Source organism: Elephantulus edwardii, unplaced genomic scaffold (genome assembly GCF_000299155.1).
Source record: "Elephantulus edwardii isolate Elephantulus edwardi_28Jun2011 unplaced genomic scaffold, EleEdw1.0 scaffold00088, whole genome shotgun sequence".
In the NCBI taxonomy this organism is placed as follows: domain Eukaryota; kingdom Metazoa; phylum Chordata; class Mammalia; order Macroscelidea; family Macroscelididae; genus Elephantulus; species Elephantulus edwardii.
Genome location: NW_006399838.1, coordinates 668,089 through 727,792, shown reverse-complemented (window position 1 = coordinate 727,792; position 59,704 = coordinate 668,089). Strand labels below are relative to the sequence as shown.

The 59,704-nt window shown below is 37.4% G+C and overlaps 2 pseudogenes; one reads left to right on the top strand and one right to left on the bottom strand.

Annotated features, from left to right (window-relative positions):
* Positions 1-2,919: 2,919 nt before the first annotated feature.
* Positions 2,920-37,170, top strand: LOC102870411 (annotated as a pseudogene).
* Positions 37,171-54,033: 16,863 nt separating this feature from the next.
* On the bottom strand, positions 54,034-55,391 carry LOC102850462 (annotated as a pseudogene).
* Positions 55,392-59,704: the final 4,313 nt, after the last annotated feature.

Below are 59,704 nucleotides of genomic sequence, written 5' to 3'. Positions count from 1 at the left end.
AGGTCCCTAACAGCAGAATTTCCCATAGCAATACATTTTTTAATTGATGATTATAGTTGATCATTTTTCTTTTCTTATTAGTGCTTTTTGTACTTTATGAAGAAGATTTATGTTCATCTTTTTTCTTTGCTTATGGGGTAACCCAGCACTGTAGAAGGTGCAATAATGTGTGCTTGAAAATGCACCTGTTTAATGTAAAAGGAAATGTACATCTGAGCTCTTGAGTGTATCTCTTATATGCGGAACATTAATAACTAAAAACCCAAAAGCTTTGTGGGAAGACATCGAAGGTATCATGCATGAAGATAGTAAAAGATCGTTGAAAATATAGGAAAGGACAAGACCATTATGGATGTCGGAAGAGACTCTAAAACGTACTCTTGATCAGTGTCTCTGTTCACTAGTGCTGCCATAACAGAAACACAGTGAATGACTCCTAAAAAACAGAGATTTGCTCTCACATTTGAGGAGGTAAAGCATCTGCATTCAGGATGTCAGTCGTAAAGGGAAGTGTGCTGTCTACAATGGGTCTTCAAAATGATCTCATCTCCTTTCAGCATATGTAGGCTCAGTATTCCTTGGAGACCGTTGTATTTCTTGGCATCAATCTTTAGGGAATTCACTGTTCAGGAACCCTTAATCCAAAGACGCACTCTATTCCTAATTCTTTTTCCATCATCTTACTGGGGGTCTCCTTTCCTGCACATCTCTCTTTTTTAATGTAAAATAAATAAAAAGGTTGCAAGATATACCCCATGTGTACTCCCCTTCAATCAGATGCGGATGGTACTGAGGTTAAGGGTGCTGCAGTTTACCCTGTGTTATCATAAAATTAAGGGGCTTCCCTGATAATGGGAGATCATTACCTAACTGTCACATTTCAGCAGTACATACATTAAAAGCACTGAGAATCACGGTCCAGTTAAGTAAATACACATTTTTTGTAGAAATAAATAATAAATAACATGACATACAGAAAATAGCTAAAGAAAATAAGAAGACATGATGACTTGAAAAAGCAACACAGCTATGAAGTCTCTAGAAGACAATGTAAAATAGTGAAATGAAATGTACAGATACCTAGAGTTAGCTGACTTCTGTTACTAAAGACTTAAGAGTCCTTCCGTTACTAAAGGAGCAGTCGGCTACTATAATTTCTGTCATAGTCTCTTCTGGTTGCTTTCAAGAGTTCTTTTATGGTCTCTCTGGTGGCTGCCACCCAAGCAGATATATGCAGACCCATGTTTATTGTGGCTTTGTTCACGATAGCAAGGAGTTGGAAACAACCTAAGTGCCCATCAACAAACAAATGGATAGAAAAGCTGTGGTATATTCACACAATTAAATACTACACTACTTTGAAAAACAAGGAACTCATGCAATATCCTTCAAAATGGGTGACCCTGGAGGACATTATGTTGAGTGAAATAACTCAATCACAAGGGACAAATACTGCATAGTGCCACTGTTGTAAAACAGGACTGACATCAGGGTTGGGGGGAGACTAAGAAAGATGGGATAAATAATGTATACTGCATTGAAACAGAGGAGGGAGAAAACTGTTTAAAAGGGATATGTGACTAGGTATTATCTTCATGACCCCAGAAAAAAGGCTGCATAGTGGAGTGGACCTGGGCGAAGGGACTGTAAAACAATGGGGAACTTTTCTTTTACTTTTCAAAGAGAAGAGTGGATAGGTGTAGGGGGTGAGGGGGCAGGAGAGGGGAGGGCAGGAAGAAAAGTGCAACAATGAATGAATGGAAATCCAAGGTCTCTAAATTTTCATTAAAATTAATAAAAAATGATTAAAAAAGAGTTCTTTTAATTAGAGAGAGGTGTAGTTAAATTGTATTCCCTAAAATGCGTTCTATAAAATGCACTAGCAGAAGTATAATAGATCCATGTTGTTCTGTCCTGTCCAGTTAGAAACTGCTGGCCCTCTGGGTTTGTACAGGCCGTAAATCGCACTATAGGAGATTGTTCCTCTTTCTCCCACAAACCAAATGCCTTTGGACTGGCAGTGCAACTTCTCACCACTTAGCCACCAGAGCGCCCCATGATAAATCTTAGAAAATATTTAATCATGGGAATAAAGACAAGAACATGCACAAAGAAATACAAGTATTTATTTATGTTATTATTTGGGGGGAAAGCTGTCTCTGTTACAAAAACAAGAAGAGATAATCAATAAAAGCAGGGTTTGCTAACACAGGTAACCTCTTTGAATGTAACCATCTGTTCTTTTTCCTTCTGTGAGCAATTTGTACATTCTTCATTATATATTTTCTTTTAGTGTCTCAGATAATGTGACATTGTTAATACATTAAACAACATGCGTTCTCAGTATTATAATTTGGCGCTTTAAATTTTTTTTCAGTCCTTTCAGCTTGAGAAATGCTGAGTGAGTTCTTTCCTTTTTATTTTCCAGTTCATACTTGACTGAATGGCACCTGGCAACAGTAACAACAAGGAAGAACGTGAAGGGAGCCTCTTTTGGACTCATGTGTAGGGAGTCATGTCACCAACTTAAAGGCAAACAGTTCAAACCCTCCCGCAGGTCTGTGGGAGGAAGATGGCCAAGCTCTTTTCATGTGATTGAAAATCAGCTGGAGAGTGAGAGAACTAACAGCAATGAGTTCAGTTAAGAAAACAAAAAACAGTATTTCCACCATTTTGATCACCAAAAGATCGTCACTTGGCAACTAGAAATATGAATCATTATATTTAAGATAAACCCCAGCCACTATAAATAAAATACATTCAGCATTTAATTGGGAGCAATGTGGAGAGCAGTTGAAATATTGATAAACTCAGGAAATCGTTCCCTCAAATGCAATAATAGTGGCTCTCAACTCAGGCTGCATGTACAACAGGATCACCCAGCAGAGGACTTGTAAAACATGATGATGTCCAGGCCCCATGCCAGACCAATTAAATACGAATATAGAAGTGAGACAAGAACTCGGTCTTTTGGAAATGCTTCCACGGCATGCAGCCAGGGCTGAGGCCTGTTCCAGTCAATGGTTCCAGTTATTAGAAGGTGCTTTGGAGGAGACAAACAGGTAAGGATTTAAGATGTAGGCTTTAAGCTAAATAACGTCTTTTGAAAATTTACTCCTCAAAAGAGCTCAGCTATTTTGTTAGCATTAATCCTTTTAGCGGTTTTTCATATCCCTACATTTTATATCTCAAGAAAAAAGTAAAAAATTTAAAAATTTTAAAAGCTATGGACCTGAGTAATTAAAGCTGTGATTATTTCAAATTTTCTCAAAATTTTATTTCAGGTCCTAACTTGGAGCCAACAGCATCGGCTTCAATTTGTGATAAAATACTGCCTTTTAAAAATGAAAAGACAGCCCATTTAGTTTGGAATGGGTTATGTTTTCAGTCACAATGTCATTCTTTCTTTGATCTGGTCCCATTTTCAGTGTTCAGAGTAGAGAACACAGTCTCGCTGTGTTTTACTTCTATAAACTCACATTTAAGACAATTTAAGCACAGCTGGGCAAATATTCTGGCATATGAGTGCTATTTCAAAGCTCCCATTGTAAAGAAGCTGCCCAGACAGCTAACAGAAAATTAATTACAATTAAAGATCACAGTCTACGTTATAATCAATGCTGCTTTCCACCCTTGAGAAAAACAAGATATTGAGGGTGAATTATTCATTATTAGGTTTATTTTGAGCATTTCCTAGTAAATAGAAGAACTAAATATCCTCAGTCCTGGGCCTAAGGAGAACTGAGTGTCAACAAAACCACAGCAAAAATGTCCCAAGCATGGGTGGGCGTGCGTGCGCGTGCGCCTCTGTGTGTGTGTGTGGGGTGTGTGTGTGTGTATGTTTCTTTAATTATACCCACATAGCTGACTGTACAAAAGAAGTTTGGTAATTCTTTTGTCAATACCTGTAGAGAAAGTGTTCCCTGAGCTAATAAAAATGCCTTATAATGGAATATAACTCAAATCCTGATCATTTCTACCCTACAGTGAATTGAACCATATAGTCAAGGGTACCTATATATAGATACTAATCAAATCTCTAATCCCAAAGAGATTTCCTAGTTTATAGCAAAGTGATTGATTCTCAAGTATTGATAGGCTAGCAAATGTACTCAAAATTTCATTTACCAACTATGCTGTGGAACTGAGTGCTGAAAAAATAATCGAACACTAGCACACAGTTGACTTGCCATTTCAAAATTTTCAGTTGTGTGTAAGGGAAGTATGCATGGTAATGAGAAAGATGATAGTAAAGAAATCTCTGTGATTATTTATTCCCTAAGTTCTATTCCTAAAATAAAGTAGTTGGTTGATGTTGTTATGTGCCATCAAGTTACCTGTGACTCATAGCGACCCAGTGTACAGCAACTCTGAAGTCTGCCCTGTCCTGAACCAGTCTCGCTGATTCTGACACACCAACCCCCATCACCCGTTACTGTTTCAATCCATTTCACCCAAGGTCTTCCTCTCCTGCTCTATCCCTCCACCCTTAAAGCATGCTGTTCGTCTCCAAGGACCTATTCTGCTTGGCCACAGGCCCAAAGTAGATCTTAAAAAAAAAAAAAAGTAAAAAAAGACAGATCTTCAAAATTATAGCCTTGCAGGAGAAACTTGGCTTCACCGTCTCCAAGACAGAACTATTTGTTTTCTTGGCAGTCCGTGGTGTGTTCAGGACCCTTCTCCAGCACCACAACTCAAAGGCATCTATGTTTCTTTTCTCATCCTTAGTCATTGTCCAACTCTCTGATGCATAGCAAGTAACTGTGAAGATGATGACCTGGATCAGGCACACCTTAGTCTCTAGATGGACATCCTTGCTTTTCAGAGCTCTGGAGAGGTCCCTGACAACAGATTTTCCCGTTGCAATTCATCTTTTGATTTCTTGACTGCTGGTACCAAGAGTGTTGATTGTGGAGCTAAGCAAGCTGTAACTGTTAACAATCTCAATCTCTTCTGCATGTGTCACGGTGCTGTTAATTGGTCTAGTGGTGAGAACTTTGTCTTCTTGATGTTGAGCTCAAATTCTATTGAAGACTACAGGCTGTGACCTTCTGCAGCAAGCACTTTAGGTCCTCCTCAGTTTCAGCAAGCAAGGTTGTGCCATCTGTATAATGTATGTGGTTGATGAGTCTACCTTCAAACCCGATGCCACATTCCTCCTCATTATAGAATAATATTACTCCAGCATATCATAAAGTAGCATTATTCTTGAGACAAAAATTTGTAAATTTTCTATTTTCTAACAAAAACCTCATTCAGAAATGAAGCAACTTCAAATCAGACTCCCAAAATGCACAAGCAATGAAACAATTCCCAGATAGCAAGTCAGAATTATCTGAGGATAGGTGAATTTTTGAAACATTGTATTATTTGAAATACTATATTATTGTAACCCCAGTAAGTGTGAAGACTATCTAAAGTCATTTACCATTTCTAAATTTTAACTTTTCTGTCTAGCTTGAGATCAGTTGTTCTCTAAGTAACTTATTCAAAGGGTCAAGGTACAGGTTTAGATAATATCTTGTGTTGCTGATATAATCATAGATATTTAGTAGTATTACTCCTTATGCCACAGATTTATATAATATTGAGAGAAAGCTTCAAATTAGGCTGCCAAATACTTTGAATACGGGTAAATGTTGTTAGGTGGGACCAGTGTGATCAGACTCACAGTGATCTTATAGCTAAGAGAACTCAGCCTTGCTCGGTACTTGCATGTTCTCCTCCTTTCATTGTTTAACTCCAGGTCTTTTCATATTTAATTGTGCATTCTGCTTTGTACCATCCACACAATCTTTGTGGTGCTTAAATCCATTGCTATAGCCATGGGAAACAGACTAGTTGCCAGCGTACAGATTGAAGAGGTATGGTCAAAGGATAGAATAATGCTATAAAGCCTTCCTTATTTAAAGTCATGCGTGTCACTTTTTTTTTTTTTGTTCCAACTATTGCTTCATGGTTTATGTACAGGTTTGACATGTGTACAATTAAATCTCCAACTCACCAGACTCAGGAGATCTTTCATTCTTCTATATTTTATCCATCATTCATAGTGATTTACACAAATTAATGTCTTTGCATAGTCAATAAAACATAAGTAAACATATTTCTGGTATTCTCTGTTTTGCAAGAAGATCCATTTGACACCAACAATGATATCCTTTTTGTCCTTGGTCTCTTATGAATCCAGCTTCTATTTCTGTCAATTCCCTGTCAATGTATTGCTGCAGGTTTTTTGTGGTTGGTTTTTGTTTTATTTTTTGTTGTCTTCACTAGGATTTTATTTGAATGTGACGTTAGTGAGTGATGATGTCTGCATCCTGTGTTGCTAAGTTCAATGTAGTTGACCCTCCAGGGGATTTTCAGAGCCTGTAAATCACACAGGAGGAGATTGCTCACCTTAGTCTCACAGAGCCATTGCTAAACTAAAACCACCAGAGAGATACAACCTTATAGGTAGCAGAGCAGCTCCCTACAACTCTGTCACCAGATATCCTTAGAACACAATTAATTATTCTTGAATTCCCATCCCTTTCTACTTTATCCCTTATTTACTATCGTACATACAGTTGAAAACATTTACCAGAGCAATGAAATACAAGTAAACATCTTTCTAGAATTATCTGCTTTCATCCAAAATCCACCTGACATTGTTGTAGTTGTTCTTAGGTGCCCTCAAGTTGAGTCCAACTCATGGCGACTCTATGAAAAAAAGATCTGAACCTAGTCCTGTCCTGTGCCATCCTTACACTTCCTGATACACAAGGGCCCATTGCAGTAGTCACCATGTCAATCCACCTGGTTGAAGGTCTTCCTCTGCTTTTTGAACCTTCCACTCTTTCCAACATTACATGCCTTCCAAGGAATAGCACCCCCAACCAATATGGCCAAAGAATGTGAAGTGAAGCCTCATCATTCTTTCCTCCAAAGAGCACTGTGGCTGCACCTTCTCCAAGAAATATCTGTTGGTTTTCTTGGCTGTTCATGGGATTTTCAGTGCTCTTCTCCAACACTACAGCTCAAAGGTGTCAATTCTTTTTCCGTCATCATCATTCACTGTCCAGGTCTCGGATGCATAAATAGTAATCGGAAAGACTATGGCCTGAATCAGACACACCTTCGTTCTCAAAATTACATCACTACTCCTCAATTATTTGGAAAGGTCCATAACTGCAGATTTTCCCAGTGCAATGCCTTTCCTTGTTTCCTCACTGCTCGTACCAAGAGTGTTAATTGTGGGTCCAAGCAAGATGAAGCTGTTGACAGTTTCAGTCTTCTTTCCATCCATCATTACACGGTCTTTTGGTCCAGTTGTAAGAATCTTTGTTTTCTTAATATTGAGGCAGCATTCGTTGATCTTGTGCAATAAGTACTTAAAGCCCTCCTCACTTTCAATAAGCAAGGTTTTGTCATCTGCATAAAGCAGGTTATTGATGAATCTCCCTCCATCCTGCTGCCACATTCCTCTTCACAGAGTCCAGTTTCATGGATAATTTGCTCAGCATATAGATTGAACTCTGGCATCTTGAAGAGAGGCAAGTACGGGATGCTCTGGGCGCTTGTGGCTTCCTTTTTGCCACAAGTGGGTGTCAACAGAGCAGACTTGCCAGATGAACTGGGGGTCTCTGGCCCCGAGTTAACCAGCATTTGGAGATGCCGGAATGGTAAAATACTGGAGGGCCCTTGGGGCTGTGGCCCTTGGGCTTGTTTTTCATTGTTTCTGTTCAAACATTCTTCTAGGTTGTATAGCTTTGGTATGTCCTCTTGCCATACAGAGGTAACTTGTGGTTGCTGTGAAGCTGAACACTATGACACCCATGGCAGACAGTGTTTGGTGGAGCTCCCCGATTAAAACAAGCTTGGAAGCAGGAGTGGCATCCACTTCTGTAATAGCTTGCCTCTGGAAACCCAGTGAACCTGGAGAAAGGATGGAAGTCACTCCGATGCTGAGGACTTTCATTCATAGGGTCGCTATGAGTTGCCTATGACTTGACAGCATTTAACAACATCAGCAACAATATAGATTTAACATGTATGGAGATAGACTACAACCTTGATGCATTCCCTTCCCAATTCCAAACCATGCAGTGCTCCCCTTCTCTGTTCACACAACAGCCTCCTGATCCAGGTAGTTTCCTCATGAGCACAATCAAGTGCTCTGGATTCCCATTCTTCTCAGTGTCAGCCACAGGTTGTCATTGTCCACACATAAAGGCCTTTGCATAGTCAATAAAGCACAAATAAATATTCCATTGATATTCTTTCAGCCAGGATACATCTGACATTGGCAATGATATCTCTGTTGTCATGGCCTCCTCTTACTCTTGCTTGGAGATATGTTGTTATTTTTAATAGCAGCAATAGAAAAAATGCAACACTTAGATTTAAAAATCAGGAAGTAAAATTCTAAGTTATATATTTTTTTCATTATTATACTTAAATGCATGTTGCTGTTGTTGTTGTTACATGCTGTCGAGTTGCTGGAGAATCAGAGTGATGGGAATACCTCTGAACTCTGCTCTATCCTGAGCCAGTCTCACTTTCTGACACACCTACCCTCATTACCATAGTTACTGTGTCAATCCATCTCATCTGGGCTCTTCCTGCACTGTCCCTCCACCTTTCCAAGTATGATGTCCTTCTCCAAGGGCTGGTCCCTCCTGGCCGCATGCTCAAAGTATGTGAAATAGAGCTTGAAAATCCTTGCCTGCAGGGAAAACGGTTTTACTCTCTCCAGGACAGCATTTCAGGCAGTGTAAATGTTAAATCAGGATAAAACCACTGCTACGAGATGCTCACAAAACCAGAGAGAATATGGATTTGCTTGGATATTAGAGAGTGTGAAGGAGAGCAGCGTAATATAAAAGAAGCAAACAGAAAAGGGAAAGAATTTACTTATGATGATGGTAAAGAAATCGAGTTTGTCTTCTCATTATAAGAGGAAGAAATTCATAAATGGAAAAGGTGGATTCATGAAATCAGCTACACCACATTCAGTGGAAAATTGCTGTTGTCACGTGCATCCAACCATTTCCAAGTCATAAACTTAAAACTGTCATTATGTTTGAACCCATTATTGAAGCCTCTCTGTCAATTTCTCATGGAGGATCACTGTCTTTTTTACTGACACCCTATCAAATACAATGTCTTTCTTGAAGGATTTCTACCTCATGATAACATGTACAAAGTATGTGAGTTAAAGACTCTCATCATTGTGTCTAAGGAACATCCTGGCAGCTTTTCTTCCAAGATAATGTTTTCCTTCTTGCAGACTATGACATATCCAATAGTCTTCAACATCACAATTTAGATGTATCAATTCTTCTTTAGTCACAAGTACATGAAACTATTTAAAACACAATGACTTGAATTAGACACACCATATTCCTTAAAGTGGAATCTTTGTATTTTAAAACTTTAAAGAAATATTTTGCAGATTTGCCTCCTGAAACATGTGATTCAGTTTCTTGACTGGTGCTTCCATTAGTATGATGAACAAAGGAAAACTGTAGATCACAAGATGTTGTTCTACAACGAGTCATGTTGATAACAAGAACACAAGTAGATTGGGTTTTGTTTGTTTTTTTTCTGTTGTACATCAGAATGTCATGAGTCAGGGTTAAAAGGAGAGGTGATAGAAGCAATACATAGAAGTCATAAGCATAAAAGCTTCTTTAACAGATAGAAAATTTTCATGTTTATAAAAAAGGTAGCATGTTCTTAGATGCCACATATACCCTATTTTTATGATTTGCATATTTAATATGAGACTTATATACTTAATTTGTTTGTAAAATGATTATTTCTGTTGCCCTGGTATATTAAATAAAGACCATTACTCTGACAATAATTCCGGACGGTGACAGTACAGGTGGTAAAATTGCCCTTCATCTCCAAAATTCGTTATGGCAATATAACACATTTTCACATTCACATTCTTTTTATCTGTGTTGCATATTACTGACATCAATTAAATTCTTCAGTGAATTTGTGTTCAAATTTGTAACTAAAAAATTCATAGACAATTAATCACTGTCTTAGTGATTCTAGAGGAAAGAGAGATGTGATGTTTAGAACGTTAAACTTTGGGACTGTGATATTTTAATATGCTAAAGCTACTAAATTGCAAGTTATAAAATTAGCATAACTATGCTGCTCTATCATTCCCATTTCATAAGTAAATATAAATTATGGTTTGAAACAAGAAGACCATACAGTTTATCTGTTATGAATCCTTATGCAATGTTAGTATTATTATTTGAGTGTACAGTGAATTTTTATAAAATGAAATAATTTCTCCAAGAAGTAAAAAAAGAGTTTTCAAAAATATTTTTTGCACGTTTTCTTTTTTATCTTTATATATTTTATGTAACTAATTTCGTTTTAGGGAGTCTGTAATCTAGTGGGTAAAGAGTTGGATTGTCACACAAAAACAAGGGATTCAAATTCATGTGCTGCTTCACAGGAGAAAGTTGACAACCTCCTACCATACGATTTACAGCCTCTGACAACCAGTGATGAGTCAGTTCTAAATTGACAGTACATAAAAAATTACAGCAAAATTTCATTTTTATGTAACTTATTGTTCTGATGTAAACTTTCTAAGTATTCCTTTGGACATTATAATTAATAATTAAAGTAGATAAACTTGATAGTTATATATAAGACATTTTATTAAATCTTTGGAAGTCTGTAATACCAGGTGAGTATGTGCTAAAATATGTTCTCTTTATATGTTCTTTCTGATCTTGGGTTTATAATTCTCTCAAGATTATTTCTTGGGAATTATGAGCATGTTTAATCTTTTACTTCACTTTTAAATGTGATTTTAGTGGCTGTTTATAAAAAAGTTGAGCTTTCTTTTATTCATTGACACACATTGATTATTTTTAAAATTATTTTCAAGTCATAATTTTTCACGATTGATCTATTTACTATCTCCCCCAGTAGTTTACAAAGTTTGATCCATTTATCTCTCACCTAATACACTCTCTGTATGGATGTTATCCCATTACTCACAACATTGTATTTCAAGACAGATCTAGAAATTACTTTTTAAACTATGAAAGCAACCCCATTTTTTTTCTCACCTTTTCATCTCAAGCATAGTAGATCATATGAACCTCTGACTCAGAATGTCCCATGCCACTCCATCGCATTTTGCCAATACCTATGTCAATATTTATTTGTTTCATTTCCTTCTTAACAATATATAATTTTCCTACATTCATGGTTCTTACATTCCATGTTCTAATCACTAGAGTCTGCTTTCAGCTGTTCCTCCTCCTGTGTGTTTCCATACTTGAGGGCTCAGCTTCAGTTGCCATATCTGCTAGTCTAGAGTGTGTTGAGGAGTAACAGTGTCAGTCTGGAGACTAAGGTGTGCCTGACACAGGCCATGGTCTTTGTAATTACTTGCTATGCATCAAAGAGCTGGAAAATGACTAGGGATGATAGAAGGAGAGTTGATTCCTTTGAGCTTTGGTGCTGGAGAAGAGTTATTGAACATAACGTGAACTGCTAGGAGAACAAACAAGTTTGTCCTGGAGGGAATGAAGCCAGACTGCTACTTGGAGGCAAGGATTCTGAAGCTTCGTCTGACATACTTTGGACATGTTGCAAGAAGGAATCAGTCCTTGGAGAGGGATGTCATGCTTGGGAGGGTGGAAGAACAGCTCAGGAGAGAAAGACCCTCGATAAGATGGATTGATTCAGTCACTGAGGTAATGGGGATAGGCGTGTCAGAGACAATAAGATAGTCAATGAAACACAGACAGACATTCATCTGTTCCTCTTTACTTTCTGCCAAGATCCATCTGACATTTGCAGTATTGTCTCTAGTGTCACAACCTGTTCTAAACCCAGATTGTTTTTCTGATAGTTCTCTGTCAGTGTACTGTTCCAGACATTTCTGGAAAATCTTCAACAAGATTTTGCTTGTATGTGATATTAGTGATAGTTTTTTATAATGTCCACACTCTGTCATGTCACCTTTGTTTGACTAGTCAGTTAGCTAGGTGATTTTCCTCCAGATTTCTTGGTAAAACCTGTTGAGCACATTCAGGGTAGCATCTGTTTGTTGAAATAAGTCAATTGGTATTCTGTCAATTCTTGGGGCTTTATTTTTTGCCAAGTCCTTCACAGCACCTTGAACTTCCTCCTTCATCACCATTGCCTTTTGATCATATGTTCTTTCTTGAAATCCTTTTATGTTAGTCAGTTCTTTTTGGCAGAGTGACTCTGTATACGCCTTTCCTCATCTTTTACTTTTTACTGGATCATTCAATATTCTGCCCATCGCATCCTTAAGTATTGCAACTCATGGCTTGAATGTGTTCTTTAGTTCCTTCAGCTTAAGAAATGCCGAGTGAGCTTGGTCCTTTTGATTTTCTAACTCTGACTCCTTTCACGTTTTATTATAATACTTTGCTTTGTCATCCTGAGCTGCCCTTATATATACAGCCTATATGTGTATAAGTTAGTAATAAGTTCATCTGAGCCATTTGCACATCCATTGTGTTACATATGACTTGTGTAAGATCATATCTGGATGTCTGAATATTTTATCTTTGTTTTGAAAAATAATGTTCACTAAGGTGAAACTATTTTTCCTTTTTTCCCATAAATATAAACAACTTTCTTCTGTAATAAATCTGTGAAGGGAAACCTTATGGTCTTTATTCACCTGAAGAGAGCTTAAGGCACAAAAAGCTTTTGAGGTATCTGGCAACAAAAATAGCTTATAATAATGTTTTGTTTTTTTTTAAATCAAGGAGCTAATGAAAGCTTAGTGAGATCACTTAAGATATTTGCAGTCTACTGAGTAGTCAGGAAGGATTTTGTTACAATGACTGTAAAATAGTTAAACCAAGTTGCATTGTTAGTGGCAGGATCAAGAGAGGGACACTCACTTTGCCTCCTGTGCAAATGCATATCAATTATCTCAAAACCTGTAACAGCTACTCTCATAGTGTTTAGACAACTTAACGGTATTCAATTCAGTCAGTCACATCACTGTCATGGAGTCAGGACCTCTTTATACCTGATCCTACAGCAGATTTTCAGAGGTTGAAAAATTGCATAGAAGAAGATTGGCGCTATCTCTACCATAAGGCAACTGGTGGATTCAAAGCACCTTCCTTTAGATGAGGAGCGCATCTCCTGACCCTCTACCCCCAGGCATTATTGCAATATTCCACTAAAACACAATTAGATTATGTAAAAACTCTTAATTCTTTGAGAGAGTTAATCCATTGGAATTCAAGCAAAATAAGCACAATACCTGCTAGCAAATTATATTGTTAAGCAAATAACCGTACTAATATTATATATTTGTGTCTTTATTTTCTAAAACAGTACTTGCCAGTCAGTAATCTACAGAGATTTGAGGGCAGAATGCTAACTATAAGGGTCCTGTGGATTTTTGGAAAATCAAGAATGTTGTGTGTCAGGGTTGAATCCTTACTCCATAACTGTTCAAGATGAGTGATGGGCAAATAATTTCAAAGCTGAACTATATGAAAAGAGTGTGACTTTAGGTTGGAGGTAGACGACACCTTTGGAATATAGAAGATACAACCTTGCTTGCAGAAAGTGAAGAAGACCTGAAGTATTTACTGCAGAAGATTAAATACAGTTTTCAATGGGGTTTACATCTTTAGGGTAAATTTCTAGTAGTGGAATTGCTGGATCAAATGTTATTTCTACTTCCAACTTTTTGAGAAAGTGCCACACTGCCTTCCATAGTGTTTGCTTGATTTTACGTTCCCACCGACAGTGAATAAGTGTTCCAATCTCTCCACAACCTCGCCATCATTTAGAGTTTGCTGATCTGTTGAATTTTGCTTTTGTTACTAGGGTGAGATGATACTTCATAGTTCTTTTGATTTGCATCATTCTGAAAGCTAGGGAGTTTGAACATTTCTTCGTGTGTGTTTGCCATCTGGATGTCTTCTTTGGTGAAGTATCCATATCCTGTGCTCATCTTGCTCTTGGGTTGTTTACCTTTATATAATTGAGGTGCAAAAGTATTCTGTAAATTTTAGATATGAGTCCCTTATCAGATATGTCATTAACAAATAATTTTTTCCCAATTCGTGGCTTTCATTTTCACCCTGTTGCAGAAGGTTTTTGATAGGGATTTGATTCTTAGAAGTCCCATTCATCTGTTTTGTTCTCTCCTGGTTATAGGGTTCTCGTTATGTTTGTAAAATTGTTCATACTGTGGATTAGGACTACTGGGAATATTCCCTAAAGAAACCATAGCCACTTTTCAAACAGAGATATGCACATTCATGTTTATTGCTGCATTATTTACGGTAGCAAAGAGACTGGAAGCAACTCAAGTGCCCATCAACAAGTTATCGATAGAAAAACTATGCTGATTGTAAAAGGGAAAAAAAATTGGACAAGATTTGGAATTAATTCAGTGTCACATAACAACTAATTATCACTTTTTCTTGAAGCCCAGCACAAGTACTGGTTTTCTTTTACTGTGTATTTTTTTACAAAATCAATAGATTTTATCCCCCCATAAGTTTCAGCATGCTTGCCTCTGAGGAGCAGCTTGGTTGCAATTTCTTCAGGACATTTGTATTTATTTCATATCCTTCCCTACCACCAAAATTCAAAGGCATCAATTCTTCTGCCTTCCTTATTCATTGTCCAACTTTTAGATGCATAGGAGGCAATTGAAAGTATAATTTGAATCAAGCGCACTTTAGTTTTAAAACTGAGTTTTTAGTCTTTAGCCCTTTAAAGAGATCCTTGACAACAGATTTCCCCAATGCAATACTTTTTTTTTTTATTTCTGAACTGTTGCTACCATGTCTATTGATTCTGTCTCCAAGTAAAATTAAATTATTGAGAACTTCAATCTTCCGACCATCTCCTTCTGAAATAATGGGCATTTTAAAGCCATCCGGAGAGAGGGAGACAAACTCCTCTTTTCCCCATCCTCTTTCTTGCTTTTGCTACCATCACAATTTATATGATTTGGTGAAATTGTTTTCTATGACATAAGTTTTTTTCATTAATTTTCAAAGTCAGTTTTCCAAGATATATAAAGGCCAGCTGCCGTTAAGTCAATTCTGACTCCTGGTAATTCCATGTGTGCCAGAACTGTGTTTAATAATGCTTCCATAGACTCTTTTTACTAAATTTTACTGTAATTCTTTCAAAGCTCTTCTGGGTGGAATGGAATTGTCAGACTTTTTATATCTAGCGAAGTGCATTAACTTTTTATAAACACTCAGGGCGTCATGATACACACAAATGCATTAGTTTGTTTTTTCTGTTTCTGGGCTTTTTAAATCAAACATTTAATTCTAGTGTAAATCCTAAATTATTATGCAGGAAGGAGCATGGGAAACAACTCTTGATTGAAGTTCTTTTGTTTCTCTCAATATAGAAATATATTTCCTTCTTCTCCTGACCAATTTCTAAGTATAGCATTTTTGAAATTTCCTGTCTTAATATTATCCTAATCAGCCCACTGAAAACTAATTCTACTAGACCTCCCAGGGTGCTCCTGATTAGCAAGGTGAAACAACCATCATATTCCTTATCTTTAATTAATAATTCAAATTGCCATCTTTTAAGGAGGAGGGCCAGAGAAATTCAATCTTGTTTTCAATCAGGGTGAAAAATAGAAATAAAAAAAGAAGTTGATAAGTCAGATGTTAAATTTGACAAAGCTCCTCTTTCATTGTACAAACAATAAAAATGGAGGTTGGCATGAATCTAACAGTTTTGGATTAGTGTATATAAGTGGAGAGAACGATTAAAATGAAGACGCACATTTAAGTCAGAACACTACCGTCTTTTTTGTATTGTAGCATAAATGAACATTTCAAGAGTTGCTAATTGGAGTTCACCAGCACTTTTCAAAAGTTCTTTTGTTCTTTTCCAGTTATTTTTAAAGGTTTTAGCTAGGTCATTATTACTTTTCCACCAGAGTTCAAATCTCTAAATGTAGTCATCCAGCATCCCTTTAACAGGCCTTATTGTGAAAATTTTTAAAAAAAAGATAAATACAAAAAGTTCAAAAGCAGTGTCTGAGTCATTTGCTCTTTTCCACAGTCTGTTTCTCAGAATCCCAAGGAGAAAAGGACACCTTGTGTTAATTGCTAGCCGTGCTTCACCTTCCCTGTTCCAGGCTTGCTTTTTCTTCACAGTGTGGACTTTCCTTTGTTCCTTTCTCTCTGCTCCTTACTCTCTAAATAGTTACTTGATAGTAACCACACTTGATTTAAGAAAATGCTGAAAATAACGTCAAAACCTTCAGGTCTAATCCTGCACAGAAGACATAACAAGGAAAGAGATGAAAGGAAGCAGAAAAGATGGGTGAAAAAAAATGAGGCACAGCACAGGGTCAGGTCGAGAATGTGCCACAGAAAAGGAATGCAATGCACATGAACTTAAATATTACACTTTCAAAAAGAATGCTTTCTTTGAGAAAATTTGACAAAAAAAATTTGTCTATTTCTTGTATACTACAGGTCTTCAGTGAATCTGAAATATTCCCTCAAGACGTTGGGGGGGGGGGAAGGGAAAAATAAGCAAGCACATGCTTTACTGTATATAAGGAAGTAAAGAGAGAAGAGAAACTCTTCCTGCGCTCAAAACTGTCCTGTAACTGAACCAAGTGCCACCACGTAGTGGAGAATATGCCTGTGAATTTTATATTTTTTTTTATTTTCTTAAGACTTATAAGCAATGTTTGGTACAAGTAGTCAGGAAATCGGGAGAAATATAGCATTGGGAAAATCTGCCATTGACCTTTCCAAAGTCTTAAAGAGAAATGTCAATATAAAGACTAAGATATAAAAAGGGAAAAGGAAAAAAACAAAAGACCAAAATATTCCAACTCATGCCACAGTCTTTTTAATCATCTGGTGTGCCTCTGAGAACTAGACAATGGAAAAGGATTACAGAAGAATGCATTAGTGCCTTTGGGTTGCGGTGTTGGAGAAGAGTACTGCTTCTTACAAGCAAGGATGGTGAACCTTCTTGTCACTTCAGATGCAGTGTAAGGAGGATCTGTCGCTTTGAAGAGGACATGACTGCAAAGGTGGAGTCAGTGAAGGAGAGGAAATTCCTCAACAAGCTGGATTGATACCATGACTGTAGCAGTGGGTTCCAATGTACCAGAGATACTGAGGATACTAAATAAAATCAGGTGGCGTAGGAACCGTTGTTCATAGGGTCACTGTGAGTCGCACTCACAGCAAACAACAACAACAACAAATCATCATTTGTGTGTTTTATGGAAAAATAATACAACAAATCTTTGGTTTGCAAATCTTATTCCTTTTCTAGAGATTACGTAATGTACTTTCTAGAAAATAATGTTTGAAAGATATTTTATTGGTTTTCTTATCATTGAGACAAAGTTCTTGTTATAATTTTTTATTTGATTGGAATAACAAAAAATATACATTTTTACCTTGATATATAATGTAAATTTGTCATACTAACAGTGTCCTAAAAGTTACACAAGTCATGTGAGAGCCATGAATATTTATTTTAAACTCCACATGCCAAAACAAGAATTTTTCCCCCCATAGTCTCCAAGGTGACCTTAAATTACTTACATCTCTTTCTACAAGTCAGTTCAGCAATTTATACGAAGCAATATTTTTGTGAAATGTTTAATAAGAAAAAATTAAATTTAGCAAACTACAGTCCAAATCAGAATTGCTTCTTATGGCAAAGATTAGGTCAAAGGATACTATAAATTCATATATGAAATAATAATCAGAACCTTGGTAATAACTTGGCAAGCACTATGAATATTTTGAAATCTGCTTAGTTTGAAAACTAGGCAGTTGATACCAATATATTTTAACTAACATAATGTGAAGATTTATGAAAATTATAGCAATGCTTTATACTACAAAATACAATGATACATTATAGGAATTGGAAAATAATTTTAATATTATCGATTATCTAAAACACAGAATGTATTCAGATATATTTTATTGCTATAAGATATAGAACATATTAAATCAAGCTATCAAAATGCTTTCTTTCCCTTTATGCTCTCTACAAGCCTAATATTTGCAAGCTTTCAATAACAGTATCAACAACAGATGAGCAAACTTGAAAAATTATATTCTCTTCAACCTAACGAAAATAATAAGACACTTAATGAATCAGGAGCATTTTCTTGGTAGTTAAAGATGCAAAATAATCTAGTCTGTCCCCATTGATGTTTTAGAAGTTGAGAACTAAAATTGGATGCTGCCAAGGCAGCTACATGTTCTGGCTGTGCCCAAACCACCAGACAACTATTAGCCTTTCTCTAATTGTACTGCGTGTCAACTGTAGGCAAGATGTTTGCACCAAAAGTGGTTGAGAACAGAAACAAAAGAAAATCAACTAGCCAAACAACAAAAGCAACAATGGAAAACCTGGAATGTCCCTTTCCTTTTCCCTAAAGAGACCAAAATTAGATAAGAGAGGCATTGTTGAGAAGACAAGAACATTTCTCATTAGAGGAGAAAATTCTACTACTGCTTTAATCAGTGAAAGTGTGGTTATGCTTCACGAAAGCGCATGACTATACAACTGCCAGACTGAATTTTTGGTATGAGCTAGAATAAGCCAATTTTGGAATAAGACAGTCTAAATTATAGTAATGGAGATGCTTGCGGTACAGAAGGTCAAGGACTATGGTATGGATTGCATCTCAACATCAAGAAAATAAAGGTCCTCACCACAGAACCAGAAATCAACTTTATGATAGATGAAGAAAGGATTAAGCTGTCAATGACTTCATTTTACTTGGATCAATAATCAACACCGTTGATATCAGCAGGAAAGAAGATGAACATGTATTGCATTGGGCAAGTTTGCTGCCAGGGTCCTCTCCAGAGTGCTGAAGGGCAATGTCAGATTGAAGATCAAGATAGGCCTAGTTCAGGCATGGTTTTCTCAATTACTGTTACATATCAGGCAGCTGGACAATGATTATAGATGAAAGAAGAAGAATTGATGCTTTTGAGTTGTCCTTGAGAAGTTACTGAATACCCCAAGGAACATCAAGAGAACAAAGAGGTAGACTTTGAAGAGAATACAGCCTGGAAGCCCCTTGGAGTCAAAGATGGTGAAGGCCTCCCTTTTCTAATTTTATACTAATGGTTTTCTATAGTATTTGTCCTTATGGGACTGAGGTAGTTCACTAAGCATGATGCTCTCCAGTCCCTTCCAAGTTAGTTAGTGAATTTCAAAATCATTTCTCCTCCATGATGCATAGTATTCCACTATATGACTGTATCATAATTTCTCAATCCATTGCATTGTGGTTGGACATTTGGGCTGTTTCCATATTGTTACGGTGGTGAATAACGCTGCTATGAATCTTGGTGTACAAATCTCTGTTTGTGCCTCAGTTCTAAATTTCTTGGGGTATATTCCAAGCAGTGGAATAGCTGGGTCATAAGGAATTTCTGTGTTCAGCTTCTTGAGGAAACATTAAACTAACTTTAAGAGTGATTGTACCATTTTATAATCCCACCAAGAGTGTTTAAAAGTTCCTCTCTCTCCACAACTCTTCCAACATCTATTATTTGCTGTCCTATTAAACTTCCCCACTGCCGGCTAGGGCGAAATGGTGCTTCATTGTGGTTTTGATTTGCATCTCTCTTATTGCCAGTGATTGTGATCGTTTCTTCACGTGTCTGCTGGCCATTTGAATATCTTCCTCTGGTCAGAATTCTTCCCGTGTCTTTTGCCCGTTCTGTAATCATGTTATCAGTCTTTTTCTGGTGGAGGCCCTATAGGATTCTATGGACTTTTGACATGAGACTTGTCTGAAATGGTATTGCCAAGTGTTGTGGTTCCCCTCCCCAGTCAGTAGGTTTCTTTTCACTTTGTTGGAAAATGTTTTCGATGCGCACAGGGATTTCATCTACAGAAGACCCTATTCATCAATTTTATCCTCTCCTGGTTGTGTATTTCTTATCCTTTTTATGCCATGAGATAGGCCATCTGAGCTTCATCCTGCATTGTTTCTCATGATCTTTACGGTTTTGAGTACTACCCCTAGGTCTCTGATCTACCTTGAGTTGGACCTATGCTGCCGTCCAGTTTTTCCAGCACCATTTGTTGAAGAGATTCTTGTTTCCCCATTTGATAAATTTTGTTTACGTATTAAATATCAGTTGACCATTGTTGTTGTTGTTATGTGCCATTGAGTCACTTGGGACTCATAGTGACCCTATGTACAACAGCCCTAAACCCTGCTCTATCCTATGGCAACCTTACTGTCTCTGACACACCCACCCCCATTACCCCAGTCACTGAATAAATCCATCTCATCGAGGGTCTTCCTCTCCTGAACTGTCGCTCTTCCTGCAGCCCCCAAGCATGACGTCCTTCTCCAAGGACTGGTCCCTCCTTGTAACATGTCCAAAGTATGTTAGGCGAAGCTTCAGAATCCTTGCCTCCAAGAAGCAACCTGGCTTTACCCTCTCTAGGAAGAAACTATTTGTTCTCCCAACAGTAAATGGTATATTCAATACTCTTCTCCCTCACTACAGCTCAGAGGCCTCGATTCTCCTAATTTCTGGGTTCTTAATTTATTGCATCATTCTGAGTGCCTGTTGTAGTACCAGTGCCATGCTGTTTTCGTTTTTACAGCTGTGTAGTAGTTTTTGAGATCAGGTAATGCTAAGCCTCCCATTTCACACTTCTTGGTTTACCACAGTCCATGTGGTAGGTCAATACAAAAAAGAAAGCCAAGACACAGAAGGAATATAGTCACTATGGAACTTTGAGTAGTATTAAGGAAAGTTTGCTTTGCTGCTTAATTGTCTGGTTTGATTTTCACATAATTAATAGTTGATACATAAAGATGTTCAGCTTTTTATGTAGTACAATTGAGTGCTCAGCCTTAAAATGAAGAAGAAAGAAAATAATATAAATAATTTATTTTTGCATGTATTGGTGCAGTAAGTTGTTGGCAGTTCATTCTGTCATCATGGTTTATTCATTTTATGTAATTGAAAAATTTTCTTCAGGGTATCATGTATTTAATTTTTATTCAACCATAAACTGAAGCAGTCAGGACACCAGCTGTTTCACTAAGTAGGGCAAAATTTTATGTTAAGTTTTAAAAATTATTTCTCTTGCATTTATATCCTATATATGTTCTAGCTTTCGGTGTGTCAAAATTTTGCATTACCAGATAGTCATAATGAAGAAGCATCAATTATAACATGCATTCACATTTCTATGAATATAAATGAGGAATTATTTTCTTTTGACGAGTCTTCTTGAGGAATCCTTCCTTACCTTATATGTCCTGATACCGTGATACACTTAATGTTCCAATGAAAAATCACTGTAATACTATTTTAAGAATAATTAAAGAATGATTGCCTTTACACTGGAATATATATATACACACACATATATATGTATATATATGTATATATATACGTGTATATATACGTATATATATATATACACATATATATGTATATATGTGTGTGTATATGTATATATATGTATGTATGTATATGTGTGTGTGTATATATGTATATGTATGTGTATGTGTATATGTATGTGTGTATATATATATATATATATGCCATATAAGTGCATATTGGGATACATAGGATAATGGGACATACGGAGAATAATGTGGCATCATGTTTGTAGGAAGATCCATCAATTCTTACCTTTTAGCCAGTACCAAAATAGAGGAAAAAAATTGCATTATCAATGGTTTTATTTTACCTAGATTCATAATCAGCATCCACGGTTCTAAGTCAAAAGACAGTCTGCACTCGAGACTTCTGCTGTCAAGGACCTTCCAAACCTTCCAAAGAGCAAGGGCGGCAGTTTAAAGATTAAGATGTGCCTCACCCAAGCTATGGTCTGTTCAATTGCTACTATGTATCTGAAAATTAAACCATAAATAAGGCTGACAAAACAATCAGTGTTCTTGGATCATAGTGTTGACAATGAGTATTAAATATGTTCTCTCGAAGAACACACAGATCTGTTTTGAAAGAAGTACAGCCAAGTGCTTAGAGGTGAGAATGGTGACACTTCATCTCATATACTCTGGACAAATTGTTAGAAGGGTTCAGTCCTTGGAAAAAGACAGAAGATAATGGGTAAATACTATCTTTTACTGTGGAGATCATGGATATGAATTGATGCAGTGAAACTAACAGTGAACTTGAGCATAAACATCATGATAAGAATGTCACAGGATAGGGTCAAGTTCAGATCTCTTGTTAATAAGGATTCTATGAGCTGAGTTAACCTGACAATACCTAACAACAATATGTGTGTGTGAATGTGTGTATACATACATATGGTTAAAGGCATTAAAGAATAGATTCTGATTTGATATTTTATCTTAGTAAGTATAGAAATAGTTAATTCAAAACAACTTCTACACTTCTACTACTTCATCTCTTGTCATTGGTTTATTCATGGTGATATTTAATGAAAACTTTTTTGATTAAGATCATATTTGTTACATTTTGTCATGTGAGTAGCATTATCTCATTAAGAGCATAGTTTGTTACCAATGATATGAGCTATGTCTTTTTTTCCTCTTCTGTATACTAGCACGCTTTAGGCAAATTCTTATAATTTGGATTTTAAGTGATTCAAATATTGGCCGTCCCTATACATTTCACTACCACTGAATTACCAGTCTGTAATACTGTGGTATGTTTTGTTTTGCTCTGCCACTTCTATATCAAACATTAACAGGATCATCCTATGACACAGATGTAAACTGAATTCCAGACAAAGAAAGACAAAGAGGAAGACAGGCCATGCAATTTTAAAAAATATGTTTTGGAATATCATATGAATAGTCTCAGTACGCTGTCTGGTGCAGTGCTGGAAGAGGAGCCCTATAGGATGAAAGAGACACAGAATACAACTGCATCCTCAAAGTTTGCCTTCGTTTCATGAATGGAGTAAAGCTGTCAGTCAATATTACTGTTTCTTTTCTGTGCCATTGAGTTGCTGTGACTTATAGAGACCCTATGGCCAATAGCCCAGATCAGTACCCTATCCTGTGCCAACCTCACTATCTCTGACGCACCTGCCCCCATTATGTCATTATGTCAATCCATCTCATCCAGGATCATCTTATCCTGAGCTGTCCTTACAACCTTCAAAGAATGTTGTCCTTCTCCAATGAAACGTATGTGTCAGGCAGAGCTTCAAAATTCTTGCTTCCTTCAAATCCTTGCCACCTGGTTTCACTCCAGAACAAACCTGTTTGTTCTTTTAGCAGTCCACGGAATGTTCAATACTCTTCTCCGTCACCACAACTCAAAGGCATCAATTCTTCTTCTGTCATCCTTATTCTTTGTCCAGCTCTATGATGCAAAGCAAGTAATAGCAAAGGCCATGGCTTGGGTGAGGCACACCTTAGTCTCCAGCCTGACATCTTTGCTCTTCAGCACTCAGGAGAGGTCCCTGTCAACATTGCAATTCATCTTTTTATTTTCTAACCACAAGTGCCAAGAGATTTGATTGTGGAACCTAGCAAACTGAAATGGTTAACAATCTCAATCTCTTCTCCATCTGTCATGGTTAGAATCTTTGTTTTCTTGATGTTGTCAAGGAGTATTTATCTTGGATCCACAGTCAGCACGCTTGGAAGCAGTGGTCAAGGTCAAATATGGTCATCCCCACATGGCCTTTGCTCTTTTTGGTGATTATGTGGCTTATCTGAGGAGTCCTTCCATAGCTGACCTGATCACTTGATATTTTTGTCAGGTTGATTGCCTTATATGCTTACATACACTTACCATGTTTATATTCTTACATGTACTTACCATCAATATTTTCACATTATAAAGAGTCTTCACTATATAGGGTCACTTCCTTTTCTAGGAGGCCAGTGTCTCAGTTATTAATATTAGATACTGTTCACATGATTTTGTGAGTTTATAGGAATGTGTTCCCGATTATTTCCAGTTCATCTAAATTCTAAACATTAAAGTTATCTAATAGTTTCCATTCTACTTAACGTAAAGATTTTTAGCGATGGTTACCAATGGTGACCAAATTTGATGGACTGGTGTATAAGCTATTATTGCAGACAGAAAAAGAGATTAATTTCAAATATATCTGTGGAATTTGCATTATGTCTTCATTATAATGTGATATGACAGAAGCACATATGAACATTATTTCTTTCCAGTGCCTAATGTGCAAAGACTGTAGGCCTTTATCAATACAGCCTTTTTATTTAGTATTTTACTAAGCTACTTTTACTTAATATTTAGCAAACAACATCTTGAGTTGAGAATCTTTAACATATTTTGTATTCTAAACCATCTAAATTATATTTTTAGTATGAGAAAAACTTTGTCCTCTGAAAAAAATAGCAAATTGTTAGTCTTAATTTATCCTTAGAAACATTCATTGAACTTAAAAGTAATACATGTGACTTGAGAAGATCATATCCAGTGCATTGCAAATAATCCATGACTAATGAACAATGATTAGAAGTTGCTGTGTTTCTTCTCACATGCCGTTGAGTCAAGTACGACTCATAGCACCCACATAAACAATCAATCTAAACACTGTCTTATCCGTGCTATCTTCACAATCTTTGATACACTCAGTCCTATTGCCATAGTCATCATGTCAACCCATCTTGCCGAGGGTCTTCCTTTCTTTCCTTGTCCTCCTATCTTTCCAAACATAGTGGCCATCTCCAAGGAATAACTTCTATTAGCAGCATGTCCAGTGTATGTAAGATGAAGCTTCTTCATCCTTGCCTCCAAGGAGCACTCTGGCTCTGCCCTCTGCAAGTTCTCTTGGCACTTCACGAGATCTTTAGCATTTATCTTCAACAGTTCAAAGACATCAGTTCTTCTCCTTTCATTGTTAATCATGTTACAGCTCTCAGGTGCATAGCAAGTGTTCCAAAATACCATGGTTTGAATCAGATGTACATTAGTTCTCAGTCTGATATTATTATTCCTTAAAAATTTGGAGAGAAGTTTGACGGCAGACTTTCCTAGTGCAGTACATCTCCTGATCTCCTGAGTACTGATCCCAGCTGTACTGATTGTGAATTTAAGATGAAGTAACTGACAATCTCAATCATTTCTCCATCTATCAAAATGTTACCTATTATTCCAGTGGTGAGAATTTTTGTTTTCTTAACGTTGAGATGGAACCCATATTTAAGGCTGCAATGTTTAACTTTATGTAGCATATTTATATTCTTCTTTATCAGCATTTAATTAGTCTAGCACTTATCTGTCAATTTGCTGTACTTGTGGGGAAAGTTGTCCCACTAGTGTTTCAAATGCCAGAGGGGTCACCTATGATAGATTTTAATGGAGCTTAAGACAGACTAGGAAGAAGGGTTTGCCTTTCACTTCTGAGTGCCTATGAAAATCCTATGAACAATGGAGGAACACAAATAGACATAGTTCACAAGTAGTTATTATTTTAGTATGATCACTGATTTTTTATCAAGTTAATAGTTCTGAGATGTGCTATCCACAATAGAGGAATAAATGCATCTTTGAGAAGTTGTTAGTTTATACAAAGAGTGGAAATATGACTATCAGTCTATATCTACCAAATAATTACCTAAGCCAACCTAGATAATTCATGAGTCTACATGTCAATTTGCTTATTTTAGATTCATTATAAAGGTCAAATTTACTCTAATTTTGCCTGTAGTAGTACCTTATTATCCAAAGTCAAATGGACTCCAGCATATCAGAAAATGTGAGGATGGTGCAAGATAGAGCTAGGTCTGCTCTCTTGTCCATAGTTGACTCAACTACACTGAGCAACAATAGCAATCTTAATATTAGTTTAGGAATCATTGTTGTGTACGACTGAGGTAGAACCGACTCACAGCTGACCCTCCAGCAGGTTTTCAGAGACGGTAAACCTCCTTGGAGAAGATGAGCCACCTCTCCCTGGAGCACCTGGAGGATTGTAACTGTGCTCCTCTATGTTAAATGCACAACTTCTTTTTAGCGCCAAGCCATCAGAGCTCATTTTAGAAGTCTTCATATTAAGGAGTCCCTGGATGACATGGAAAGAACTCCTGAAGCGGAGTGTGTTACATGTCAGTGTCTTACATGTAAGAGCTACAGGATGGAGAGTTTTCCTCCCATAAAGACTCAGAAAGCCAGTGGAAGGCTGATAGGAATCAGAATAGGTTTGGATTTGGGTTTGGATGATACAGAAAATATGCTAAAAAGGCTAAACTCAAAGTACCACTTATAACTGAAATGTTGATAGTTCAAACCTAACAGGAAGCACCAAGGCAGGCCTAGATTTCTGTTTCTGAAGCACACAATCTTGGAAACTGTGAAGAAGCTTTACTCTGCAAACTTGGGATTTCTATGAGCCCTAAGTAGATTGATCAAAACCACTGTCACCAACAGAAACAGTAATATAACATAGTTGAGAAATACAGCCTTTTCTGATCATTATCCCAATAGATATATAAGTTCATTTTTTAATATTGTATTTACAAATTATGGAGATAAATGCTAAATACATAAAAACAGGAAAGGGGTTGCACAGTCGGATGGGTAGAAAGGGCCAAGTAAAGGAAACAGAAAAGCTCCCGTGTGAAGAACAATGTATATGGACCTTGTAAGTAAACCAGTATATTTAAAAAGAGAGAAATGTAAGCAATAGTCATATAATGTTCTAATGGGGTTATTTTATTTGATGCATATAAAATTTTATAGCCTTTATCTTTAATAATTTTAAATTAATGGTAAAAATAGCCGCTCTGATGAGCACATTTATATGGATTAATTAAATAAATCTACTAAGTACAATAATGTGTCTTTCTTAAGTGTCAAATTTTGACATAAAAAATCTAATTGCCCGCATACATCACACCAAGCTCTTTGAGTCTGTAGGTGGGAAAATCACAAATGCGACTTAAATGACATGTTTATTACAATGCTAAGTGATGCTTTCATATTCACAAAAATCATATGAGGTAGGTAATGCAGAAATTAAAATCCGTTTTGATAAAAATTGAATGACTTGACCAGATTCAAACAAACCGTATTTCACGTACCAGAAGAACCAAAGACTTCTTAATCTAAATTGGATATTCTTTCCATAATTTTCACAATGCCAAGTCAAGTGTGACAAATCTCATGTTTTTTCTTTCTTTACTCTGGAATGTGTCAGAAAACTCACCCAAGAGAATCATTAATTCTCATTAAGTAATCATTAACCAATTTTTAATTTGTAACACATTTAAAATGCTATTAAGGATGTTAATGAAAGCACTGGACTGATTAAATATAATGGCGTAGCTGAATTGGTGAGTTTTTATAAGTTTTAAAAATTCTACATCTTAAGTAAATAATTCAACCATCTTGCATGAGAAAGGAATAGAGCTGGACCTATCTGTCATATATTTTTTTTCCACCAAGTATATTTGTGTAATGAAATGTCATGGAAACTATGTAAGGATCCCACATGATTTGATATACCAAATAGTTATAAAAGGATTAAAGGTGGAATACAACACTCCTTATTCAACTCACACACCTGATCTAGGGTCTGTAACAATTTTTTTGTTTTTTTCTAGAAGTTTTTATTTTCCTCTTAATGGTTATTTTCATTAGCAGAGAGTTTTGGAAATAGATAAAGGTTTTTTCTGAAACCAAATGACTAGACACTAAATGCATTCTTTCTCTTTATAAGCTAGAGGTAAAATTAATTTTATATTTCTCATACAAAGTTACATTTTGGTTATTAGAAGCTGAAACTGACTTTCCATATCTAAGGAACAGACCAGGAAAAAAAAATATATATATATATAAGCTTTGTAATCACTGGATTTCTAATGGCCTAGTGGATAAGATTATCCAAAGGTAGGCAGTTTGATTAAGATTAAGAATATCCTCCTATGAGGTCCATTGCTGTTGTCATGTGCCGTTGATTTGAGAAAGGGCAGAAAAGCAGACCAGGAAGATGTATCTCAATACCCCCCAAAGAAGAATTGTCAATACTGCTTCCGACAAAAGCAGTGGACTGCATTCTTTTGGGCTCAGATCTCTCTGCAAGGAAGCTCCTGGACATCAGGGAAATCTGGCACATGTGGATATTCCTAATGAACTACAGACACTAAAAGAAATAAGGATCTTCTGTCTTAACCAACAGAGAGAGAGGGCTTTCCCCTAGAGATGGCAAATAGTAAGAAAAGAAATAGCTTTCTGCTTTCTAAACTGTAAAAATATAAATTGCTATTTCTTCAAACCACCCACTTGTAATATCTCTCTTATAGAAGCACTTTATCTCTTACTCATTGCTATCAAGTTTGAAACAATTCATAATTGGCTTTCCAATGCGTTTCTGAGATTGTAAATCACACTAGAGGGCAGACCATCTTTATTCCTTGGAATTGCTTACCAATTCAAATGGCCAGAGAGACCTGGCTTTTGGATTAACCACACAACACTCTTTGGAATATTCTCTGGTGGTGGAAAGTGTACTGTGCTGCTAACCCAAAGGCCAAAGCTTCCTGGTTATTTGATTACTGGGTCAAATCCACCAATGGACCCTCAAGACAAAGATAGGCAACCACTTCTCAATCTATTTACAGCCTTGCACATGCAAGGAAGAATCAACTTTAAGTCACTTTGAACTCAACAACAATGATTTAAGTGAATAATTAAGTCCTGAGCACATTATTTTATTCTGTGAATAATAATTCTTTAGCCACATAATTAAATTTAATACTGTTTTTCTAAAATAAGAAATAAAATGTAACTGATAATTATCTAGCGTATAATTAAGCGTACGGTAAGTGGGGGAGAAAAACAATCAAAAATTCCACACCTTTAAAATTATTTTTGTATTTGTTTTGATGTTGTATAACAAGTTGTTGGTGCACACAAAACTTACCACTTTTAGGTCATTAGTTTAAGTATAATAAAATATTGCAATATCTGGGATTTCTTGTTCAGTATACTTCCTATAAAACATTACAAGTTCAGTGGAGAGACATGAATCAAAGACAGTGTTAGAAAGTAGATTCTTTTTTTTCAGTTTTAACTTGGCTATTGGTTATGAGATCTAGAAAGCTGTTAACATTGGAACATCATTTAAATCCCTAGCTTTCTCTTTCTCATTGCTGTGTGGAGAAGAACGAACTCATAGCAGACCCTTCAGTGATTTTTAGGAGATTAAAGCAAATGGATGAGATTGTTGGCCTTTCTCCAGGGGGCAGCAATTGCATTCATATCATCTGCCCTTTGGTTGGAGTGCAACTCCTCACCCACTAGGCCACCAGAGCTCACTTAAATCACTACAGGCAAATCATTACTTTCAAATTATTCAGGAAGAAAATTTAGTACAAGTAATATTTGCCTAGGTCTCACCCCCTTAATTTGGAAAGATGACTATAGACTCAGATGAAAGACGATAGTTCGGCCACGAGCTGTTTGGAAAATAGAGAAGCAAGGGCAACCTAAACATAACGGAGAGGCCCTAAAAGTCAAATCCATTGCTGTCAGTCAGAACCAACTCAGAGCTGACCTTCCAGTGGGTTCTTAGAGGCTGTAAATTGTGTAGGAGAAAATGAAACCTGTCTCTTATGAGCTGCTGGTGTATTCTCCAACCAGCAAGGTGCTGCCTTTAGGTTAGAATTACCCACAGACTATGTCAATGAAAATGTGTGTGTGTGTGTGTGTGTGTGTGTGTGTGTGTGTGTGTGTGTGTATCTCACAAAAAAGAAAGATAACTCATTTCTCAGGCATTTATTATGAACCATTTTTAAAATCATTTGACATTCAAAATAAGATACCGTTGTTGCTATTTACTGTCAAGTTGCCTGCAACTCATAGCACCCCATGTACAATAGATCTGAACTCCCGTGATATCTTGAGCCGATCTCACTGTTGTAACTTTTTTTGTTCCATCTTCTGTACAACCTGATAATATCCCATCCTCTGAGCTTGAACTCGGTTGTGTTGACATTGTAGATTATTTTAGCTCCTGAAACTCATCAGCTTTCTTCTTAAGTTCATCCTCTGGCACAAAGATATGGTTTTCATAATCTTTCAGTTCTTCTGTGAAGAACTATCGCTGATCCAATGTCTTCCAACTCTCTGTTTCCAAGAATTCCTTTTTTTGTCTGTAGCTCTTAAAAGACTCTTCCGAAGTCACCAGCCAGTCTTTGTTAACATTAATTTCATTCATCCCATGCTCCCTCAAGCTCTTCTTCCTCCATTTCTCTCATATCCTCTTCATTTATCGGGTCATATATTTTCTCCAAGTCTTTGGTGAAGAGGGCTTCTAATTTATATTTGTTCAGGCAGCCATCATTATTGACATCTTGCAATTTGAAAAATGACTTGGGCTTAAAGTCGTTAGGACCAAACCATCAGCCTCTTCCCATATCTACTTCAGTTGATCTACATTTTTATATTAGAAATCAAAATGTACATGGTTCAAATTCACCAGCTGCTTAATGGAAAAGATGGACATTCTCTTCCTGTATAATTTACTATCACTGAAAATTCGTGGGAGGGTCGGCTATGAGTTGGTTCCAACGTGGCAGTAAACAACATTATTCCATTATATTGACAAATCACAATAAGTATTTATATCTTTTAACTCCAGAGTACATTGTTCGCTTGTGTATTACAGAACACTACATTGTAGTACTAATTGAAATTGAGGTTTTCATTTCTTTGTTCTGGTTTTCAAAGCATCATATTCTTAGACGCTTAATTACATTCATTTTATTTTTTTTCTATCAGATTCTTAGTTGGCTCATTTACTTCGCTCTAATGCTATGATTCTACATATTTATTCAGCTTTCCTCTAAGCATCATATAATTATGAAATGGAATTACCAGCCTCTAGTGTTATCAGCAAACTGCAGTAGGTAATTTCTTCTAGCCTCAATTGCCCCTATCTTATTAGAGTAGCCTACTATCCTCAATGATTCTTTTCTAGTTTAGATTATGTTGTTAAAAGTATAAGTAATTAGATAGAAAACATTCATTTAAAAACTGATTATACCTGCAATGTGCCAAACTCTGAAACCCTCTTCCTATGGGAATAGCAAATCAATTGGACTCAGTTTAACATATATTTATTGAATGCCAGAGATTTGTCAAAACACTATTTTGAGTTCTGAGCATCTGAATATAAATAGCATGAGGTTCCCCTTCTCTATAATAGAGCTCTGGTTGAGTGGCCTAGGGGGTTGCTCCTCTCACAATTTGAATCCAGTAGCTGCTATAAGGGATAAATGGGCAATTTTCTCCCATACAGCTTTGGAAATCACCTAGAAGGTTGCTATGAATTGGTTACAACTTCATGGCAATAGCTAACTTTAGATTCTTGAAAAATTAAAAATATTTTAGGGAAGATTTTCACTGTTTTCTTGTCAGTCAAACTCATACCTGATGTTCTACCTTTGTCAGATGATACCTTTTTTCAAGAACTGATTTCCTTTAACAAAGTATATGAGACAAAATTTCACAATTATTTTCTTTTATGAGCACTCTGGTTTTACTTGCTCCAAGACAGACATTTTTGTTCTTCAGTCAGTTCACAAAATTCAGCATTCTTCAACGTCAGTAAAAATCAAAGGCATCAATTTTTTTTCTGTAGTCTTTCTTATTCATTATTAAATTATTCATTATTGTTCTTTCCTCATTCATTATTTCAGATTCATATGAAGCAATTAAAAATACCATGACCTGGATTTCAACTATTGTTGTTGTGTTCCATCTGGTTAGAAATGATTCATAACTAATTCTGCAGCAGGTTTCCAAAGGTTTGAATTCTATGGGAGAGGACTGCTTATCTTTCTCCAATGGAGGAGATGGTGGATTTGAACCACATGTCTTGGGTTAACAGCTCAACTTCTTAACACTAGGCCATTTAAGTCCTTAAACTGACATATTTGCTCTTTAGGGCTTGAGGCGTCAGAATTCTTAAAAATGGATTTTTCTAGCTATTATGTTAATGCCCATTGGTAGAGGCATGGTCTCCAGCTACCTTAACTGCAAAGACATGGTTTTGCAAGTCATCAACAGGTGTGGGACTAGGATAAGAGAGGAGGCACTTCCCACACTGGGCAGCAAGACTTGAGGGACACTGGAGCAAGACCCTGATGAGAGCCAAATCAAAGTAAAACCCTAATGAGTTAGACCCTTGTGGAAAAAAACCTGGGTGGTGGTGGTAGAAAGACTATGGCATTGCTGTGGAGAAACTGTGGCAAGGTGTAAACAGAGGACATTAAATGTTTTGCTGTTCTTGCTGGGTAGTAGAATTAAAAGTTGACTGCTAAACTGAAACTATAGCCTGGGTTGAGGAATTGTGCCTTGATACTGCTGAGCTAATACTTAGAGCTAATACTTGCATTTGGTAATATTCTTTGCCTCTCCCACTCTCCAACTAATTTCCCTAATAAAGCCCACTCTCGGTACCACAACTGTGAATGAAGTCATTGAAGGAACAACAAATATTGAGCCCAATGACTGGTAGAAAGAGGTGGAGGGACATGTGGAGGTGGTGTGTATCAGACCAAACAGCTATATATTTGTTGCTATGGATATTATTTATAGGATGTTATTTATTTATTATACAGTTTTCCTTTATGAAATGCATAGAAATCAGACTCATCCATTGTAATGGTACGACTGCTACTTTCACAGTGCTTTAGAGAGCTTCTCCCAATGCAGCACATCACATCTACTGATTTATTGACAGCAACTACTAGGGGTGGTAATTGTGGATTCAAGGAAGTGAAACTGTTGACAATTCCAACCTCCTCCATTTATCATGGTGTTGCCTGTTTGTCCAGTGGTGAAGATAATTGCTTGATGTTGACATGTAACCCACATTAAAGGCTGTGGTCTTTGTTTTTCTTTAGTATATTCTTCAGTTCTTCACTTTCTACATGCAAAACTGTGTCTTCTACAGAAGGTAAGTTGTTTGTGAGTCTTCCACCAATCCCGACACCATTCTTTATATACTGCAGTTCTCCAGTTTCTTGTTCAGCGTAGGAATTGCATAGATGTGGAGAAAGGGTAAAACTCTGACACATACCTTTCAAGATTTCAAACTATGCAGTGTTCTCTTGTTCGTTTTTGAACAATAGTATCTTTGTCTATTTCTAAATTTTGCATTAGTACAATTAGGTGTTCTTGGATTACTATTCTTCTCAATGTTAGCCACACTATGTTACTCTCTACACAATCAAGTGCCTTTGCATAGTCAAATAAAATCAAGTAAGTATTTCTCTATTATTCTCTACTTTCATCCGAGATCCATTTAACCTTAGCAAAGACTATGACCTGGATCAGCACACCTTAGGCATAAAATTGACATCTTATAAATTAGTAAGTTGAGATGCCGTGGGATTGGACATTTTGAATGAAACAATCATATGACCTATTATATCAGAAATGACAAATGGAAGAAGGAGGAGTTGCATTTACAGTCAAAAAGAGTATCTCAATATCTATCCCCAAGTACAATGCTTCAAGTGATAGAATACTATGCATGTGCATGCAAAGAAGATCTCCTACTACAGATATTAATAGGCACACCATACACAGCAAAGGTGGCTTAAATGAGGACTTACACTTACTTTGCAGTCAGAATTAGATTAAATGGACGATCATGATGCCGTAATAATAATTAATGATTAGAATGTAAAAGTTGGAGAGGGGAAACAGAAGATCTGGTAACTAGAAAATATGATCTTTGTGACAGAAATGATGTTGGAGATAAAATGATAAGAGTTTTGTACATTCATGCTCTGTCTCTGGAGTATTCACTTTCTTACTGGCTTCCATTGTTTCTTCCACCACTTACACCTTCTTCTGTAGCTCTTCAAAGAATTCTACATCAATATATTTCTTTTGATTCTCTGCCTCTAGGATATTCCCTTCCTTTATGGCTTCCACTGTTTCTTCTATCATCTATAACTTTTCCCATAGCTGTTCTAATGCCTTCATATCAATAGTCTACTGACTCTGGGATATTCATTGGGTCTGCAATGTGCTCTACTTTTTTTGGAGAAGATTTTGTTTTTTCACAGTGCTTCAAGCTGCCTACTGCTTTCTTGATATTATTTGAAGTGTTCTTGGAATTATTCGGCCATTTCTATTGTGTCTGAATAAGTTTTTGATAGTTCTTATCTTTATGATGCTATTGATTAGATGCCAGCTTAAAATGTTCAATCTATGAGGTGGGCCACTCACTCTACTAAAAGTCCTTTCTGGCAGTTTCCTAAAGTCCTTTATGTTCTGTATGATCTGCAAGGTAGTTCTGCAGAAATCTCACTTTATTGTACTTCCCTTCCAAAATTCTGTTTTTGTTCTTTATCTTTGGAATGGTAGAGTACTGTGAGAACATGTGCTCCACTTAAGCAGTTTTTGTAGAGGAGGCTTTGAAGGCAGCTTTCTTTCTAGCACCTCGACGTGCCCCCTGAGACAGTGAGTTTCTCCACTTCTTGTAGCTCTCTGTCCCAACCAGTAGAGATTGCCCTTTCTAGTTCTTGAAATAGCCCCAAGGTGGTAATGATCCTCAAACGGAGGAACCCTTCTCAAAGGCTGTTTCAAACCCTTCTCTCCCCCTGCACATGAAAGTGCTGGCTCTGGAAAAAAAGGCATCTAAATTGATAACTGCTTCTCTCCTGGAGTCTAATATTTCCCTTTGTCTCTAGAGTGGTATAAAATCCAGGGTGCCAATTTAAGCTATTTCTGTTCTGAAGGATTTTAAGGCATCTCTCTTTCTAGCTCCTCGTTGTTCCAGCTGAGAAACTGAGTCTTTCCCCTGCTTTCAGCTTCCTGTCCTAAACTCTATTGTCCCGTTTGGTCCCTAGGATAGTCCCTTGGTGACAGGGATCGGTAAATGTAGGAACTCTTCTCCAGGGGAGTTTCAAACCCTTTTCTCTTTCAAACTTGTAGGTTGCAAATGTCTTTTTAAAATGTAAATATGGACTGTGCACGTAGACTTTCCTGATGAACCACACAAGAATTAGCTTGGCTACATTTGTGGAAAAACTTTATGGAGAAACTAAATATTAGCTGTTAAAATATGGCCAGGGATTGGCTGTGCAACAAGTCATTAATTACTCATGTGCAACTTGAAACTGAAGGTGAAGAAAATGAAAACAAGTCCTCTAAGAATATAACTAAGAATCTATCCTGCCTGAATTTTAAAACCATATCAAGAATTGTTGATTCTTTGATCATTAATGATCAAAGACAAGATGATATTGAACATAAATGGTAATGTCAGGTAGTTTGGAGTGATTACTTGGATGAAAGAATGAATGAATGATGTATTAGATGGAGTGATTCCATTGTAAAATTATAAAAATTACAATATTTATTAAGAACTTACAATGTTCAGTAAATTTCTTCTTCCTTCTTTATAAGCCGATTTTTGTTTGGCTGAGGATTTTTGTAGAGGACAAGAAAATAGCATTTCATCTGTTTCTTCTCCTTATGCTCTCTTTTACAAGATTGAAGTTATCTATTGAAAAAGATGCCACTTCACATTTTATGCTCCAACAAAATGAAGTCCCTGCTATTCTCAGATATTCTGTGTCTTATTTTCCGGATGCTATTGTAACAAAAAATATGAAAGGACAAAATTAGAGGTCAGAAATATTAATTTTATCACAGTTCTACAAGTCAAAATTGAGTTTGGTGTTCAGAGAAATTTGTTCTTTGTCTCTTTCAGCTTAGTAGCTGCCAGCTATCCTTGGCATTACTGAACTTGTAGATCCATCAGTTTTACTTTTAATCTGCTGTCTTGTCCTCGTGTGTGTCTATAAGACACTAGTTAGAAGAGATTTGGCTTAGCATCGATCCTCTTCTGATATATCATCAACCCAACAACACCGAACAGGAAGAGGATTGCCGCTGTGAAGTGGTCACAGCCTTCAGATCCTGCAGCACGTGCTGGAGTGTATCCCAGAGGTCAATGAGGTCATCCAGAATCCAGCACTTCTCACAATGCTCCTTACCACTTCAATTGAGATAAGGAGAAGCTAATGCAAAGACACTTTGATAGAGACCTGGAGAAGCTCTTTGCTGAGGGTCATGTAATTAATCCAAGTAAAAAGTCTCACCACAGTAGATGAATACAAGGTCATCAGCACAGGATAGGCCTGGTCAAATCTGCTGCTTGAACTACCCCAACGCATATGGCACTGGTGTTGAATGTGGGAATAAATACACATGCAGGGCTGGGGTAAATATTTAATTACTAAGATAATGGAGAAAGATGTGGGACAATTTCAGGTTCTGCTCACGGTTGTGGTCTCTTGATGGATGACAGTGCAGTTATGCACCTGATCACCTGATCACAGATTCAAATATTAAATGAAAGTATCAGCATTTCTTAACCAATGGCTTTGCAGAGTGCAATCAACTGGTAAAGTGGGGTCCTGCCCCATGTTGGCACCCTGGTGTTAAAGTCCAATATCCTGTTCGCCACAAATGTGGTGTCAGTTTTGCTTTAACTGTGGAGGAAAATGGTTAAAGAAGTGCATGAAGAAGAGCGATGACAATGAAGCCTCCAGTTGGATTGCAGCCAACACAAAGGGATATCCCAAATTCCATGTCACAATCGGGAAGGATAGCGGCTGTAACCACATGGTCTGTAACCAGCATTGTGAAGCAGAGATTTGCTGGGTGACACATGGATCTTCCTGGTACAGCTGTTACCTCTACAACGAGGATGATGCAGAGGCAGCGGAGATGCACAGGAGTGATCGAGGGCAGCCCTGCATTGGTACCTGTCCTCCTGTAACCGCTGTGTGACTCACATGCAGAGTCTATGCTTTGAGCACAAATGATATGCTCAGGGGAAGCAGAAGACGGAGGAGAAGCAACAGCACAACATGCCCTGGGTTGAAGTGCAGTTCCTCAAGAAAGCAGTTATGTCCTCTGCCAGGGCCATGCCACACCTCAAAAAGAATACCAGTCCATTATCTTTGAGAATAACCAAGCAGGTCTAGAAAATGCCACAAAGGTGCTTTCAGGCTACCTGGAATGAGGTATTTCCCAAGATTGCCTACAGGACACAAAGCAAAAGGTTCAAGATAAGTACAGACACTGTGAGAGGTGATGAAGGTTTTGGGTAAAACATGTGCGTGAAGGCTATAAGAAAGATCTGTGGACAAATTGAGGACTGAGAATAGCCCTGCATTCAGTGGACTCTGAAAACTTTACCTTCTAGACTGTCATGCAATTAAAGCAAGCAAAACAAAACACACACACAAAAGGAGGCTCTAAGCCTCTTCTGACACCAATGGTCTGTATACCAGAGTTCTGTTTTGTTAATAAAAAGTTTAAGTAAATTACATCGTGATAAAAAAGGTAGATAAACCATTGTACAACAGTATTCTAGGCTGCCAGTGAAAGTGTGACAGACACAGCAAAAGTCCTCCGACTTTAACTTGTAAGGTAGCTTCATTCTTAAATCTGATTCCTTTTTTTTTTTTTTCTGGGAGTAGTGCAGTTAAAATTTAGAACAGCTTTTTGACACTGCATTTCATCTCCTCTCCTTCCTCCCCAATACATATAAATACACCCACACACAAAGGCTGATTCTCTCATACCCCAAGGTCATAGTGAATGATGATTAGCTCCATGTGAAGAAAATTCTTGGGACAGGGAAGGCAGCAAGATTAAAAACAAACAAAAACCTTTGTATATCACTTTTAAAACAAAAGGACAATGCAGAATTTTTCAAAATTGTATATAGCCCATATGCATACAGAAAGCAAGCATGGCATGTGTTTGCACTATGTTTGATTACAAAAAAATATTTATTCTTTAAAAATCTTTTAAAAACCACAATTGGGGAAATGACAACCTCTTCAAAACTGGACTGCCGTTTGCAGAAAGCTGATACAGGATTCACATCTCATACCATATGCAAAAATCAACTCAAGGCGGATCAGAGACTGAGGAATAAATTCCCAAGCCATAAAGTTCATAAGAGATAAAATGTCATCAAGCCTGGAAGGTCTAGTCTGCAGTATAAACAGTCTGCCAAATACAGCCATAAATACACAATCTGATGAGGATAAAATAGATGAATGGAACCTTCTAAAGATTAAAGCCCTGTGTGCATCAAAACTTTTACTAACAGGGTGAAAAGAAAACCTACTGACTGGGAATAAACATTTGGTAATATCAGCTGAGCCAAGAATTTCATAATGAAAGTTTACAGAGGACTCCTGGGCCTCCACAAGAAAAAGACTGATAGTCCAATTACAAAATGGGCAAAAGACATGGATAGAATTTTCACAGAGGAAGATATTTGAAAGTCCCACAGACCTTTCATATAAAATCTATAATTGCTTTTACAAAGGAAGTAATCCTGGAATGAATTTACAAATTATTTTTTTCATTGCCTCGTTCAAGATTTCCTTAATCTCCTGTGCTTTGTTTCAGATTAAAAGCAAACTTCTTTTGTACAATTCTTTCTTTTAAATTATTTTACCTGTCAGTCTGCAGAGGGGAGAAGATGATGCAGCTAGTCTTCTTTCTTGATTCTTTCAGTGTGCGTAATTTCTTGACTCTTTTCTTGGTCCTTGACTTAGTTGTGTGCTGCTGTTATCATACGCCATTGAGTCAGAACTAATTCTTGGCTGTCCCACCAGGGGGCTTTGATAGACTGTAAATCACACAGGAGGGGATTGCCTATCATTTTGTCACAGGGCAGCTGATGCATTTAAACCACCTGCCTCTGAGTTTGCAGAGCAACTCTTTACGCACCAGTCCCCAAGAGCTCTCTCTTAGTTATCTAATGCTTTTATAACAGAAGCATCACAAACAAATGGCTTCAACAAATAGAAATGCATTTTCATAGTTTCCCAAACTCATTGTCATTGAGTCAGAACCAACTTTCATCCAATGAAATCCTTCATTCTCTTTCTGAGGATATAAACAGCAAATGAGTGGATTACTTCTCTTTTTCCTGAGAAGCAACTGGTAGATTCAAATCTTGAAATTACTGTGGGCCACAAGAGGTCTTCCACAGGTTAGGCTCTCTTTGTTTGCTCTGCAGGAAAGTCCTAGCCTCTTCACCTTCTGATCCTGGTTTCTTTCTCCATGTGGTATGCTATGTTCTACCATCTATACCTGCTTGCTTTCTTGCTTATTGCATTCTCTTTATAGTTCTTAATAAAAGAGACTAATTTATGGCATGCCTTACACCAATATTTCCTCATTAATATAACAAAGAAAACACTCTTCCAAATGACTTTTTAAGTACAGGTGGGGGGGGGAGCTAAATCTTTATTATCAAGTCAGTTCCACCTTATAGAAACGTTTTTAGGACAGACTAGCATTGCCCCAGATTATTTGTAAGGCTTTGTTATTTATGAAAGTGGTCTGCCACATCTTTTTTTGGGATAGAGCTACCAGTTCATTTTAACCACTCATCTTTCAGTTAACATCTGAACATTTAACCACATTACCACTAGGTCTCATACCAAAAGTGTAAGGATTTGAATTTACAACACGTATTTTGGGTGAAATTATATGTATGAATGGTTAATTGGTTTCTTCTACACAATTTAGGCAAAAGTCTGACTGTCCATGCAACAGTTTTAATTGAACCCCTTGAGAGACCTACATAGCTGACACAGATTCTTGTAGGAGTTACATCAATATTTCTGATTTTTTTATCATCTGTTACTTCCTCTAACCATTATCTTAGTAAATCATAAACATAGGATGATAGTATTAAGATTTACTAGGGTGGAAAGTAAAGCTACAAGATCGTGAAGGTCATACAGCTAAACACTGAGAGACACTGAAAGATGCAGCAAATATTTTGCTAGAAAAGTTTTGGCTTCACAGCACACTGTGTCATTAATAAGTAAATGCACTTTCTCTAAATGTGGAAAAGCAAGGAGACTTGTTAGAAAACATGCAATTTCACAAATGAGTCAGAAATATGCCTTTGCCCAAAGAGACACCTGGACTTAATTGCTGCTCTCCTAAGAGATCAATGGGACACATGTCACGGGGGCTGAGACGTGTGGCAGAGTCACCCATGCAGAAGACTTTCATGTTGGCAAAAGCAGTGTCTCCCAGATAGAGCCTTTAATTGCTTAAACATTGGGAGCAAGCTGTCACCTTGTTGATGAAAGCTGCTATTTGGTGTCTGCATACTTGGCATTTTTATCTCCAGTGGACTTAAAATAAATTAAAGATCTGAAAGTATGAGGAGGGAAACTTAGCTCTTAGCCAAAATACTTAGATCAAAGCTTCTTGTATAAAAATTAATTCTAGTGGGAATTTTTTCTTCCTTCCCTTGAGTTCTTTTCTTTTCATTCTCTTTATTTCTACCAACAGATAATTGTTTAAAGTAGCAAATGCCTGTGAACAACAAACACTGTAAAAGATAGTCATTTTTGTTACTGTGTGTACTCACAACTTTGAAACTAAAATACTAGAATCTAATATTAGCATTCATGGTTGTTACAGTCTTTCTTATTCACTAGACAGTTTTTAGATGCCTAGGACACAACTGAAAATATCATAGCCTGAATCAAAAATACCTTTGTTTTTAAACTGGCTTCATTGCTCTGTAGCACTATGTAGAGGTCCTCAATATCAGATTTTCCTCATGCATCTTGCCTTTTGATTTCTTGAATTCTACCACAAGTATTGATTATGGCTCTAAGTAAAATTAAATCCTTGATAACTTCAATCTTTCCTCTATCTATCATGATGTTGCCTACTTACGCAGTGGTAAAGATTTTTATTTTCTTGATGTTACGTGTATTTTTATTTTCTTAACGTTATATGTATTGAAGACTATAGTCTTTAATCTTCTGCAGCAAGTGTTCCAATTCCTCCTTACTCTTGGAAAGTAAGATTGTTTTATCTGTGCAATGCAGGCATGTTGTTGATGACTGTTCCTTAAGTCCTGATACAACATTCTTCTTCATAGAGTCCAGCTTCTTGAATTATTTGTTAAGAACACAGACTGAAGAGGTATGGGGGAGAGAGACAACCCTAACACACGCCTTTCTTTCATGATTTCATGCAGTGTCACCTTTATCTGTTTGGACAACTACTTAGCTTTGCATTTGGGAGTTTAGATCTACAAAAGTACAGACTCATTGGAATTGGAGTTCAGATAAAAGAAAGATTGATTCTAGGTGGAGAGAGCAAGATGAAGTAAAACTAAAAGAGCTGATATGTTATTTCTTTACTCTCTCTTCTGGTGATATCAGAACTTGTGTAGTACTCCATGATGGTTTTTATAGACATTTTAATAGCTGCTTAATAACCAAGTCAACTGAGACTTATCTTTAGCCATGAATTCAACTTCGATTAAGACTCATTATAAAGCATGACATTCTATAACCTTGACAAATAAGCCTGTGTTTCCATGAGTTATAATAAATTTATCTTCCTGGGCCTTCTTAACATAAAGTGGTCTTGCTTTGATTAGTTGCCCTAAAAGTTAATTCTAAGTTACATTAATCCTATATGCAGAGTGTTTTTCAAAACACCTGTAACCAGTTTTGAACTGTCAACCTTGTATTTACCAGTCAAGTACTGAACTATTTGCACTATTCAGGAATGACACATAAAAAAAACCCTCATGATAAAACAACATTTAATATGTGTTATTGTTTTGAAAAAATTTTAGAGGGAATAATTTTAAAAGCTAAAACAAAGCTTTGAAATATACTATGCTGAAAGAAAAGTGAACACTGGATTTCCAGAACTGCATTATTACAACCTCCAGGCAAGACAGAAGGAAAGATTCCCTTAATGTTAGCCAATGCAATGACCTGCATTTTACCCTCCATCCACTTAAGGAGGTAATGCACATTATTATTTCTGTCTTGATACTACGATGAGTATGTAGATGGTACTTAAGCATCATGTATTCACTTGGTACCATACTGCAAGTCACAAAAAAGAAATTAACCACATTTAGTATTGATCTTAAATTTTATATTAACATTTTCCAAAGGAAACTGCATCTGAGTTAATTTCATGCTTACTTGAGTAGAAATATGTGAAAAACAGCTAATTCACATATTTCAATATAATTGAAGTTTGTAATCCTAAAAAATGTGTAGCTATTGGAAACAATTCACTTCAGAAGGATTCTTGTAATGTATATTATAAATCTATAATTATTATATTATAAATAATGTCTAATTATATATAATATGTATATTATAAATCTATAAGACAAACCCCTCATAAGTGTATATTGTGCATGTTTGGTAAACACCCATTTCTAGTAGACAATTTGAGTTTGTCTCTGATTTTGTTTATAAGTTTTCTTGCTATTTTACAACTTACCTGCAAGTCATTGTAGACACCTTTTTTAAATTGTTTTCTAGAAAATGCACTGTAGCATTTTCTAGTCAGCCAGAAACTAGAATTAGTCAAGAAATATTCAGTAAATGCCGCTACATGCAAAGTAGTGTTTGAAGCACATGGCAATTGGCCTTTAAATAATTCTGTGCCTACATAAACTATGTATTACACTGTATTTCAATAATGCTTATTTATGTTATTCTATCTGGATAAATCACATTCCTATATGCAATGTTTTAAATTCAGTCTTTCCGTTTCTGGGACTTAATCACTTATTCATATTACCTACTACATGTCTGGAATAGCACATCACTTGGGACCTGCCAGAAATTCAAACTGGACTCAGATAAGGCCTTTAAATTAAGGATATCATTGCTGATGTCAGCTGAATGTTGATTGCAAACAGAGAAAACTAATAATAGTTTTCCTTGTGTTTTATTGAGTCAGAGGTATTTGTGTAGATCATAATAAACTTTGCATAGTATTGAAAAAAAAATCTGAATTTCAAAACACTTAATTCTACTCATGTGAAACCTGCAGATAGGCCAAAAAAACAGTTGTTTGAACAGAGTAAGGAGACACTCTGTGATTTACAATCAGAATAAGGCACGTGTTAGGATTATATTCTTTCTCCATGCCTTTCAAACTATATGCTGAGCCAATACTTGGAAGGTGAACTATATGAAGAAGAATGTGGCCTCAGGATTAGAGGAAGACTCATAGAAAATGTTTTATTCAGATGATGCACAAACTCTTTGCTTATAGAAAGTAAAGAGCACTTAAACCACTTCCTGAAGTTCAAATACTACAGGCTTCCGTATAGATTATACCTCAAAATAAAGTAAGCAAACGTCCTCACGCCTGGATTAATAACAACGTCATGCTGTATGGATACAAGATTAAAGTTGTGAATGATTTCATCATACTTGTATCTACGACCAACATACATTGTAGCAATGGTCAAGAAATTAAAAAAAAAATTAGCATTGGCTAAATCTTCTGTCAAAGAACTCTTTAAAGTTTTAAGGGTAAAGATGTCAGTTTAAAGACTAAGGCACATCTAACTCAAGCCATGACATTTTCCATTACTTCACATGCATGTGGATGTCAGTGAGTAAAGAAGACTGCAGAAAACGGAAACGTTTTAGTTAGGTGCTGGTAAGGAGTGCTGATGATGGTGTGAACTCCAAAAGAACAGGCAAATCTACTTAAAGGAAATGCAAACAGTGTTCTTCTAAGAGGCAAGAATGGTAAAAGTTCATTCACATACGTTAGGCATTGTGGTGTTAGGGTTCTGGAAAGTGGCTCTTCTCTCCATCATTTCTCCCCACACCTGGGACATGGTTTCTAGGGGCCTCAACTGTGGCCACGTGGCTCATCATTGATGAGCTCCTTCAACGTCCTCAGCAGTTGGGAAACTGACCTAAGAGAGAGCTCACCAGACCGTAGAAAGACTGTGGCAGATGCACCCTGACAGAGTCTGACAGAACATGGGCCAGAGCCTTTGAGAAGCAGTCCGGGTCAGAGCCCTTGAGCTAGAATCAGGACCAGAGTCCCTGAGATAGAGCTAAGGCCGTAGATTCTGCTTGCTGGGTGATTGAGGGAAGAGCTGGCTACTTACTGAACCTGAACTTTTTTCTGTGTGATATTCTTTGTCTCCTGCCTCAACCTGCTTCCCTAAGACGCCCCACAACTGTGAGGAAAAAAGAGGTCTTGGAAGGTCTATGGGGCCATTTGTGATGAATTTCTGATGTAGTAATTAGTAGAAGATGGAGCAAATATTGAGACTCTGTCTTACCGTATACGGATCTGTTTTGTAATCTGGGTATTGTTGATGAAGTTCCCCTTTGCTGCTTTAGTAGATGTCACACTCAGTCACCCCCTTATTGTTCGTGTTCTTTTTTTTACTGGCATACTCTCAAGAGAGACAAATCCCCGAGAAAAACAAGACAAAACAGATGGGCACACACACACACACCCTTACTGGGAAAAGGAGAGAGAGAGAGTCCATCAATGGGATGGAACGGCACAGTGCAAACAACAGCAAGCCTGAGTATGGCAAAGAATGTGAGGATAGACTAGCATAGGGCAGAGTTTCAATCTGTTGTTTGTTGTTGTTGATCACCATTGAGTCGAGCAAGACACATAGCGACCCTATGAACAAAAGGCCTGAAGCCTTTCTATAACTATCATCATTTATCAAGGTTCGTAGAGTTTCCGGAGGCATGTTGTTTAGGAGGTAGATGCCACTCTTTTGTTTATAGGCTCACTATGGATCATAGCATAGAAAGGGCTCTGGTGGCCTAGTGTTAAGAAGCTGTGCTGCAATCCAAACGCCACTCAGCTCCACCAGCTGCTCCTCGGAAGAAGGACAGGTAATCTTCCTTCATGTGATTTACTTTCTTTGAAAATCCTTGGAGAGCCAGCTCTGAGTTGGTTCTAACATGACAGCCCACAACAACAACATACTACTTCACATATTTAAAAAAAATAATTTGAGACTTAGAAGTGATGTGTAGTTTTCTTAATAGGACGAAATTATTAAATAATAAATCTTTTATCAAATATGTGTAACACAACCTATATTTGATGCTGACTGAGATCAGTTAAATTTGATGTCATCATAGAGAAAGGCATTACTGAAGATATAAAGAGGAGTTGAGATATGCAATGTGAGATGAAACTTAAGAAGCAACTAGGAAATGTTGACATTAAATAAAGTTGTTACCGTTAAGTGCAATCGAGTCATAGACGACTCATAACGACCCTATGAACTAAAGACCTGAATACTTGTATAACGTTGATCGTTTCTCCATGTTCATAGAGTTTCCAGAGGCAAGCTATTTTGGAAGTGGATGCCACTCCTGTTTCTAAGATTGTTTTAATCTGGGAGCTCCTCCAAAGTCTGTCAGCCATGGGTAACCATACACACTTGCATGTGGTGTGTATACAACCAGTACCTTGCCATCCAGTTAGTCCTCTTAACATTACCAGGAAAGAAGCAAAATATGACTTTAAGATTGGAGGGGTATCCAACATGAAAAATCCTCCCTCCTTTCTCAAGGAATTAACTTTTAACATGGTGACAATTGACAGGGAAAATTTAGTCATGCTTTTTCTCTTTAGATACGTTTTTGATCGGTATTAAAGCGTATCTGAGTTGGTTATGATCACGACAAATGCAACTCCTAATCCTTTGTAGAGAAACTTGTTTGTCTGGCAGAGCGTAGTATATTCAAACTTCTTTTTCAACAGAGCAATATAAAAACACTAGTTCTTTTTCAGTCTTCCTCACTCATTGTCCAATTTTCAGATGTATAGGAAGTAATTCAAAATAGCATGGCCTGAATCAAGTGTCTTTAAGCTGGTTAGAACAGTGGGTAGCATATTGTATGTCACAATTTTATATTTTTACCATAACTGAAAAATAATACAGTGCTGAGACAAAAATATTACCTATATAAATTTATGTAAACTTTTCTTATATTTTATGAAGTTTGTTGTTTTTTGCCTTGCTCAAATTTACAAATATACTTAATTTTTCTTCACACTACTTGGGAGTCTAGCATTTGATATATATTACATATTTGTATGGAGGTATGTATAATTGTGTTGGTGTTTTGAGCGAGTCTAGTATTATAATCTAGTGTTATAATTATAGTATTGTAATCTATAGATTTTAAAAGTTGGCACTTGCATCTCTCCAACTCATCATCCCCTATTTTTGAGTAAGAAAAGAGTAGATGAGAAAAAGAATGGTAGAATCTGACATTGCTGTCAGTAGTCGTTGAGAACAAGAGAAAAGATACCTACTTTGAGTCCAAGTGCATAGAGAGAGACCCCAGTTTGGTCTTTTGTATTGTTGTTCATAGAGTCAGTATGAGTTGTAATTGACTCAGTAACACCTAACAACACCAACACATTGTGCATAGACTTCTTAAAACTTTGGCATAACAATCTAAACAACTATAAAGTGTCATCACTACTAGTCTTCTGAACTGCTTATTAATTTTAAAGAAACATGGTGTACAGTTAAAAGTATTAAAACGCCACTAAAACAATTTTTTTAAAAATTAATAAATAGAATCTATTGCACTGTCATAACTGCCAAGTTATGGCTGACATTGAGAAGAATGAGAATCCCAGAGCATTTAATTGTTCTCATGTGAAACCTAGACCAGGAGTCTGTGTGAGAACAGAGCAAGGGAAGGCTATGTGGTTTTAAAATGAGGAAGGGAGTGCTTCATGGTTGTATTCTTTCTCTATACCTAATCATTCTGTATTCTGAGTGAATTATTCGAGAAGTTGGACTCTTTGAAGAGGAATATGGCATCAAGATCTAAGGGAGACTCATTAATAACCTGTGTTATGCAGATGACACAACTTTGCTTGCTGAAAGTAAGGAGAACTTAAAGCACTTGTTGCAGAGGATCAGAAAATACAACCTTTAATATGGATTGCATCTGAATGTCAAGAAAGAAGACAAAAAATCCTCACCACTGTATCAGTAAGCATCATCATAATGGAAGGAGAAAAGATTGAAACTGTCAACAACTTCATCTTACTTGGATTAACACAATTAACACCTTTAGTACCAGCAGTCAGAAAATCAAGAGACATATTTCACTGGGAAAGTTTGCAGTTAGGGATCATTCCACATTATTGAATAATGTGTCAGTTTGAGGACTAAAATGCGCCTGATTGAAGCCATGGCTTTTCCAATCACTTGCTATGCATCTGAGAGCTGGAAAATGAATAAAGATGACAGAAGATTTGATGCCTTTGAGCTGTTTTTTGGAGAGTAACATTGAGTGTCCCATGGACTGCCAAAAGAACAAGCAAGTATTTCATGGAGAGTTTGTAGCCAGAATGTTTTCTGGAGGGAAAAATGATGGGGTTTTGCCTCACATGTTCCTTGTAGCGGGATTTGATGCTCGGTGGGGTCTGGAGTCAGCAAAGGAGAGCTAGGTAGACCCTCGACCAGGTGGATTGACATGGTGACTGCCACAATGTGCTGTAGGGCGTCAGGAGACATGAGGATGGTACAGGATAGAAGAGCATTCTGATCTGTTGTTCATATGATCATTATGGAATATATTTGACTTGATAGCACCTGATCACAACTCTGCATTGCCAGTGCAAAGGTACATAGATTGCATACACCAGCTGCTTCATGGGAGATTGATGGGCTAGTTCCTCCTTTACAACTTTTATTGTGTGACTTTATTGTTGCTGTTAGGTGCCATCAAGTCGAGTACAACTCATAGCAATCTTATGAACAACAGAGCTGCGCTTTACGCTACCCTATGCTATACTCATTATCCATGAGACACTTGAGCCCATTGCTGCAGTGATTGTGTCAGTCCACCTTATGGAAGGTTTTCCTGTCCTTAGCTACCTTCCATTTTTCCAAGCTTGATGTCCTCTTCCAAATAGCCTAGCCTAACTCCATCTCCAAAGGGGAGAGTCAGTTTCACCATCTTTGCCTCTAAGAAAAACTCTAGCTGCACTTTTCTCAAGACGTATCTGCTTGTTTTTGTTTTTGTTTTTGTTTTTGTTTTCAATCTATGGGATATTCATGCTCCTCTCCAGCACCACAACTTAGAGCTATCAGTCTTCTTCTTTTACCCTTACTCATTGTCCAGGTCTCTGATGCACAGCAGGTGATGTCAAAAACCAAGGCTAAATCAGGTGCAGTTTAGTCTTCAAATTGAAATCACTGCTCTTAATTATTTTGAAGAGGACCGTGATGATACACTTGCCTTCTTATTTCCTGACTGCTGCTACCAAGGTGTTGGTTGCTGACCCAGGTAAGATGGAATCATTGACGGCTTTAATCCTTTCTCATCTTTCACGATGTTGACTCTTTGTTCTGTGGTCAGGACCTTTGGTTTCTTCTTGTTGAGATGTAATCCATATGGAAGGCTTTAGTTCTTGATCTTCTGCAGGAGTGTCTCATTTCCATCTCACTTTCAGCCAGCAAAGTTTTGTCATCTGTAGAAGCAGGTTATTAGTGAGGATTCCTAAAACCACAGTCCTTTTCATAGAATTCAGATTGATCATGTGATGTATTGCCTCCAAAACCCTCTTGAAGGTCAGTTTATGTTAGTTCCAAATCAAAGACACTCATCAGCAGTAACATAAGAGGCAGAAAGTAAAAACATCTTTAATTCTCATTTTTGAGAGTTTCATTTTTGTTTCCTGTATTTATGAAATATCAGACACTTACTAGATGTTCAGCGGATGTTTTTGTGGTTGACCTTCCTAAGCTTCTTATAGCAAGACAAGATGTAAAATAAAGGAATTGACTTTCCACACTATCAGAAATTCTTTTTCTCTAAGCACAAATTTGGGAGGAAAGAAATCTAAGACGGTTTTGTCATTTAATATTTAATAATAAAATTATTATAAATATGTATTGTTTTTATGTTTGATTACTTGGCCAGACACTCAGATATTCTTAAACAAATTTTATTATTCATACTAACTCCAAACAACTAGTTTTTGATGGTAAAATTGACTTAGCAAATGTCTTACAAAAGGTGTTGGAATTCTCTTCTTTTTACCTTAATTACTGGGATGATGGAGAGGTTTTTGGGGGGAAAATGAACCATATTGCTTCCTGCCTGCACAAGCATACATAATCTTCTGTCCCTCATTCACTTATTTCTTAGTACAAATTGAAGGTAAATTTTACAGGCAAAAACTCAATTATAAGAACCCCTTCTGGCTCTGCTATCATAAATATGAGGCAAATACACAATATTACTATTTAAGAATATTGGTGATGGCATAAATGCATTGAAAATCTTTCAATTAGGATTTAAAAATATCTTGAAGTGTTTTTATTTCAATTTAGTTACCAAATGATTTAAAAATAAATGTTGTTATGTGTTGTCGAGTTGCTTGTGACTCATAGCAACCCTATGTACAACAGCTCTAAACCCTGTCCTGTGCCAATCTCATTGTCTCTGACACTCCCATCTCGATTGTCCCAGTCACCAAATCAATTCACCCCCCAGAGGGCCTTCCCCTCCTGCGCCTGCCCTCCACCCTCCCAAGCATGATGTCTCTCTCCAAGGACCAGGTCCTCCTTACAACATGTCCAAAGTATGTCAGACGAAGCCTAAGAATTCTTGCCTCCAAGGAGCAGCCTGGTTTAACCCTTTCCAGGCTGAATCTGTTTGTTTTCTTAGCAGTCCATGGTATCCTCAACACTTTCCTCCAACACCAAAGCTCAAAAGCATCAGTTCTCCTTCTGTCCTCCTTGGTCATTGTCCAGCTCTCTGATGCATAACAAGTGATTGCAAAGACCATGTCCTGTACCAGATGCACCTTAGTCTCCAGAGACACACCATTGCTCTTCAATACTTTAGAGAGGTCCCAAACAGCAGTCTTTCCCATCGCAATAAGTCTTAATTTCCTGACTGCTGGTGCCAAGAGTGTTGATTGTGGAGCCAAGCAGACTAAAGCTGTGAACAATCTCAATCTCTTCACCATCATCCTGATGCTGCCAATTGGTCCAGTGGTGAGAATCTTCATCTTCTTGACATTGAGCCTCAATCCATATTGAAGGCTGCAATCCTTGACCCTCAGCAGCAAGTGCTTCAGGTCCTCCTCAGTTTCAGCAAGCAGGGTTGTGTCATCTGCATAATGGAGGTTGTTGATAGATCTTCCACCAATCCTGATGTTGCATTTCTCCTTATAGAGCCCAGCCTCCCGGATGATCTATTCTGCTTACAGGTTGAAAAAGGACAGAGACAGGACATATCCCTGTCATACACGCGTCCCAATTTTGAACCATGCAGAGTTTCCTTGCCCTGTTATGACAACTGCCTCTTGGTTCAAGTGGAAGTTTCTCATTAGTATGATCAAGTGTTCTGGGATTCCCATTCTTCTGAGAGCCAGCCACAGTTTGTTATGGTCCACACAGTCAAAGGCCTTTGCATAATCAATGAAGCACAGATATTCCTCTGGTACTCCCTGATTTCAGCCAGTATCCATCTAACATTAGGTACAATATCCCTAGTACCACGACCCCTTCTGAACCCAGCCTGGACTTCTGGCAGTTCTCTGCCGATGTGCTGTTCCAGTCATCTTTGGATAATCTTCAGCAGAATCTTGCTTGCGTGTGACATCAACTATATTGTTCCGTAGTTTCCACACTCTGTTGGGTCACCTTTCTTTGGAATGGGAACAAATATAGATATAGATCTCTTCCAGTCAATTGGTCAAGTGGTTCTCCAGATTATTTGACACGACGTGGTGAGCATGTCCAGGGCAGCATCTGTTAGCTGAAATATATCAATTGGTATACCATCTATTCCTGGGGCCTGATTTTTTTTGCTATTTCCTTCAAAGAAGCTTGACCTTTTCCCATCATCACCATAGGCTCTTACACATATGTTATTTCATTAAATTCTTCTGTATCTGCCAATTCCTTTCTATACAATGACTCAGTATATTCTTTCCATTGTCTTATGATACCTCCTGGATCATTTAATACTCTGCCTAAAGCATCCTTGATTATAGCAACTTGAGGTTTGAATTTTTCTTCAGTTCCTTGAGTTTAAGAAATGCTGAGCGAGTTCGACCCTTTTGGTCTTCTGACTCCAGCTCCTTGCACATTTCATTGTAATAAATGTAGTGTCATAAAATGTTTTTATAATTGATTCCTAGACAATGATACAGTTTAGGAACTATTTTTCACTAATAAGTTGCCAGGAAAACCTGTTTTGTTTCTGTCTTGGAACCACCCTGTTAGAATCTGGATGACATGTACCTTTTACTAATCTTATAGTTCCGTTTGTGTGTTGTTGACTTGTTGCTGCCAAAGTCTCATTTCCAGATATACTGATTTTAAGTCGTCTTACGATCATTCAGAAAGCTATGAATCCTAGAGTCTTAGTTTCTACTCCAACAATATAGGAATACATGATTATTATTATTATTTTTAGTGTGGTAGAGTGGCTATTTTCACTCTCTTACAGTGGACCTTTCCCTGATCCGTGCTACCTCTGCCCCTTAGTAAACATCATTTGCTTCTATTGAAGGACACTCTGTGACATCTGTGTATATTATATGTAAGCAAATCATGGCTTACTTAAAGGATTCAGATAAGCTTCAAAGTGATCATTGGGTAGAACTGAATGGGTTCCAACTGCTAAGCTATAGGTTTTTAGAAGAGAGAAAAGACTAAATATTTGTACCATCCCAGGACTTCTAAAGGAAGTCTGGTGAAGTCCATTGTGTCTTTTGCTGTTAATGAGATCAGTGGATCGACCCCATCAGATGCTGCTCCACAATCAGTCTCCTTCTACCAATATTTAGTCTTGGAAATCCAGTGGAGGGTGGGATTAGAGTTGGAAGTGACCGCATTAGTCACACATAGTAAAGAATAGGGGCAGTGGCTTCTGAAGGTCTGTATTATTCTTGTTTGGTGCCATCTAGTTGACTAGTGGCCCTATGAATATCTGAACTCAGCCTTGTCATATGTTGTACCATCTTGGTCACCTCTGATACAGTACAGCCCACTGTTGGAGTCATTGTGTCAGGTCATCTGATCAAGGGTGGTTCTATCCTGCTGGGAGCTGTAGGGTTTGGAAATTTGTATCTTTGATGCTACCGCATCTCTTTAAAGGGGGTAGGCTCAGCTTTCTCTTGACAGTTTTTTGTTGCTGTTGTTTTTGTTTTGTTTTGGGGTTTTTTTCGTTCATAGCCTGCAACTTGACACTGAACTATATTTGACCTTTTTATTTTCTCTCTCCAAATTCTTCACACCAGTATCCAACTTATTCGTTTCTTCATGAAGACCATCATTATGCTGTCCACACAATGCTTTTCTTTTACAATGCTTATAAAGTAAGTACTGTTTAATTACAAAATTCACATTTGCCCAAATTATTTTTTCTTTTCTCTGATTCGTAAGACAGGTTTTCTTGCATCACTCTATCAGTGTTAGCTGTTAGGTTTTCCCTTGACGGGAAAAAAGGACCCTTTATTTTGAGGGATTTTTCAGCATCTAATAATTTTCTCCAATGAAATTGATCTTTTAAAGTGAATTTTTCTGGCCAAGTAAAAAGACATATTCTCAGTTTTCATTTTCAATGAACACTGTTGCCTGATTTTGCTTACCATTTTTCTTTTTCTGGAAATGTCTTTCTTTTTAAGATTGCTTTTCTGCTGTGCTGTTTTTGTTATTACCATTCTCAATACTCCTTCCCCTATTCAATTTATTCTGTTTTTTCCTTTCTTCAATATTTATTTGAAGCCCAGATCCCTTAATTTTGCAACAAAACCATATATGTATGGGACACACTACTGCTTATCTTAATTTAGAAGCTTTATCACATTCTATTACTTCATACTTTTTATCACACACATGTTGATTCCCTCTCCTGTGACCAAATTTCTCTTAGTGACAGTATTATTCTTCTGTTACCTTAAATAGAATGAGCTTGGATGGTACAGTCTCCAGGGAGTTGCACTACTTGCCCAAAGTTGAAAATTCTCAGGTGTCTGGAATCCACAAGTAGTTCCGTGAGAGAAGGGTAGAGGCAAAGATGGGCAATCTCCCACACACACTTGGCGTCCTCTCAGAAAATTACTGGATCGTCAACTAATAGTCTGTTTTAACTTAATAGTAATGAGTTGAAAATCTTAAATAAGAACTAATTCATGTGATTTCCCCCTCCTCTTATGCCTTCCACATACCGTTGCATTTCTCTAATGTTTCCTAATACTTCTGTTCAAAAACAATGAAATGTCTTTGGGCTGATGCATTTCTGCAGATTCAGATTGCTTAACTAGGGTACTGTGTGGACAGCATCTGTGTGAGTGAAACTGTGGAAGGAGTGAAGAAAGAAGTTCTATATAGACATAGGGGGTAAAAGAGCTCTACAACTCCAAACCCTATACATATATATGTGGTTTGCTTGTGTTTTGGGTCCCCCCCCCCTTCATCCAAGCATCATTTGAATGGCATCTTCACTGCTCAAGGACTACTTATATCATAGCAAGGTTTCTAATGTTATTTTGGTTTTGGTTTTGAGTTTGGGTTGTTTGGTTTTCTTTTTTTTTCTGCCAAGAACTAGACTTTAAAATGAGTTATGAACAACTGACTTACAGACTAGGTTTGTACTGGATTCCAGTGCAAATTAAGACTTGACTTTTGGTGGAGGATTTATGAGAATGTCTGGTCTCTGTAACACTGGCTCCTATAAAAATCCAAGTCTCATGTGCAATAATTTGCCATAACATCATAGTACCTTTGCTTTAACTAAAGGGGGGAAAAGGTTATGGTAAAAAGCTTTTATTAATAACAGACTGTATATGATTTTATAGGCAACCAATCATTAGATTAGTGGACCAATTTGACTTCCTTTACTTAAAACCAATATTCCAGTCAAGAAAGATGAACCCAAAATGCATCCTCTTATAGTGACCAACTTAACTAAGTTCAAATGAAGTCAATGGTGTATCCCATTAGCATGCTGTATTGTAAACCAATAAAACAAGCCCTCCCCCACCTCAGGCCCTCGGCAGACATAGATAAATGACTGTGCACTGCATGATGGTACCCTTAGGTGAGACCTTTGGTTCATGCAGTCAGCTGCCACAGAGGCTGCACTCCAAACCTGCAGCCCTGGCACCCAAAGTCAGTCAGCGGTGGTGGCTTGGGGCATCAGCCATGCTGCTTCCACAACAGTAGGTGAAGACTGTTGTCAGACATGCAGGTGGTAGAGACCAGGTCTGTGTCACTGTGCCCGTCCAGTCCATTTAGTCAGGATATTCTGCCTTCCAGAAAGCTTGAGCCCCTCTCTGATTTCCTGTCCTCTGGCAGAGGCCAGCGGTTGATCTGGCTTTCTGCCCACAAGTCCATGTATCCAAGTAGTGGTTGTCAAATAGCAGAGCAAAGATCTCTCCAAAGCCAAGCAAGGCCAAGTTCACGATCTCAGGAGTCTTGATTACCCTGAGAATATCACAATTGGCAAAGCCCAACTGGCAGAGACCAACATATTGCTGAACTATAGACGATGACTTTGCCATCATAAGGAAGTCTTGACTCTGGGCAGATACTTCCAGCCTCGAGACAGACAATGTCTTAAGTACTTGCAGCTGATTTCTCTCCCAAATGGCCAGAACTTAATTTCATATTTGTCTGCACTTAAGAGGATGTAGCCTTCAGGACTGTGCAAGAGAGATTTGACTTTGCACTTCTGTAAAATCAACTTGGTAATCCATTCCATGTGCCCAGTCAGTGTGTCCAGGCATGGCCCTGCAGATAAAGCCCTTCCTTTCACAGTGAAGTCTGCAGACCCAGTTAACAGGATATCCGGGTCACCACTGTAGTCCGCACTAAACATGGCCCCGTGTGTCCGCAGAAGTGCTGGGTCTGCGCTCCGGAGCTCCATTCTCAGCAGGCCACAGTGTTGTCAAACGAATGTGCAACAAGCCTCTGCTCATCAGACTTGGGCCTCTGCACAAGTGTGGACCTGGACACCATGAGCACACTGCCCTGAGTCACCTCCCACAGCTTTGCAGATAAGTCATCAGTCCCTGTACAGAGAAGTCCATCCCCGCAGAAAAGCGCATACACTCTGGCTCGGTGTCCCACTAATGATGAGGTCTCAAGGGCTTCATGGTCCTTGAGTTGCTTCCTTTTCAAAATGGTCTTCGTATAAGCCTTCTTCCAAAGCATCCTGAACAGAACCATCTATCTGCCAGCCCAGATTTTTTACCTGCACTTTGCCTCACCTTTTTACAGGCACTTATCACCTTAGTCCACTGTTTAGAGACCAGGTGGCTTGTGAGTGAAGTCTGAGGATCGAGCCATTTTAACAACTAAAACCAGCCCTCCAGGGGCAGGGGTTTGAGGAAGTCCCCTTGAAGAGAGTCTCCAGGTTACTGGAGAGACGCCTGCGCTGGGCTGCCCCACTCAGACTCATCAGGGATCCTTAGTTCCCTTTTCCTTACGTCCGTCAGAGAAAGAAATTTAACAGAAATGTTATCAAACCATGTCTCGAAGTCCTTTCTCTCCATAAGGTTATGGGAAAATGTACCTACTCAAGTGCCCTGGGGCCCGAGACCTCGTGCCAGGCACACACCCACCAGGCATACTTGGGCACAGAGCCTGGCAGAGGCCGGTCCTTTCTGCAACTTGGTGCCAGGACCTGCGGCAGCCTCCTCTCATGCTGCTTTTAATGTGAGCTAACTTAGTAACACATGCTATATAAACACATACTAGGACAATAATTAGATCTTTCATCATGCATTTCTTTCCTTTGACTATCATGTTGTGTTATAAAAAGATAGCTTCTTTCAATGGTATTATTGACTACAGTTTTTGTAACATTTTACCAAAAAAAAAGACAGTGAGGCTTGAGTGGTTAAGAAAATGGCTCGTGAAAACTTAACCTAAAATCTTCATATTTAAAACTTCATCCTTTGTCACTGTTAATACAACTAGTTTGTCTATCTGAATTTTTACAAAGCAAATTCCTTCTAGCTAGAGTCTTATGGTAAAATGCTTAGAACATGGCTTATCTATGACAGCAAAAAACCTTGCAAAATTTAAATTCAGCTTGGAAGGTTGTCAAAATACTAATCCTGTTACATTTGTCCGACAATTTTCCTCCCTAAAATGCTTCCCTCCTTGTAGGCCAGTCTTCTCAATCATCCTCCGGGTGCACAGGGTAATCTCTTTACATCATTTGTAAGGTAATCTCTCCAAGTTCTGTGCTTCATGGTATCATCTTCCTCAAAAGTCCTGTGGGCTTGGCTTCCTTCTGAGGCCCTGTGTTTGAATTACAACCCTTGATAAGAAGTTACTTATGTATGCATGTTTCTTTGTATCTCTGAGTTTCTCTCTTTGTGTGTGTGTGTGTGTGTGTATGCAGGAATAAGATTGTACATTCAGATTTTTATTTCTTGTTTTTGTGGAAATAATTGAAAAGACAGATGCTAAATTGTACACATATATCACCTTTAGAAAAACACACACTTCTACAATGTTGTAATTTTCTCAGAAAATTTGAGCTTTATGGGAATTGTGATATTATTGTCGTTATTTGCTTTTAGATCTTCCCTTGTTTTTATACTTTTTTAAATGTTCAGCATCTTATCTAACCAACTGTATTGCTAGACTTTGAAGGGATTGTCATGAATGTCTTTAATTACCTACAATATCAGTTTCACAGCTGAACTAATGCACTTGAGGCTAAAAGCATTGCGGAAGAGTTTATCTAGGAAATGGCTCATAAATTCGAAGGGATAAATGCCACCTCCTGTACCGACCTTCTATATTTTATTGCTAACCTATCTTGCAAAGAGGGCAGTGAAACCACAGGTGCTGAAAAATTAGTGAATTATTTGTACTTGTAAGAGTCACATGTTAAATTTCACATTTCCTTTTTCAGATATATTTATACTCAGTTCTCACATGGCCATATGTTCCTTCGTCAATTTTTGTTTAAATCAGCTTTTCCTTTCTCGATAACTTCTAAAAGTAAAAAGAAGAAAAAAAGATAAATCTAAGCAGATTCTCACTAGTTACTTAACAGGCTACGCCTTCACTTTCTCTGAGCACGTCCAGCACATCACTCTCCCGAGAACTGTCCAGGGAGCGTACAGATGAAACAGGGCCATCTGTCAAGCTGGAGAAGATCTCACACCAAGCCGGACAGGTAGTACTTTGCTGCAGTCCCTGATTGAGCCATTTATAGAGGATTTATACATGGCAAAGCAACGTAATCTGATTTAGCAGCTCCGGCTGTGTGTTGAGAAGATCATGCAAAGAAGATTGTGACTCACATACAGATACGTTGGCCATGAAAAAAAAAATTCACATTGTAATATATCAAAGCATCAGTTAGGAAAGAGATAAGAGGAATGTGGTGAACTTTTAACAAAGAAGAGAACCTTCTTAGGAAATACTTTAACAAGATCTGTTTTTAAACTTTGAGGCTTTGTTAACAACAGCTCATAAATTACCTGTCAGAGAAAGACAAAAATCTGAATCCTAACAAGTATAATCCGGAACATTTTCCGACTTGCTTACAAATGCTTCCCAAAATACACTAAATAAATAACTTATAGAAATAACTTACACTGTTTTGAGGTTTCACAGGAAAAGAAAGGTAATGAGCAATTCTTTCATAATATTTTCCTTAAGGAAATAAATCTATCTATCTATCGGTCTGTCTATCTGTCTGTCTGTCTATCTCCTAACAACTTTAATCCAGAGCATTTTCTGTCTTGTTTATAAATGCGTCCCCCAAAATATAATATATGAATAAATATCCCACAAAAAGCATTTATTTGTGATTTTTGAGACTGCACAGAATAGATATGGGAAGAAATAATTTTTTCATAATACTTTTCATCTTATAATAAAATGAGTTTTATTAATTTTAAAACAACTACAGTGAATTTTTAAAAATTTTCAACTAGTTTATTTACAAAATTCAAATACATTGTTTTCAAGAACAAACTCTTTCAATTTCCCTCACCTCCCCACCTATCGAATTGAACAACCCCATGATTAATCTCCCCTCCCCTACACATCCTCGGCCCCCTGCTCCCAGCCTCTCCACCCCTCTAAGAGCCTCATGCTCATTCTACAAGAATGGTTTCATACAACAGTGATCCTTCTGGGACTGAGTTCGTTCACTCAGCATAATACACTCGAGTCCCTCCCAAGTTAGGTAATAATTTACAAAACCATTGTTGCTGCGTGCTGCACAGTGTTCCATTGTGTGAATGTACCATAATTTCTCAGTCCATTCGTTTGTGGTTAGACATTTGGGCTGTTTCCATCTGCATCACTGGAAATGATAAATAAGAAGTAACACTGCTCATAGATTTATACTCAAATTTAAAGTTAAAAGCAAGACAGTTAGTAAAGACTTTCAGTTGTTATTTTAGGTTTATATCTAAAAATAAAATAAATAAAGCTCTCTGATTATTTTATTTAATATTTCTCAAAGAAATGTTATTAAGTGAAATTGTAGTACTTTTAAACCAAAATTCTCAGATCAAATGAAATTCTAAATTGGAATAAGCTTAGAAATCATAAAACATGGCTATTTTATTTAACACCCCAAAATTAACCTGTGGTTCAGAAACCAGCACATCACACGTATACACATACATGCATGTGTGCATGCACACATAGAGACAACCGGGAGGAGAGAGGGAGGTCCAGAAGTTTACCTTATTACAAAAGACATCCCGGTATTAGGAGAACAATGATGATCCTGTTATCAGAAGGGCTCTTGTCGTACTTCTGTGCTATCCTTTGTTGACTGTAGAAAGAAAAGTGACTGTTAACATCAAGAGTTATTCTAGAACTCTCAGTTTGTCCTTTGTTTTCTGCTTTTGAACATAATAGTTTCAGAAAATAACAACATCCGATAATTTTTTTCTGTTTCGTTGCTGAATTAAGAAAAAAACCAAACTATCCAATAATCATGGCTGAACACAGACAATGTGACCGTTATCTGAGACACACACACACAAAATTCAAATATTTCTATCTTGTAATGAGCACCTGCTACTTCTTTATTAATTACCACTCTGCTGTCAATTTCTTCCTCTTGCCTTACAAACAATATCTATTAAGATTTAAGATATTCTTTGTTGAAGAGTCTCCACTTTCTAAACATTTTGAGTCTGTTGTCTTGAATCTTTCATAAGTTGCCACACAAGCTCAAATGAAGCCAGTTTCTCTAACAGCCTCTTGCTGAGATAGTACTCATTATGCACATCCTCCCACCTGACAAAGATCTCTAAAATGAATTCATTTAACTACAAGAGTACATCCAGTGATACCTGGCTAGAGGAAAATGGTAGTAAAATGTAAAGGGCGATAGGGGTGGAAGGAGAAGAATAAGGATAGACAGGGACAAAACCACGGGGAAGGAAATGGGAAGAATCTGGGTGAAAAGACAGGATAATAATGGGAAAGGTCCAGTGGTGATTAATTTTATAAAGCATAATTCATGAGACATATTGTGATGGGCTGTTAGATGTATTGCAATGGGAAATTCTGCTGTTAGGGACCTCTCCAAAGTACTGGAGAGCAATGGTGTTTCTTTGGAGACTAAGGTGCATCTGATACAGGCCATGGTCTTTCCTATCACTTGTTAGGCATCAGAGAGTTGGATAATGAATAGGGAAGATAGAAGGAGAATTGATGCCTTTAAACTGTGGTGTTGGAGAAGAGTATTGAATGTACTATGGACTGCCAAGCAAACAAAGAGCTTCATCCTAGAGATGGTTAAACCAGGTTGCTTCTTGGAGGCAAGGTTTCTGGGGGCTTCGTCTGACATACTTTGGACATGTTGTAAGGAGGG